Below are 72,089 nucleotides of genomic sequence, written 5' to 3' on the forward strand. Positions count from 1 at the left end.
AAGGGGATTCGGAGGCAACTGTGACTGACAAGAGAAGTTAGGGATAGAATAAAACTAAAAGAAAAGATGTATAACACAGCAAAGAGTAGCCGGAAGCCAGAGGATTGGGATACTTTCATAGGACAACAGAAGGAAACAAAATGGGCAATACAGGCTGAAAAGATGATGTACGAAGGGAAGCTGGCCAGGAATATAAAGAAGGACAGTAAAAGCTTCTTTAGATATGTTAAGGGAAAAAGAGTAGCAAAGTCAAATGTGGGTCCCTTGAAGGCAGACGCGGGTGAAATTATTATGGGGAACAAGGAAATGGCAGAAGAGTTGAACAGGCACTTCGGATCTGTCTTCACAAAGGAAGACACAAACAATATCCCTGAAGTACTGGAGGACAGAGGATTTAAGGGGGTAGAGGAACTGAAAGAAATTTTCATTAGGTGAGAAATAGAATTGGGTAGGCTAATGGGACTGAAGGATGATAAATCCCCTGGGCCTGATGGTCTGCATCCCAGGGTCCTCAGGGAGGTGGCTCTAGAAATAGTGGACACATTGGTGATCATTTTCCAATGTTCAATAGATTCAGGATCAGTTCCTGTGGATTGGAGGATAGCTAATGTTATCCCACTTTTCAAAAAAGGAGCGAGAGAGAACACTGGGAATTACAGACCTGTTAGCCTGACTTCGGTGGTGGGAAAGATGCTGGAGTCAATTATTAAAGAGGTAATAATGGGACATTTGGATAGCAGTAAAAGGATTAGTCCAGGTCAGCATGGATTTATGAAAGGGAAATCATGCTTGACTAATCTTCTGAAGTTTTTCGATGATGTTACAAGTAAAATGGATGAAGGGGAGCAGGTGGATGTAGTGTATTTAGACTTCCAGAAAGCCTTTGATAAGGTCCCGCACGGGAGACTGGTGACTAAAATTAGAGCGCTTGGTATTGGGCGGTAGGGTATTGACATGGATAGAAAATTGGTTGGCAGACAGGAAGCAAAGAGTAGGAGTGAACGGGTCCTTTTCAGAAAGGCAGGCAGTGGCGAGTGGAGTGCCGCAAGGCTCGGTGTTGGGGTCGCAACTGTGTACCATATATATTAATGATTTGGAAGAGGGATTTAGGAGCAACACAAGTTTGTGGATGACACAAAGCTGGGTGGCAGTGTGAACTGTGAAGAGGATGTTAGGAGGTTGCAGGGTGACCTGGACAGGTTGAGTGAGTGGGCGGATGCGTGGCAGATGCAGTATAATATAGATAAATGTGAGGTTATCCACTTTGGCAGCAAAAACAAGGGGGCAGATTATTATCTCAATGGGGTTAGGTTAGGTAAGGGGGAGGTACAGCGAGACCTGGGTGTCCTTGTGCACCAGTCACTGAAAGTTGGCGTGCAGGTACAGCAGGCAGTGAAGAAAGCTAATGGAATGTTGGCCTTCATAACAAGAGGATTTCAGTATAGGAGTAGAGAGGTTCTTCTGCAGTTGTATAGGGCTCTGGTGAGACCACATCTGGAGTATTGTTTACAGTTTTGGTCTCCTAATTTGAGGAAGGACATCCTTGTGATTGAGGCAGTGCAGCATGGGTTCACGAGATTGATCCCTGGGATGGCGGGACTGTCATATGAGGAAAGACTGAAAAGACTAGGCTTGTATTCACTGGAGTTTAGAAGGATGAGGGGGTATCTTATAGAAACATATGAAAGTATAAAAGGACTGGACAAGCTAGATGCAGGAAAAATGTTTCCAATGTTGGGCGAGTCCAGAACCAGGGGCCACAGTCTTAGAATAAAGGGGAGGCCATTTAAGACTGAGGTGAGAAAAAACATTTTCACCCAGGGAGTTGTGAATTTGTGGAATTCCCTGCCACAGAGGGCAGTGGAGGCCAAGTCACTGGATGGATTTAAGAGAGAGTTAGATAGAGCTCTAGAGGCTACTGGAATCAAGGGATATGGGGTGAAGGCAGGCACGGGTTATTGATTGGGGACGATCAGCCATGATCATAATGACTGGCGGTGCTGGCTCGAAGGGCCGAATGGTCTCCTCCTGCACCTATTTTCTATATTTCTATGTTTCTATGAAAAAGAAGATCTGCTGAATGTGGAGGTTGATGGGCTGGAAGGAGAGAACAAGTTATCCTTGCTCAGGGTATAAGGGGTGCGGTTCAGGGCAAACATGCAGCGAAAGGAAAAGATGCAGATGAGAGTCTTGTCAACTCTGGTGAGGTTGAACGCATGGTTGAGGATGCACTCATGCAGAAGGTTTTGTCATCAGAATAAATTTGTTAGAAGAACTTGCAAAATGGAATTGAGTCCCAACAGAGAGCACAATGGATAAAGGTGCAATCAAGATAGCAGTTTGAATCCATGGGTTTCCAATGGATATCGGTTGCTAACCTATCCCCTCTGGCAGCACAGAGGCACAGCAGTAGAATTGTTGCCTTACAGCACCAGAGACCCAGGTTTATTCCTTACATGGATAGGCCAACTATGGAGGAATATAAGCCAAACGCAGGCAGGTGGGACTAGAGTAGCTGGGACATGTTGGTCGGTGAGGGCAAGTTGGGCTGAAATCTAACGTTCTAACGTCTGAAATCTAAAGTCTATCCCCTTGATGGTGATAAACGAGTTAAGAAAGAAAAGGAAAAATGGAAGAGTTTGACCGTGTGGAGGTGAGAGCAGAGTACAAATTGGCAGCAGGAAAAGCACTGATACGTCATGAACGTACAAGCAACAAAGGAGAGACAGGTAGCCTGAAGTGGACAGAAGCAATGACTGTTCTAAGAATCCCCCCAAGGAGATAGCTTGGATTTGCTTAGTACATCTCACATTATCGGTATATTTTTCATATTTCCAGCATGGTAGCTTTGGCCTTATTACATTTGTGCTCTGCTTGTTTCTTTGGTCTTCACAAAGAACTATTTGTTATAGAAATGGAAATGACAAAGTAAGTGACATTAGTGAAGAAACTGCTGAAGAAATTAATAAGATAAATTTCTTGGATGTGATGCCCTACAACCGTGATATGGACCAACCACATTGACACAAAACCCAAAAGGCACCTCAAGAGGAAGCTTCTACTTCCTGAGGAGACTGAGAAAAATTCAGCATGTCTCCATTGTCTCTTGCAAACTTCTGCGGATCCATCATAGAAAGCCTACTGTTGGGTTCAATCACTGTTTGGCTTTGGAACAGCTCTGCCCAAGACTGCAAGCAATTGCAGTGTTGTAGATGTAGCCCAGTCCATCATGTAGATCAAACCACTGACTCCATGTACACTTCACATTGCCTAGAAAAAGCAGCCAACGTAATCATAAGACTTGTCCTACCCCAGTCATTCGTTCTTCTCCCGGTTTCTGTCTGGCAGAAGATACAGCTGTTTGAAAGCATGCATAACCTAACTCAGGAAAAGCTTCTTCCCCTCTGTTATCAAGCTTTTGAAAGGTCCTATAAGCTATACTGTCCAATTCATGTCTAACATTGTCTATGGTACTGATATGCAACTACCGGGGCTGGGACGGTGCTGGCTGAGACGCTCCGGTGGCATCGGCACGACTCGGCGCTCCAGTGAGGGCGGCCCGACGCGGGGCTGAGACGCTCCGGTGGCAGCGGCACGACTCGAGGCTGGGACGGCGCTCCTGTGAGGGCGGCCCGGCTCGGGGCTGGGACGGCGCTCCGGTGGCTGAGGCAGCCCGGCGCGAGGCTGAGGCGGTGCTCCGGTGGCTGTGGCGGCCCGGCGCAGGGGCTAAGACGATGCTCCCGTGAGGGCGGCCCGGTGCGGCGTTCCCGTGAGGGCGGCCAGGCGCGGGGCTGAGGCGGTGCTCCGGTGGCTGTGGCGGCCCGGCGCGGGGCTGAGACGATGCTCCCGTGAGGGCGGCCCGGCGCGGGGCTGGCGCGGCGTTCCCGTGAGGGCAGGGCTGAGATGGTGCTCCGGTAGCTGAGGCGGCGTTCTGGCGGCGGCGACCTGAATCCGGGGCTCGGCCGCGGACCAGTGGACGACATCGTCGAGAGCTCGCAGGTCACAGGCTGGTGCCTGTTTTCCGGAGCTCCCGCGGCAACAGCTGCGTCCGCTGGACTGGAGGTCGGCAGCTTCGACCACCCCGGTCCGCGGAGCTTGAACCGGCCTGTTCGCGGAGCTCGGTGAGCCGCGGGACTGACTTACCATCGCCCGGTGGGGTATCGCCTCAGCGCAGAGGGAGAAGAGGAGGGAAGAAACAGTAACCCTAAGATTTTTGCCTCCATCACAGTGAGGAGGTGCCTGGTGAATTCACTGTGGTGGATGTTAATTTGCGTTTATTGTGTTTTGCTGTTTATTATTACATGTATGGCTGCAGGCAACGACATTTCGTTCAGACCGAAAGGTCTGAATGACAAATAAAGGATCTAAGTCTAAGTTGAGAACAATATTCTGCATTCTGTATTTTTCCCTTTGCTCCATCTATTGTACTTGAGTTTGGCTTGATTGTATTTATTTACAGTATTATCTTCTTTGTTTGGTTAGCATGCAACACAGAGATTTTCATTATACCTCGGTACACATTACAATAAAAACCTAAATCTAAAATTGTCAAGACATTAGTGATTATTGTTTCAAAATTCCCTAGCTTCTGGAATGGTCCTGAGAGATTTCACGATACCAAGCATAGCTCCACCATTCAAGAATGGAGAAATAGCAGAGGAAAGATAATCTGACATCTATTTTTGGTAAAATGCAGGCAATTATTCTTAAGTGAGCAATTACAAGAAATGTATAAAATCATGGTATGATTATGAGTCAGCATAGCTCCTGAGAGGGAAATTGTTTGAGAATTTAACTGGTAGTGTAAAGTTCAAAATGCAAGCAATCTGATTGTTTCAATTTGCCAATTGGGTGTTAGAAAGAATAGAATAGAATAGAATAGAAATAATTTAATTGCCACACAACCAAGGTCGGTGGTATTTGGGTTAAAAGTATCAATGACTGCTGCCTCAGAATGCCAGATCCAGGTTCAATCCTGACCTTAGGTGCTGTCTATGTGGAGTTTGCACATTCTTCCTATGAATGTGCGAGGTTCATCTGGGTGCTCCGGTTTCCTCTCACTGCCCAAAGGGAGAGCCAGTGGATGTCGCCAAGGGAGAGCCAGTGGATGTAGTCAAGGGAGGGCCAGTGGATGTAGTGTACCTGGACTTTCAGAAGGCCTTTGATAAGGTCCCACATAGGAGATTAGTGGGCAAAATTAGAGCACAGTGTATTGGGGGTAGGGTACTGACATGGATAGAAAATTGGTTGGCAGACATGAAACAAAGAGTTGGGATTAACGGGTCCCTTTCAGAATGGCAAGCAGTGACTACTGGGGTACCACAAGGCTCAGTGCTGGGACCGCAGCTATTTATAATATACGTTAATGATTTAGATGAAGGGATTAAAAGTAACATTAGCAAATTTGCAGAAGACACAAAGCTGGATGGCAGTGTGAACTGTGAGGAGGATGCTAGGAGGATGCAGGGTGACTTGGACAGATTGGGTGAGTGGGCAGATGCAGTTTAATGTTGATAAATGTGAGGTTATCCACTTTGGTGGCAATAACAGGAAGGCAGATTATTATCTAAATGGTGTCGTTGGGAAAAGGGGAAGTACAATGAGATCTGGGCGTCCATGTTCATCAGTCACTGAAAGTAAGCATGCAGGTACAGCAGGCAGTGAAGAAAGCTAATGGCAAGTTGGCCTTCATAACAAGAGGAGCTGAGTATAGGAGCAAAGAGGTTCTTCTGCAGTGCCCTAGTGAACCCACACCTGGAGTATTGTGTACAGTTTTGGTCTCCGAATTTAAGGAAGGACATTTTTGCTATTGAGGGAGTGCAGCGTAGGTTCACAAGGTTAATTCCAAGGATGGCGGAACTGTCATATGTTGAAAGAATGGAGCGACTGGGCTTGTATACACTGGAATTTAGAAGGATGAGAGGATATATTATTGAAACATAGAAGATTATTAAGGGTTTGGACATGCTAGAGGCAAGAAGAATGTTCCCAATGTTGGGGGAGTCACTAGGGGCCACAGTTTAAGAATAAGGGATAGGCCATTTAGAACGGAGATGAGGAAAAACTTTTACACCAAGGGAGTTGTGAATGTGGAATTCTCAGCCTCAGAAGGCAGTGGAGATCAATTCTCTGGATGCTTTCATGAGAGAGTTAGATAGAGCTCTGAAAGATAGCGGAGTCAAGGGATATGGGGAGAAGGCAGGAAAGGGGTACTGATTGTGGATGATCATAGTGAAAGGCGGTGCTGGCTCAAAGGGCCGAATGGCCTACTCCTGCACCTATTGGCCTTTGTTTATTGTCTATTGTGTGTGTTTGTAGGTTAATTGGCCTCTGAAAGTTGCCTCAAGGGAGTGGATGGGAAGGTGGGGTAACATAGAACTAGTGTAAATGGTTGGTGTTGACTTGGTGTGCTGATGGGCTTAATTCCATGGTGAATCCATAAACTACACTTAATCAATGATCACAGACAATGCATGGATCAAATATGCTTCAACCAAGTTTGATGATGATACAAAGCTTGATGGGAAAGTGAGCTCCGAGTAGGATGCAACACAAATCTTCGACCCAAATCATTGTTTGTTGACATGTTATAGACTTCACAAGGCAAGCTTTCACTGTCCATTCTTAATTCCCAAGGGATTTCAGAGGCAGATCAGTAGATATTAGGGATTCAGAAAATATTTTGCAAGCATAGAGAATGAAGACTGCAGGAGTGTGGATTTGAGGCTGGCAAACAGTCTCGGTTATTGATGGAACAGGATTGTGACCAAAATGACATATGGAAGCACACCAGGGCACCCAGCAGCCATGGGAGCCCACCACTCGTGATTAATTTCCACAGTTCCATATTTATTTTATGAAATAGAGGAAGATCATTGACCCATTGTAAGAGAGTAATTCCATTCCTCACTAATTTTCCCAGTGACCAATTTTCCCCACAATCCCAATAATTTTAGCACACACCTACTACATTAGGGGCAGCTTACAGTGGTCAATTAACCAATGGGCCTCCACCTCTTTTGGATCTGCAGGGAAATCAGAAAACCGAGAAAACCCACACGGTCACAGAAAGAACATGCAAACTCCACACAGACAACACTGGAGGTCGGAATTGAACCCTGGTTGCTAGAACTATGAGCAAGAGCTCTGCTGGCTCCACTACTCTGCAACCTAGGTAAGCGGAAGGTACGTTTGTGCTCAATTGCAGGTAGGTTTTACTATTTCTAGCAAGAAAAAGCACAACCATACACCCATGATCAGCATTTCTGAGTTTGCAATTCTCGGTTTCTTGGGAATAATCATTGACGAGCAGTTTAATAAGCCCAGCGTCAACGCTGGATGCATTGTGATAACTGCTCCGACAAAGTCCTAGTCAAAAGGGTGATAAATATTCACTATTCATCTGCATGTAAAGCTACAGCAGCAAAGATTTAGACACTACTCCTGACAAAGCATTCTGCTTCATTGATGCACCACAGCTGAATTCTCTCCCAATTTTCTACAACATCATTAAGCACATTGAGCCTGCAACATCAGCCATCTTTGTCATTGATTTACTATTGTAAAAGGTCCCAGATTGCCAATGTTACAGAAGCATGCAAGTATTCTCACTGCAAAGGTTTATGAGAATGGACCATCACTTCCTTGTCAGGATGCAATGAAGTGTCATGAAATGTGCAATGTTCACATTCCATTGTTTGCCTAGAAATTCAATTCCGTGACAATATTCTTTTTAGCATTATGAAACTAAAACCTTTTTTAATGAAATAAATGTAATTGATATTTCAGGGTTATTTCACATCACTGAGAAAAGGTGACTAGTCATTTCCTATCATGAGTTGCACCAATAACCCTGACACAATTTCCTCATCAGTGCCACAGAAAATACATCACTCCCTATGCATCTGAAGAAGAGTCTTGACCCAAAACATCATCCATTCCTTTACATCAGAGATGCTGATGGTCCCGCTGAGTTATTCCAGCATTTTGTGTCTAACTCCTTATGCAGCACTGCTTTTGAACCATTGCAGGTGACCTTAGCCCACGTTGTCAGGGAGGCAGTGTTGTTAGTCATTCCCAAAACAGCATGCTCCAAATCCCAAGTTTACAAGGTGAATAAAATGCTTGACTCCACACATGTGACCATTTCTCCTCGCCCACTTTCAGTCCACTTAGAAACAATCGGTGCACTGGTTACTTCCAAACTCCATTTGAGCTTCTGAGCTATGATATATCACAGGCTTCATTACCTCATTATCTATCCCCAGTCCTTGATCTCTTATTCTCTTCCCCACCATTGCTGCCCCCCCCCCCCACCCCCACCCCCCCACCCCACCCCCACCCCCCCACCCCATACCGAGAAACTCCAAGCCTCCATCACACTCTCTCTCCTTCCACATCTGGTAATTGCTGGCTATGCTGCTGATGTTCCCCACCACCTCAATCATTTCCCTCCTGGACTGCAACAAAACTGTCAACGGGTTCCAAAGTGCATCTCTGCCCTCACTCACCAACAAATGCTAGGCTTCAGTGATTATCCTTGTTCATCACTGATCCTATCACCTCAATCTCCCAAACCCAATTGGAGTTTTACAACTGCATATAAACAATGCCCAGTCTCCTGCAACGGAGGCCTTAGAGTTGCACTTGAATATCTGGTAAATCCCTTCTCAGTAATCTTTACATAACCAGCACCAGCAATCTTTTCCAAACATTAGTTTTGAGGGGAAATGGCAAAATTGAAGCTCTTGCTTTTGAGTGCCAATCTATTTTTTCCGATTATTTCTCAACTTTGTCTTGTCTTGTTGATCTGTAATCTCTTGCCTAGGCCATCCAGAATGAGAAAACATATCATATTAATAATGCTACAAGTAGATGATATATTTGTAGATCATAGTGCATCCATCCATCCTTTTCAAAAAAAGCTAATTTTGGAATCTTACATTGCTCCTATAGTATGGAGTAGGTATGTAAGAAACAAGGAACTACAGATACTAGTTTGTACAAAAGGACACAAAATGCTGGAGTAACACAGCGGGTCTGGCAGCATCTCTGGAGAACATGGATAGGTGTGATTTGATTTCGGGTGGGCGGCGCGACTCACGTCGCAGCGGCCTCTGCAGTCCGTCTGTCGTTTTTTAAATTTTTTGTCTCGTTTATATGTAGTTTTTGTTTTTTTTTTAAACTGGGTATGTGTGTCGGGGGTGGGGGGGGTGGGGAAACTTTTTTAAATCTTTCGCCTGCACGGAGAACCCGACCTTTTCTCTGTCGGGTCTCCGTTGTCATTGGGGCCGAGCACTGTGGAGCGGCCTCCAACCGGAACGACCTGTGGCTCCAGTCGCGGAGGTGTGGACTACCCACCATCGCAGAGCTGGCCGAGTTTGGAGCGGGAGGAGCTGTGGTGGCACGCTGCTGCGGCCCGACCCAGGAGATTCGGGGGCTCCAGCCGCCGGCTCGGTGGACGGTGACACCGGGAGCCCGCGGGTCCCTGCTGGGAGACCACTTTTCGGGGCTTCCGCAACGGCGACTTCTCCCGCCCGAGTTGCGGGGTTGAGGATGACCTGGAGCGGGGCCTTACATCGCCCGGCACGGTTTTAATGGCCACAGGACTTGTTAGCTCACGCCGGGGGCTCCAACACCAAGACCCGGAACAGAGCCTTGCATCGCCCGGCGCGGCTTTATAATTGCCGCGGGACACTTACCATCGCCCGCCGGGGGCTTTGACTGACATCGGGAGGAGAACGAGGAGTGCAGGGGAGAGATAAGACTGTGATGGATGTTCGTGTAAATTGTGTTGTGTCTTGGTTCTTCTTCTTGTTTGTATGACTGCAGAAACCACATTTCGTTTGAACCTCTGGGTTCAAATGACAACAAATAAATTGTATATTGTATTGTATTGTATTTGGGTCAGAATCCTTCTTCAGACTCAGAAGAAGGATCTGAAGAAGGGTCCAGATCCAAAATGTCATCTATCCATGTTTTCCAGAGGTGCTGCCAAACCTGCTGAGTTACCACAGCACATTGTGTCCAATACAGTAGTTGTGGTCTGGTTTCAATGCAATTAAGGCTAATTTTGGCCTCAATCACAATCACAATATGCTTTGTTCCCGATTTAACAATCAACAATCTATCAGTTTGCTTTGAATAACAGCTCTACAATCCTTGTTCAGTTAATATTAAGTTGTCATAGAGATACAGCAAGGAAACAGGCCCTTCAGCCCACTGAGCCCATACCGACCATTGATCACCAATTCACATTACTTCTATGTAATCCCATTCTCTCTTCTACTCCCTACACACTAATTTTACAGAGGCCAATTAACCTACAAACCTCCACATCTCTGGAAGGAAACCCACATGGTCACAGGGAGAACATGCAAACTCTGCATAACAGCACCTGAGGTCAGGATCGAACCCGGGTGTAATGCGCAGTGAGGTTGCAGCTCTACCCACTGTGCCACACTGCCACCACAGATGCACTCACTATGCTGCCTCTAGCCGTAGGGAAACAGTCTCTCAGCATGTGCCATGTCAAGGTCTCCCAGGAATTCTGTAGCTTAGGCTCTGTTATAGAGAGTATGACAAAACAGTACAGTTAATAATAAAAGTTGTCGTTTAAATCTCATTGCCCTGTAGCCTTTTTTAAATGTTAATAAAAATGAAAAGATTAGGGATGCTTTGATAATTAATACCTGATACAACAGACATTATGGGCAATACGTAAGGAAATTATATATATGTATATATATATATATTTTACTTTAATATAGTTTTGAGATACAGTGCGGAATTAGGTCACTCAGCCCACCGAGTCAGCGCCGACCAGCGATCCCCGCACATTAACACTATCCTACACACACTAGTGACAATTTTTGACATTTATAACAAGCCAATTAACCTACAAACCTGCATGTCTTTCGAGTGTGGGTGGAAACCGAAGATCTTGGAGAAAACCCATGCAGATCATGGGGAGAACGTACAAACTCCGTACACCCATAGCCGGGATCGAACCCTGTTCTCTGGCGCTGTAAGCACCGTAAGGCAGAAACTCTACCGCTGTGCCACCATGCTGTTCTTTCTTTCTATCTATCTATCTATCTATCTATCTATCTATCTATCTATCTATCTATCTATCTATCTATCTATCTATCTATCTATCTATCTATCTATCTATCTATCTATCTATCTATCCATAGAAACATAGAAAATAGATGCAGGAGTAGGCCATTCGGCCCTTCGAGTCTGCACCGCCATTCAATATGATCATGGCTGATCATCCAACTCAGTATCCTGTACCTGCCTTCTCTCCATACCCCCTGGTCCCTTTAGCCACAAGGGCCACATCTAACTCCCTCTTAAACATAGCCAATGAACTGGCCTCAACTACCTTCTGTGGCAGAGAATTCCACAGATTCACCACTCTCTGTGTGAAAATTTTTTTTCTCATCTCGGTCCTAAAGGATTTCCCCTTTATCCTTAAACTGTGACCCCTTGTCCTGGACTTCCCCAACATCGGGACCAATCTTCCTGCATCTAGCCTGTCCAACCCCTTAAGAATTTTGTGAGTTTCTATAAGATCCCCCCTCAATCTTCTAAATTCTAGCGAGTACAAGCCGAGTCTATCCAGTCTTTCTTCATATGAAAGTCCTGACATCCCAGGAATCAGTCTGGTGAACCTTCTCTGTACTCCCTCTATGGCAAGAATGTCTTTCCTCAGATTTAGAGACCAAAACTGTACGCAATACTCCAGGTGTAGTCTCACCAAGACCCTGTACAACCCAGGTCTCGTTGCATCTCCCCTTTTCCTAATCGGCCACCATTCAAATAATAGTCTACTTTCCTGTTTTTGCCACCAAAGTGGATAACCTCACATTTATCCACATAGGGGGAGGGGGAGAGGGAGAGGGAGAGGGAGAGGGAGAGGGAGAGGGAGAGGGAGAGGGAGAGGGAGAGAGAGAGGGAGGGAGGGGAGAGGAGAGAGGGAGAGAAGAGAGGGGGAGAGGGAGAAGGAGAAAGGGAGAGAGAGAGAGAGAGAGAGAGAGAGAGAGAGAGAGAGAGAGAGAGAGAGAGAGAGAGAGAGAGAGAGAGAGAGAGAGAGAGAGAGAGAGAGAGAGATCTATCTCTAAAACTCTGATCTTGTGGTCTTTTGGCTTGCGGGGTTTTTCTAACGGTACGCGATAGCCCTACGATGTTTAGCCAGGTTACTCACCGTTCTCCTGTGCTGCGAGTGCAACAAGTTTCGTTCCGATCGGTGGTATGTTGTAAAAGTTATCAAGGTTTAAAAATATTTAAAACCGCGTGTGCGCAGATTCCTTCAGTCAGCGCCACGCAGATTGGTCTCTTCTCCCATCAGTCAATGTCACGGCCGGGACGGCGACGCCCCTTCCTGCCCCACCGGTGGCGGTCTATCCCGCCTCACTCACAATCTCCTCTCTCTCCTCCACACGGTAACTTTTCTGTCGTCTCCCCCACCACCGGCGACGGTTGTGGGGGGGAGGGTGTTCAGTGATGGCCCTGGTCCCGTCTCTCACTCTCCCTCATCACTCACCTCTCTCCCCCGCCCGCCCTCTGCGGTAATGGCGATCCCGTCTACCCGTTCACCCGGGGCCGTCTCCTCCGCCACCTCCGTTGCAGTAACTCACCGTCACGGCCTTCTCGGAGGAGATCTTCTCCACCAACTCATCGAATAACTCAGCTCAGGTACAGCAGGCAGTCAAGAAAGCGAATGGCATGTTGGCCTTAATAACAAGAGGAATCGATTATAGGAGCAAAGAGGTCCTTCTGCAGTTGTACAGAGCCCTAGTGAGACCACACCTGGAGTATTGTGTGCGGTTTTGGTCCCCTAATTTGAGGAAGGACATTCTTGCTATTGAGGGAGTGCAGCGTAGGTTTACAAGGTTAATTCCCGGGATGGCGGGACTGTCATATGCTGAGAGAATGGAGCAGCTGGGCTTGTACACTCTGGAGTTTAGGATGAGAGGGAATCTCATTGAAACATATAAGATTGTTAAGGGTTTGGATACGCTAGAGGCAGGAAACATGTTCCCGATGTTGGGGAAGTCCAGAACCAGGGGCCACAGTTTAAGAATAAGGAGTAAGCCATTTAGAACAGAGACAAGGAAACACTTTTTCTCACAGAGAGTTGTGAGTCTGTGGAATTCTCTGCCACAGAGGGCGGTGGAGGCAGGTTCTCTGGATGCTTTCAAGAGAGCTAGATAGGGCTCTTAAAAATAGTGGAGTCAGGGGATATGGGGAGAAGGCAGGAACGGGGTACTGATTGTGGAAGATCAGCCATGATCACATTGAATGGCGGTGCTGGCTCGAAGGGCCAAATGGCCTACTCCTGCACCTCTTGTCTATTGTATATTGTCTATTGAAACTTGTGGTGGGAGAGAGGGAGAGAGGGAGAGAGAGAGAGGGGGAGAGGGGGAGAGAGCATTGCCTTGGGGAACGGGCTGTGTTGGGCATTGCCTTGGGGAACCAGGCCTCTCGTGGGGACTATGGGTGAGTGGTGCAATATTGCGTTGGGGGACCAGGCCTCCTGTGTGACAGGGACCCAACGGGTCCCACTTGGACTAGTATATATATATATATATATTAAGAAATGTTAGTAACAAACTGTTAGCCTGGGGTACAGTTGCCACTGACATGTTAGAGTTGCAGATGGGAGAGTACATAGAACACAGAAAAGTACAGCACAAGAACCGTTGGACTATGTCTGTGCTCTATGGCTCCATGACTCTAATATTATCTATGGTCTAGCTCAATATTTACAATTAGTACAATGATATTTTTCATAAGCCAAGAGACAACAAAAATTGTATTGTAATAAATATTCAAATGTTATGATAAAGGATAAAGGATAATGGGTAAAAAAATTCTATGCAATTGAAGCATCCATGACATATTCATGGAGGCCTATGTTTATGGTTGTCAGTAAGCCCTTAAGCATTGGAAATGGCCTTATACCTCATCCAGTAACTCCATTGCCAGATTAAAATTAATATTACGCATGATGTGGCCACAATTGTGACATTAATATTATATGCAAGTATAATCATAAAATATAATGGAAATTCAGTTCACTTGTGCTGTTACATGATAGTCAATTATATATTTTAAAACATTTTTTCGTCAGAAGATAGCAGAGCGAATACGAGCCATTCTAATCTATTTGTGCTGACAAATTCATTTATCTAAAATAACGTTATTAACTACAAAGCCATCTGCAATTAGAAAAGACCTGTCGATGCAATGACAACTAGAAAATAGACTTGTTTTAACTTGACATCAATGAAGAATATTTCAATGCTTATGAATATTCTATCAGTCTAGCTGCCTTTAACATTAGCGCCCAACTGTGGCCAAATATTGCATAATATTAATTTCAATATGTAAATGAAGGGAATTAATGCATGGATAATGTGTACTCTGGGCAGACTGAAATGTTCATTATTCATACAGTTTAACCACACTGGTTTCAGGTTTGATTACAGAGGTACAATTTGATTCTTGGAGCTCAATACCTATTGTTAATTAGTCAAAGAGATGGATATTTACTACCACACTTACACAAAGTTTTCGATCTCTATCTCCAAAGTGTACTTTCCGTAAAATTATTTTTGTTATGTTACATTAAATGTAAACATTTTTTGTTTTACCATCTTGGACAGCTGCAGTAGTGATCTCAAAGCATCTGCTCATTGTCAGTTTAATGGAAATGGAGCAAGCTAGAAGGAAGATACATCTACCACCTTCTCAATTGGTCTAGTTTCAGTATATCTCAATATTGTTCCATTGCTTTTTTTAATAAAGGAAATTATCTTTAGAAGCTATTTAGTAAAATCCTTAATTTGCAAACAGCGACAAAATGTTGTAAATATTAAACGGCTACAAATGTAATAACTGTTCCTCCCCTCGGCTGTATAGGATTTAGACTAGAAATTCATGTGGATCATGCACACTCTTGGAATTATTTACACATATATTCCAAAATGCTTATTTTCACTAATTTGCAGGAAAAAGTTGCAGGCACTCACATTTGCTGGGGACTTCCATGTAGTCAGGTTCTGTAGGTTGGATGAGAAAATGCTGGTGATCTAAGGTTGTAACGCCAGAGTCAAAGAGCAGCAGTCATTCAGGTATCAGGGACAATGACAGTTTCCCCATATCTAATTATCCAACTATACTTCCCACCTGATAACAACCAGGCCTCACTCTGGGCAACAGTAAATACACAGAAGCTGTAGATTAGGAAGAGGCAATGGCTGGCGTGTTGAGCCGGTGCAGGATTATGTGGAAAGAGCAGTGGAATTGAGAGGGAAAGGAAAGGGAAGGGCTGAGTATAAAGGGATAAGCGAAGGGAAAAGAGAAGAACTGAAGGAGGAGTGAGAGACTGAGGGCGGCATTTAGGGAAGGGGACTGATGGAGAGGGGATTAAAGGAAGAGGGCAATCGGGGAGGGTGGGTTAATCAGTAAAATATGGTGTGGTAAAATTATGTGCATTTTGTCCACGACTGGTCAGTCAGGATGCGGTTATGTTTGATTAAAGAATGATGAAAGTAGACCCGGCAGGCTGAAAGATGCAACCATACATCACACCCTTGGCAAAAATAGATTAGCAATCAACAAAAGGGCTAAAAGAGCAAGCTCTGGCAGTGTGATAAATGTTAGCCTGCTTATTGATTATCCACAATGCTGCAATAAACACAAATAACTCATGTTAATGTTTTAAATGCATTCAAAATGTATTTTCATTGGCTGCTCCATTGTGTGTATTCGTTTTTTTATTTTTCAGGAAGGTGCTGAATAGCAGACACAATAGCAGAGAAATAAATTGCTGTTATGTTAATGGAGGAGAACAAATATTTAGTTAAAACTTTGAGCAACTTCTCCTTCAAACTGATGTGTCCTTAAGCGGCACTGTGTACAATGCTCTAATTTTTATCATATTTTACATTTTATACTGTCCATTCCATTTGACTGCAGAAGAATTTCAACCCCTAAATTCAATAATGCGTGCTATTTTAACATAATCTCATTCAATGTTTGCTGGATAAACATCTTATTCAATAGCTCTTCTCCTGCATCTAACCTCGTTTTAGTTTTTTCTAACCAACAATGTGCTATTTTAACAAAAGAAAAGATGAAGCTTCCTTTCTCGTCGAAATGATTTGATATAGCTCAAGCCTGGAACATAATAATTTCAGGATCCTTTGAGAAATAAAATGCTGCTATGTTAACAGAAGAGAACAAATATAGAACATAAATTCTCAAAATAAGTCAAGGCAGCAGATGGTATGCCATGAACATTTATGGATCCACTAGTATTTCATCTTGTCCTTGAGCATCATGTTTTATTGTTATTGTTCGGAAGACTCCACCGGTTACCAGCATAAACCACGACTGATATAAATGAATGAACTAAACACAAAACTTTTATGTGATTTCCGAACTGTTATCTAATCCTGGGCTTACAATAAACAAATGTGGTTTTTCTTTGTGTCCATGACTTCATCTCAATTCCGTAAAGCAGTTACTGCCTAGTAGGCATTCTATATTATTTTATTATTTGGAACCTACTCTTGCTGTAAGTTGGCAGCACAAGCATGGATGAGCTGCAACTACAACTCCTTACGTCATTACCCTAAATCCCGAAGCAGCCAACGATGCAAAGGAAAACTTCAAAATTTGCACATTAAAACTTAAAGTTGCTGCATCTGTGATACAAGTTCAACAACTGGTAAAAAGCACTGGATTCAAAACTCTATACACTTCATAAAATTGCCTGCAAGTTTCCAGCAGTTTCACTCATGCAGTTGGCCGGTAACGATCAGCATTGATAAATGCACTTAAGTAAATCAGTCTGGATACTTGCCGGCAAAAGCAACGACGAACAAGGAAAGGTGGAGCCCACAATGGTCCATTGTCGGCCGTGGGGAGGGTGGGTTTAGCAGTCAGCAGTGAGCAGAGCACCTTAGCATTGATCCCTGTAAAAATGAGGATCATACCACTGAATCCTGTCCCACAGGAACTTTCGGAAGTGCTGGGAACAGCTCTGTTGTGAGGCCCTGCATAGCAAATGGGGCTTTTACATCCACAGCAGCTTCACAAGGGAATGTTAAAGCCTCAATTAAATTGACTATCGCCCATGCCATAACCTTGGAAGAACTTTGGAAGAATTCCCAGTGAATCACTGCTTCACCTGCAAGGACTCTCTCTGGAAGGTAAGAGATGGAAGTGTAATTATGCCTTGCCTATTTATGTACCTATCTAAATGTCTCTTAAATATAGTGATTGTATCTGACTCCATTACCTTCAGCAGCAGCCAGTTTCACATGCCATTCTTTATGTAAAAAAAACCCTCCTAAAACCCCTTAAAAACACATTTCTCTCACCTTAAGCATATTGGACTAGTAAGGTGGCCACACCTAGGATGCAGGCAGAGAATAGATGGGTGATCACTAGGAAAGGTAAAAGGTATAGAGTGCTGGGATCTCCTGTGGTCATTCCCCTCAAAAACATCTTTACCCTTTTGAATAACATTTGTATTTTGGTATGTCAAATCAAGACAGGACTTAACAGTGAATAAAGCCCTGTAGCGTGTTACAGAATGGAGAGACCTGAGACTACAAGCACCTAGTTCCCTGAAATAGACGACTCAGGTGGTTAACATGACCCTTTGCATGCCTATCTTCTTTGGGAAGGGTATTGAGTACTAAAGTTGGATGCAGCGGTAAAACCATTGGTAAGACAACACTTGGTACTATGTGGATTGGGAGGATGTTCCCTGGGCTTGAGTTTTAGAGAGATAGGATGAATATTCTAGGACTTTTTTCTTTGTGTGTTCCACTTTACCCTTTAGAGAAACAGTACGGAAACAGGCCCATCGACCCACAAAGTCCACGCCAACCAGTGATCATCCCATACACCAGCACTATCCTACTTAGGGGGAACAATTTACAATATTACTGAAGCCAATTCACCTACGAACCTGTATGTCTTTGGACTGTGGGAGGAAACCAGAGCACCCGGAAAAAATGCACGTGGTCACAGGGAGAATGTACAAACTGCGTACAGACAGCACCCATAGTCAGGATCGAACTCGGGTATCTGGTGCTGTGAGGCAAAAATTCTACTACTGCTCCAGTGTACCGCCAAAACTGTGCCACTATTCTGCACCAAATATACTCAGCAGCTCAATAAGAGGAGCATAAAAGTCACACAATCAAAAATGGGGTTTTGATTCAAGCACTACTACTTCTCACTCATTAACACCTCTTCAGTCAATACTCCCTCCACATGTTGCATTGAGTCCCTATGATTGAGTCAGTCCCTGCAGAAATGCATTGACGGAGACTGATGGGGAGTTCAAGGTCTGCCAAACAAAACAGCATCAGCCAGGGGCCTCTCAACTATTAGAGCACACAGCTGAGCAGCCACATATTAATTCTGTTTAGGATTAGATTCAAGATTCAAGAGAGTTTATTGTCATGTGTTCCAGATAGGACAATGAAATTCTTGCTTTGCTTCAGCACAACAGAATATGGTAGGCATGGATACAGAACAGATTAGATGTCCATATACCATCATATAAATATATACACACATGAATACATAAACAGATAAAGTGCAAATAAACAGATAATAGGCTATTAATGTTCAGAGTTTTGTTTGAATTGAGTTAATAGCCTGATGGCTGTGGGGAAGTAGCTATTCCTGAACCTGGTTGTTGCAGTCTTCAGACTCCTGTACCTTCTACCTGCAGGTAGCGGGGAGATGAGTGTGTGGCCAGGATGGTGCGGGCCCTTGATGATGCGACCAGCCTTTTTGAGGCAGCGACTGCGATAGATCTCCTCGATGGTAGGGAGGTCAGAGCCAATGATGGATTGGGAAGTGTTTACTACTTTTTGTAGTCTTTTCCGGTCCTGGGCACTCAAGTTGCCTTACCAAGCCATGATGCAACCGGTCAGCATGCTCTCTACTGTGCACCTGTAGAAGTTAGAGAGTCCTCCTTGACATACCGACTCTCCGTAATCTTCTCAGGAAGTAGATGCACTGATGTGATTTCTTTATAATTGCATCAGTGTTCTCGGACCAGGAGAGATCTTCAGAGATGTGCACGCCCAGGAATTTGAAGCTCGACCCTTTCCACCATCAACCCGTTGATATAAACAGGACTGTGGGTCCCCATCCTACCCCTTCCAAAGTCCACAATCAGTTCCTTGGTTTTGCTGGTGTTGGGGGCCAGGTTATTGTGCTGGTACCATTTGGTCAGTCGGTTGATCTCTCTTCTATACTCTGACTCGTCCCCATCAGTGATACGTCCCACAACAGTGGTGTCGTCTGCGAATTTGATGATGGCGTTCGCACTATGACCAGCTACGCAGTCATGAGTATAGAGTGAGTACAGCAGGGGGCTGAGCACGCAGCCTTGAGGTGCTCCCGTGCTGATTGCTATCGAGGCTGACACCTTTCCCCCAATTCGAACAGTCTGTGGTCTGTGAATGAGTAAGTCGAGGATCCAATTGCAGAGGGATGCGCAGAGATCCAGTTCTGCGAGTTTGGTAACCAGCTTGGAGGGGATGATTGTATTAAATGCCGAGCTGTAATCAATGAATAACAGCCTGACATATGAGATTTTGTTGTCCAAGTGATCCAGAGCGGAGTGGAGAGCCAGCGATATCGCATCCACCGTTGATCTGTTGTGGCGGTAGGCAGTAGGATTAGATGGACTTTGAAAGTTTAGTGGGTAAAAAGCATTAAGATTGTAGTTATATAATAACCTGTAACAGGTGATTACATAAAATTTGGTTCCATTCATTTCACTTTATTTGCAAATCAGCTCCAAAGTTTGATAAGTGAGAAGCAAAGTTAATGAGGTGAGAAATTATGCCAATATTCATTAGGATTCTACATTTATTGCCAGATTTACCCATTACCTCTTCAGCCCAAGCCCAATGCTGATGTGTTCTCCGAATCCACTTGATTCGTGATTAAAATTCAACCCCACAAAAATCAATCTACCAATGTCTCCTTTTAGTACAGGGTGCAAAACTGTAAATTATTTTAATGCAATTCAACTGAATCAATATCTAAATAAAGATATATTTCTTCATTATACCTCCTATCGAAAAGACAGACAGGTGGGCAGAGGGGGTGGGGTAGTTCTGTTGGTGAGGAATGAAATTCAATCCATTGCAAGGGGTGACATTGAAACAGGAGATGTGGAGTCAGTATGGATAGAACTAAGGAATTGTAAGGGTAAAAGTACCCTAATGGGACTTATCTACAGGCCCCCAAACAGTAGCCAGGCATAGGGCGCAAGTTGAATCAGGTTAAAATTTGTATGTAGTAAAAGTAATGTTACGGTTATGGGAGATTTCAACATGCAGGTAGACTGGGAAAAACAGGTTGGTACTGGACCCCAAGAAAGGGAGTTTGTGGAGTGCCTCCGTGATGGATTCTTAGAGCAGCTTGTACTGGATCCTACCAGGGAGAAGGCAATTCTGCATTTAGTGTTATGTAATGAACCGGATTTGATAAAGGAACTTGAGGTTAAGGAGCCATTAGGAGGTAGGGGCCATAATATGGTCAAGTTTAATCTACAATTGTAGAGGGAGAAGGGTAAATCAGAGGTGTCAGTGTTACAGTTGAATAAAAGGGACTATGGAGCCATGAGGGAGGAGCTGGCCAAAGTTGACTGGAAAGATACCCTAGCAGGGATGACAGTGGATCGACAATGGTAGGTATTTCTGGGAATAATACAGAAGGTGCAGGATCAGTTAATTCCAAAGAGGAAGAAAGATTCCAAGAGGAGTAAGGGGCGACCGTGGCTGACAAGGGACGTCAGGGACAGTATAAAAATAAAAGAGAAGAAGTACAACGTAGCAAAGATGAGCGGGAAGCAAGAGGATTGGGTAATGTTTAAAGAGCAACAGAAGATAACTAAAAAGGCAATACGGGGAGAAAAAATGAGGTACGAAGGTAAGCTAGCCAAGAATATAAAGGAGGATAGTAAAAGCTTCTTTAGGTATGTGAAGAGGAAAAAATTAGTTAAGACCAAAGTTGGACCCTTGAAGACTGAAAAAGGTGAATTTATTATGCGGAACAAGGATATGGCAGATGAGTTGAACAGGTACTCTGGATCTGTCTTCACTAAGGAGGACACAAACAATCTTCCTGATGTACTAGTGGCCAGAGGATCTGGGGTGACGGAGGAACTGAAGGAAATCCACATTAGACAGGAAATGGTGTTGGGTAGACTGATGGGACTGAAGGCTGTTAAATTCCCAGGGCCTGATGGTCTGCATCCCAGGGTACTTAAGGAAGTGGTTCTAGAAATCGTGGACACATTGGAGATAATTTTCCAATGTTCTACAGATTCAGGATCAGTTCCTGTGGATTGGAGGGTAGCTAATGTTATCCCACTTTTTAAGAAAGAAGGGAGAGAGAAAATAGGAAATTATAGACCAGTTAGCCTGACATCGGTGGTGGGGAAGATGTTGGAGTCAATCATAAATGATGAAGTAGCCGAACATTTGGATAGCAGTAACAGGATCAGTCCGAGTCAGCATGGATTTACGAAGGGGAAATCTTGCTTGACTAATCTTCTGGAATTTTCTGAGGATGTAACTAGGAAAATGGACAAGGGAGAGCCGTGGATGTAGTGTACCTGGACTTTCAGAAAGCATTTGATAAGGTCCCACATAGGAGATTAGTGGACAAAATTAGGGCACATGGTATTGCGGGTAGAGTGCTGACATGGATAGAAAATTGGTTGGCAGACAGGAAACAAAGTGTAGGGATTAACGTGTCCCTTTCAGAATGGCAGGCAGTGACTAGTGGGGTACCACAAGGCTCGGTGCTGGGACCGCAGCTATTTACAATATACATCTATGATTTAGATGAAGGGATTCAAAGTAACATTAGCAAATTTGCAGATGACACAAAGCTGGGTAGCAGTGCGAACTGTGAGGAGGATGTTATGAGAATGCAGGGAAACTTGGACAGGTTGGGTGAGTGGGCAGATGCATGGCAGATGCAGTTTAATGTGGATACATGTGAGGTTATGCGCTTTGGTAGCAAAAACAAGAAGGCAGATTACTATCGAAACGGTGTCATGTTAGGAAAAGGGGCAGTACAACGGGATCTGGGGGTATTTGTACATCAGTCAATGGAAGCAAACATGCAGGTACAGCAGGCAGTGAAGAAAGCGAATCGCATGTTGGCCTTCATAACAAGAGGAGTTGAGTATAGGAGCAAAGGTCGCCTATTTCCTTCGCTCCATAGATGCTGCTGCACCCGCTGAGTTTCCCCAGCAATTTTGTGTACCTTCGAGATCCTTCTACAGTTGTTTTGGGGCCCAGGTGAGACCACACCTGGAGTATTGTGTGCAGTTTTGTTCCCCTAATTTGAGGAAAGACATTCTTGCTATTGAGGGAGTGCAGCGTAGGTTTACAAGGTTAATTCCTGGGATGGCGGTACTGTCATATGCTGAGAGAATGGAGTGGCTGGGCTTGTACACTCTGGAGTTTAGAAGGATGAGAGGGCATCTTATTGAAACATATTAAGGGTTTAGACACGCTAGAGGCAGGAAGCATGTTCCCGATGTTGGGGGAGTCCAGAACCAGGGGCCACACTTTAAGAATAAGGGGTGCCATTTAGAACGGAGACAAGGAAACACTTTTTCTCACAGAGAGTTGTGAGTCTGTGGAATTCAGAGGGCCGGAGGCCGGTTCTCTGGATACGTTCAAGAGAGAGCTTGATAGGGCTCTTAAAGATAGTGGAGTCAGGGGATATGGGGAGAAGGCAGGAACGGGGTACTGATTGGGGATGATCAGCCATGATCACTTTGAATGGCGGTCCTGGCCCGAGGGGCCGAATGGCCTACTCCTGCGCCTATTGTCTATTGTCTATTATCTTGCAACACTGTATTTATTTTACCTTTGATCTTGTCTTTAAATTGAGTTGGCATTGTTAATGAAAATAGCTAAACAAATCTTTTGTTTTTCCAGCTTCACCAAAAATCTACCCATTTAATGCAATTTATGTTTTTCTGGTGCCTGTATGTGTTCACCTCTAAGCCAGATAAAATGCACCTGTTATTCTTTATCCAATATTTTTCCATTTATCAATTTTCACTGATATTATTGCTCAGTATTGTTCATCCAATATTTCTTACCTTGCTTACATCACAAATAATTATTTTACTTACCTGTTGCATCGCAAATTATGTTGATCATTTTGTAGCCCATGAATTCATTAGATAAATCTGAAGGCATCTAAATAATAATTTGGTTATTTTCATAATTATAATCCTGATTCAACATGTCCATGACCTATCCAGTTTTTGTCCATACTTTCATCTCCCCGTGTAGTCCATGTATGAATAGGTCTCACTTCTGTCCCCATGTGCCCTGAAAACATGAGTTCTTATCTGTTTGTTTGAGGGATTTCATGCCAACTTCCATGATGGCATAAATCTTGAACTTGAATAGTTTGAAATGTTTCTGCTGTCTATTTATGCGGGATCCTGATCTGAGTGTGAAGTATGTGAATGGTAAAAAGAATCACTTTAAATAAAGCAGTAATTATCCACAAATATTGTAACATTTCCTACCCTTTACTATTAATATTACTAAAAGTCTGATCTTGACCACTTGCTGGTGTTCTGTATATTGATTTTAGAAAATATGCTGCCACTTATGGCTGTGACTTTTGGCAAGAATTATGGGTAAAAAGGAAGGGGGTGATAGTTACTTAAAATTGGAGGATTGGTGTTCATACCGTTGGGTTGTGAGCTACCCAAGTGCAATATGAAGTGCTGCTCCTCCAGTTTCTGTGCGCCGTCACTTTGGCATTGGTGAAGACCCAGGATGGAAAGGTCAGTTGGGAATGAGAAGAGGTGTTAAAATGGTAAGCAACAACAATATCTAGTAGGCCTAGATATCCGTAGGCCTAGATATCCGTATACCTCCTCCTTAAGCGCAAGTGTTCAGTGAAATGTTCGCCAATATTTTGCTTGGTCTCGCTGATGTACAGGAAGCCATGTTGGGAACATCAGATGGAGTAGTTGAAGTTAAGGAGATGCAGGTGAATCTCTGTTTTTGCTGCTGTGGTCAGTGGATGGAGATGAGGGAGTTGGTTTTGGGACATGTGTCACATCACCTGTAGTTGTTGGGGAAAGTACCCATGGAGGGGGTTGTATGGGTGGGAAGGGATGAATAAACCAAGGATTTGCAGAGGGAGTGGTCTTTGTGGAAGGCAGAAAGGAGTGGGGATGCAAATCACATCAGAGATAGAAAGGTCTGCTGCTGGGCTCACATTGGAGGGTACGGATGTGTTTGAGGATGACTTGTTAGATGCAGAGGATGGTGGCGTGAAAGGTAGGGATCAGGGGAACTCTATCCTTGCTCCTTCTGGAGGGAGGGGGAGCAAGAGCAGAACTACGGGGCAGAGGAGATGCGGGTGAGAGATCCATCTAAGACCGCAGGGGGGAAACCAAATTTATAGAGGAAAGAGGATGTCTCAGATGTCCTAGAATGGAAAGTCTCATCTTGGGAGCAGATGCAGAAGAGACAGAGAAATTGAGAGTAAGGGATAGTATCTTTACAAGAGGTAGGCTGGGAGGAGGTAAATCGACATAACTGTGGGAGTTCATGGGTTTACGCTAGACACCAATTGTTAAGTCTGTCCCCTGTCATGGAGACAGAGAGATCAAGAAAGGGAGAGATGTCAGAGATAGCCCAAGTAAATTTGATGGCTGGGTGGAAGTTAATGATAAAGTGAATTAAATCAATGAGTTCTGCACGGGTGCAGGAGGCAGGCCTGATGTAGGTGCTGTAACATCTATCCGTATACCTCCTCCTTCATCTCTATCCAGGGATCTCAAATCTTTCCAGGTGTATCAGAAGTTCATGTGCTCTAACTTCCTCTAACCTCATCAACTGCATCCAGTGTTCCAGATATGGCCTGCTATGCATTGGCGAAATCAAGTGTAGACTCGGCGACTGTTTTGCAGAACATTTGCAGTCAATTCACCAAGGCCCATTGGATCTCCTAGTGTTAACCATTTTAACGACATTTCCCATTCTCACATCCTGTCTGGACTTTCTGCATTGTCAAAGTGAGGCCACATGCAAACTGAAGGAACAGCACCTCACATTCCTCTTGGGTAGCTTACAACCCAGTAACATGAACCTTGAATTCTCCAATTTTAGGTAACTATCAATCCCACCCATCTCACCCCCCACCCGTCTCCTATGCCCCACCTTTTCATCCTTTTGTCACCTTCTGTCTTATCATCTCTGGCCATTGTCCAAACATCTGCCTATCAAAACCCCCTCACCTGTATCCACCTATTATTTGCCCGGCTCTGTCCTGCCCCTCCTCTTTTCCAGCGTTCTCACCGCAGAACATGTCAAGCAGTCTGAAGAAGGGTCTCGACCCAAAATGCTACCTGTCCATTTTCTCCAGAGATGCTGCCTGACCCGCCGAGTTACTCCAATACTTTGTGTCTTTTTTTCGTAACCAGCATCCACAGTTCATTTTTTGTACTCTACAGATCAGCCATGACTGATAGGATGATGATATAGATGTTTAGGGGTAACATGAGGGGGAACATCTTTACTCAGAGAGTGGTAGCTGTGTGGAATGAGCTTCCAGTGAAGGTGGTGGAGGCAGGTTCATTTTTATCATTTAAAAATAAATTGGATAGTTATATGGATGGGAAAGGAATGGAGGGTTATGGTCTGAGCGCAGGTATATGGGACTAGGGGAGATTATGTGTTCGGCACGGACTAGAAGGGTCGAGATGGCCTGTTTCCGTGCTGTAATTGTTATATGGTTATATGGTTATATGTTGCAATGTCCACTGCCCAGATAGTAAATTGCAACTCTGTAGTAATAATCTGCTTGGCCTTATGTCTCTGTAATGCCATTGAAAAGCCACAAAGATATGGATGAAAAACCAACTATCCTTTTTCAACATAGATAAGTATAAGTTAAGTATTTATTGTGCTCGGGTATTGTCCACATTGTATTTTATGTATTTTCTGTCTGCTGTTGTTTTGAATGTGTGGGTTTGTTGGTTGGGGGCTTCTGGACATCTGAATTTCCCTGAGGGGACCAATGAAGTATTTATTATTATTATTATTATTATTATTATTAACAATAATTTTAAGGTGTAAAAAGGAACTGTAGATGCTGGTTTACAACCATGATAGACACAAAATGATGGAGTAACTCAGCGGGTCAGTCTGCATCATTGGAGAAAAGGAATAGGTGACGTTTCGGGTCGAGACTAAACGAGACTGGTGTTGGGAATGTACAGAACAAAGCAGAGCCTACATCGATGACTCTGGAAAGGTGGAGCCCACGGTGGTTCATTGTTGTCTTGGGACGAGGTGATAACCAAGGGACACAAACTGTGAAATTAGCAAGACTAGGATGGATGGGGGGGGGGTAATGGGGAGAGAGGGAATGTAAGAATTCCTTGAAGTTAGAGAAATCAATATTCATGCCGCTGGGTTGTAAACTGAGGTAGGGTTTTTTGTAATTGTCTGAGCGTGTACCTTACACCAGAATAGGTTTCAGTCCGTGTACCTTCACCGGCGGCAGTGAGACCTCTTCCCTCTGGACTGCAAAGCAGGGAGAATAAAGATAGGACCATCGCAACTGTGCTCAGCTCACTGAGCCACGTGATGGCAAGCGTCAGCGGTCAGTCACATGGGACCGTGGAGCCAAACCCAAACCCATCCCATTCCCACTGGACCTGCGTGCAATTGGACGGGCATCAGCTGGATCCGATCCCTTCCCAACTAAACCTATGGACACTAACAGCTGCGCCAATGCAAACTGACCCCAATGATCAGTGATCCAGGATCAGTGAGCACTTTCCAGATAGATGCAGATTTAGAAAGTAATTTGTTGCAGTGTTTTTATTTGACGTTCTGGAAGTCAGCCTTCCTTTATAGATCGAGTGTTATCTCGTTTTTATTCTGCTCCACGCTGTTTTAACTTTTTTTAATCTGCATTATTTTCCTGTCGATTTTCCCTGTTGAGGGGAGGTCCGATAGACACTATGAGAACCATAGACAGGGTACCCTATCAGAATATTTTCCCCAATGTTAATTCTTAGAGTCGTACCTTTAAGATCAGAAAGGGAGAGTTTAAAGGAGACGTGCTGGGCAAGTTTTGTTTTTCCTATAGAGTGGTGGGTGCGTGGAATGTGCGGCCGGGGTTGGTGGTGTGTGTAAGCAGACATGATAGGGGTGTTTGAGGCTTTGAGATGGGCACCTTGAGAAGTAGGAAATGGAGGGGTATAAATCATGTGCTAGCAGAAGGGATTATTTTAATTTGGCATCATGTTCGGCACAGACAACGTGGACGAAGGGCCTGTTCCGGTGCTGTTCTTCTATATTTTGTGTTCTATTATATGATTTCAGGAAGCGGACTGGAAACATTAGCTTAGGCTTATTCTCCATAAATATGGCCCAACTTGGTAAGAATTGACAGTATTTTCTGTCGTATTTCAGATTTCGTGAATCCGCTGAATATTGCTTATAAAAAACACGCACAATCATACTTGTGGTAAAGTGAGCTATTTTATTGTCAATTTGAAATATACAGCGTAGGACTGTAAAAACGTGTAGGCACAAATGACTTATGTACAGGCATTTAAATAGCATTAATGAAATATATTTCAATGCTTCTGAACAGAATAAATACAATTGCTTTATTTCTATATCAAGCAAGTTGCTCCAGAAAAAAAAATACACATACATTTAAGTTGGAGCGATTGGAATAGCATTTAAACAAAAATAATTAATAACCCAGTCTCTCAGTCAAATCAATGCTTGTTTAAACCCTCCCCCCCCCCCCCCCCCTCCCCCTCCCCCCCAAGTAGTATGGAACACTATTTGATCAAGTATATGCTGCTTTTTGCCCTTTGTGGCAATTCTTTTATCCATGCTCTTATTCTCTTCCTGGGTATTGTGTTGCCAAAACATAGTTAACAGTGACACACAAGCCTCCTCCACCCAGGTATGGTAGAATGTGTCTGCAGTTTAAACCCCCCATTATGATATTTATCTATCTGTGTCGATTGACTGATGCTATGCTAAATGAATCGGGATATACTAGATCACTGTGCTATTTCAGTAATTTTAGAGATTATTCTTTTCCCCACAACCCCTCACCTCGCCCTCGCAAATATAATTGAACTAAAATGATGCTGCAAAGAGGAACCCACCAGAATCAAACGTTATCGGCACTGGTTTTAGAATATATTTTATTTAAAACGTCATGCAAGGTTAATGCATTTATTATATAAATAGCTTAAATCAATAGCTCATTGTTATGACGTTTCCTGTTATAGTGATTGAAACTATCTGTCCATTGATCTTAAAAATATTTGCCCATGGACCTTATTTTGTAATATATGTTTGCATTAATAAGGTGCTATTTGTTAGTGAATAACTCTCTAAGCTTTAATAAATAAAAATATCCGTGATTGAACGCGTCAAAATGAATGTGCTTTAATTAGTGGCTCTGCACTCAAATATAAATATTCGTGTTGCATTCAGGTCATTTAAAAGAAGGAACGCAGCTATTTAATACAAATACACAGCTCCTCCATCAGGGGAACCTAATAGTTCCGCAAGGGGATTCTCGATTTACTTTTTAAAACGTAATTTTGGCTGGATGGGAAAAAAAGACAATACGTTTCGCCTTTGAGATAAAGCCCCGTGGACGGCCATGAGGTCAGTTTCATATTTCTGTGCTGAATCTGACCGGTGCTTATTTTTTTTCCGGCCGGGGTTCTGTTTTGTTGTTGCTTATGGACCGGGTGGCAGTTCACATAACGACACACTTCCCCTTGAGTTTCTCTGTCCTCTTTTGCTGCTTGGATTTCTTGCCGTCGATTTGCAGGCTGACCGCCCTGCGCTTCTCCAGATTCAGCAGTTCCTGGAAGAGCTCCTTCACGTTGTGATTCGTCTTGGCCGAGGTCTCCATGAAGCCGCACTTCCACCGCTTGGCTTGGGACTCGCCGTCACTGGCCTGCACCTCTCTCAGCGTGTCGTCGCACTTGTTGCCCACCAGCATGATGGGGATGCTCTCCACGTCCCCCTTGATCTGGCACACTTGTTCGTAGATGGGCTTCAGCTCTTCCAAAGACTGCTTGCTAGTGATGGAGTAAACGAGGATGAAGGCGTGCCCTTTGGAGATGGAGAGGCGCTGCATGGCGGGGAACTGGTGACTCCCTGTGGTGTCGGTGATCTGTAAAGTGCAGATGCTCTTGTCACAGCTGATGACCTGGCGGTAAGTGTCTTCGATCGTGGGGATATAGCTCTCCCGAAATGTCCCTTTGACAAACCTCAACACCAGCGAGCTCTTGCCCACGCCTCCCGCTCCGAACACCACCACCCTGTAATCGTTGCTCTGTTCCGGCATCTTGCTGACTGCCTCACACTGTCACCTGGAGTCAAAGGGAAGGAGAATATTACATATGTTCAACCTGTCTTTCAAAAAACCCCCAAAAAAACAGGCAGTGCCCACTTTATCCAATGCCATAATTCACAACGACAAGATATCAACCATATGCATTGTCCAGGTACACGGAACTATTCCGTGACATAGCGCCTTCTGAAGGTTAAAAAGAGAAAAAGGCTACGGGCCAGGACCCTCTCGATCGCTTCCGAATAACCACAAAATCCCTCGCAGACCGTGCCTGATCTCAGGCTACAGACCCGAACAAAACCAGAAACCGCCGCAGGTCGCGTGTCGCCCTGGTCAAAAGACCCTCTTCAATACACAATACTCACCTATCTAACGCTACCCAATGTAAAATACGCTTTTAACCGAGAGGCGATCTCCTTGCGAAACCTCAGCCGGGGCTATGATTATGGAGTACGGTTGGGTTGAGCCGAGCTGCGCTGCGTTCAGTCTTGAGAACCCATCGCGGTTGAAGGTTGGGCAGAATCGATAGCGAAGGAGTTTCTGTCTGATATTAAAGGCACCAGAGACGCGCTCCATGCAGCGATGTTACGTATCTGGGTTTGTTTAGTAAGCTCGGTGTGAATAGGGAGCTCACTATCGTCATCAGTGCTTTTCAGCGCTACGTCTCGGTGCGGGTCGGTGCAGAATGCTGCAGCAAAGGTCAAAGACCTGTTCAGTGTGAGCTAGCGCTGCTAATGAATCTGCCGCGGGTAGGAGCAGCCCAGCAAAACGCGGTGGGGCGCAGAACCTATCAAATCCGCACCATCAGCACTAAAAATAAACTCTTTTCCATCCAACGCGATGCCACTGGGGCAATGCTTTGTTTTGGGGCTTTCTCTCAGTCTCAGTAGTCGGTATTTTTGACAAATAATTAAATAGTTGAAACAACAACAAAAAAAATGCAATCGGAAGAGGTGGCGTGGGCTGCAGTACTCTGACTGAAAGACAACGCCAAATGCTTGATGTAGCCGGACAACTTCTGAGTCAGAAACGGAGGTTTACCGCTGAAATGTCTGCTCCCTAATCTTCAACCTTTAGACGATGCCTCGGCTGCTGTGCAGCTTTAGCATGCTGCGTTTTTCACATTCGCGGTTTCTTTGTCACTTTTTCCAAACCAAATAACGTGCAAACACACGCATTTTAGTTATCACCGCTTGCCATCACTAAACCAGGTCTTATATTTACTGCATTTTAAGAAGTCACGGTTCATCTATTTCCACGGGTTTACCATCGCCACCAATTACAGAGCGTCACTGCGGCACCCTGAGGCATGGCCGATGTGGAGCAGCCACGGTTCTGTTTAAACCGTGTAACAGGATGAGAAATAACATTGCTGGTTTAAACAGCGAAACGCCGCATGTTTGGCATGTTTAATGTCGCATCTAATCTCACGCCTCCGAAACATTTCAAATTGCTATGAATAATTCCAATTAAGAAATTACTTTCTTCGGCATATTTTCCAGTCAGCTTCTCCTAATTTTAAAGTCTAATGATAACCAGTTCAAATCTGGTACACATTCCAATGCTTAAACAAGTCCAAACGGGATTATTTTATAATCCATTTTTAATACGCCATTTCGCTCAAGAATATGATTTGCCTCTGAAGATATGATTTCTTCGTAATTTGAAGCTAATACAATGCATTGGACCTATTGTTGTCTTTCAAGAATACCGAAATTACTTTGACCAGCTAAGGAATCATTTCTCAGAATTTCTCTGAAGAAGCGTCTCGACCCGAAATGTCACCCATTCCTTCCGTCCAGAGATGCTGCCTGTCCAGCTTACTCCAACATTGTGTCTACCTTCGATTTAAACCAGTATCCGCAGTTCTTTCCTACACAATAATTTCTCAGACCCTGTCTGAAAATGTTGAACTGATTATTTAAAAACAGCAAAAAGCAAAATGCTAGAGGAACTCAGAAAATCAGGCAGCATCTGTGGAGGGAAATGAATAGTCAGGATCCATTTTCATCCGTTTCCTTCCACAGATGCTGCCTGATTTTCTGAGTTGGTCCAGTAGTTCTTTTGCGCAAGATTCCAACACCTGCAGTCTCTTGCGCCTCTTGTTAAAAGCGGGATTTTTTAACATTGCAAATAATGTCAGTTATCCCCGAATGCTTCATCTGAATAATAACTCACTTATCTGGTAGATTTAAATTGATATATAACCACTTTTCAAATCTAAAACCAAAGAATAAGTAAGCATTATCTAAATTCATGACACGCTCACGGAATATGCAGATAGGACCGTATTTTCCTGAAAGTATTGTAGGTTATATATTCGATAATCCAGAGAGAGCGAGAGAGGGAGAGAGGGAGAGAGAGCGCGAGAGAACGAAGAACGTCCGGTTCAGAAGAATGTAAATAAATAAAGTTGTAAACATGTTTTTGCGTGAACCGCAAATATGTAGTCATTCAAGCATTATCTCGGCAACTAGTCCTTTGAGAAAAATGTCTAAAAACATCGTCCCCTAAATATTAATGAAGAAAGAAAACTAAGCCTAAATTGGCCAGTAAATATGCACAGAAATGATAAGAAAAGCCAACTATGAAATTATATGAAAAGCTATTTGCTTTTACTTTTTTTACCTGTAGTGTGGGGTAACAGAACGTTTTGTTGTCTGTATTAGGTAACGCTTGAGACAAACATTTTCAAGTGTGCTTTGGATGTTTAAAGTAATTTATTATCTTCATTCTGAACAGTTTGGGCTGTTACGTCAATACTGCTGCATTGAATTGTCCCCAATTAAGAACATTTCCTGCTCAAAGAAATTAAATGGAACTTATTAATGGCCTTAAATTACAAATAGCAAAATCTGATATAACTAACTCAATATTGTCAGATATGCAGACTGAGCATCAACGCGTTGGGTGATATGGTAAACATGAGTAAAACGGGATTTAGACGGTTAGAGATACTCATTGTTATTTCAACTATCAGTTGTGACGAGAGGCAGACAGAGTTCTTTCTATCCGTTTTTTGTTCATATTAGTTACACGTTAGATAATTAAAGACGAAATGTCTACTTTAGAACCAGAAACGATGGATAAATGTATTTTCCCATTTACCCCTAAGTTTGATAGCAGGTTCAACCTTAAAAATACTTATTTTACCAATTATTGAAGAGTTCATTTAATTAGTTGTTCAATGCAATAAAACCGCTGAGTTTCTCTGGCACATTGTTTTCTTTTTGCTCAAGATTCCAGCATCTGCATATTTAAGTCTAGAGAGAAACTGAGAACCCCCAATGAGTCCACAATCAACAAGCGCTCACTTTCCATCTTCTGCAAGCGTCGTGGTTTGGTGCCAGCAAATCGCCCGAGTGAAGTTGGTTCAGTGCTGAAAACGGATAAGAGTAACATTGGAGACAAGAGGAACTGCAGATACTGGAATCTTGAGCAACAAAGAAAGTGCTGGAGGACTTCAGTGGGTCTATGTAGAAAGATAGAATTATATTTTGGGGGAGGAGGGAGAAGCGGGCAGTGCGGGGCTGGAAACGACATAACATCAAAGGTAGTGTTGAGCAGATTGCCAAAGGCAACGAAGAAGAAGGGTCTCGACCCAAAACATCACCTATCCATGTCTTCCAGAGATGATGCCCAACCCACTGAGTTACTCCGGCACTTTGTATTCTTTCAGCGGCTATGCTTGTTTTGAGAACGAATTAAATGAACTGCTCAATAAATTGAGTATGTTCTAAGAGATTCTTGGATCTACTTGACCTTCTCCAATCAGCACAGTTTGATACATGGATAGACACTACTGGAGTAACTCAGTGGGCCAGGTAGTATCTCTGGAGAAACGTTTGGGAGACCCTTCTTCAGATTGGGAGTCGGGGCAAAGGGGCATGCAAAATATAGAAGGGACATAGAACAAATGATTGAAAGAATTGCAAAACGCAACGATGATCAATGATAGATGGAGCTCACAATGGTCCATTGTTGGCTGTGGGGAAGGTGGTAACGAGTTATAGAGACAGTGAAACTCGACAGGACGACAATAAAACTAGTACTAGAACCGTAGCTGGAATCCCCGAGGCAGAAGATGGGGGCGCAGGCAAGAAGGGACATTGGTGACACCAGTGCGCAGACCATTGATACAATTCGGATACGAACACATTGATGTCATGTTCAGTTGCCTGTTTATTAATATTTTTTTAAACCAAGGAGAATGTGGGAAGAAAAACACCTTGGAGGCAACATCGCCTCAATCATATTGACCTTTCAATAGACATTAGACAATAGACAATAGGTGCAGGAGTAGGCCATTTGGCCCTTCGAGCCAGCACCGCCATTCAGTGATCATGGCTGATCATACCCAATCAGTACCCCGTTCCTGCCTTCTCCCCATATCCCCTGACTCCGCTATTTTTAAGAGCCCTATCTAGCTCTCTCTCTCTTGAAAGCATCCAGAGAACCTGCCTCCACCGCCCTCTGAGGCAGAGAATTCCACAGACTCGCCACTCTCTGTGAGAAAAAGTGTTTCCTCGTCTCCGTTCTAAATGGCTTATTCCTTATTCTTAAACTGTGGCCCCTGGTTCTGGACTCCCCCAACATCGGGAACATGCCTCCTGCCTCTAGCGTATTATCCAAGCCCTTAGCAATCATATGTTTCAATGAGATACCCTCTCATCCTTCTAAACTCCAGAGTGTACAAGCCCAGCTGCTCCATTCTCTCAGCATATGACAGTCCCGCCATCCCGGGAATTAACCTTGTAAACCTACGCTGCACTCCCTCAATAGCAAGAATGTCCTTCCTCAAAATGTCTTTTCACCGCTCGTATTTTCCTTTCTCTTTGCCCGAGCAGTATAAAAGGAACAGCAGCATTACAATTGCAGGGATACCCAAAGGAATGCCTTCTGTGACCAAGCTGCAATCTTTAACCCCACCTCCACTTGCAAGCAGTACATGCTAACAGATTTTTCTTAATTCGTTTCGATGTCAGTTACCATCCCCGAGGAGTTCATGCGAGGATTTTCCGATCAGCCTGTGATTGATTTAAGCTGCTTGTTTACATCCATTCTATACATACCGAATGGAAATACCGAGCTCTTGGTGCACTGGCTGACTCTGCGTCGGTTGCTCGGCACATTTGAGATGCAGTTAAAGGCGTCAAATTATTGCCACATCAGGGCTTTGAGGCATCAGTCCTCCCAATCAATATTTGAAAGCCATTGGGATTCGTTTACCGTAATAAAAATAACCCCCCCGGAAATTAAACACGGAGGTGCAAACAATCAGAGACATTGGCGAAAATGTTGGTTTCTTTCTGTTAAAATAAAAACGACGACGTTTTTAATTCCATTTAACATGAAAATCTGTTCGCCCCTTTGTTTTAGAAACGATAGATGGAGGAACACCCACTTCGAGAACCAGGAAATACTGGGACTCTTTGCAGAGCGGATCCTGCAACTTCATGCTGATGAAGGCGTCGCCAGCGGCGCTCACTGAAGCCCCAGCATTTGACAGAGAATGTGTAACCTCGAATCCATCATAGACCCGAATCCAAAATCGCCAATCCGCTCATTTTATAAACAATAGGATAGATTCATGCTCAAATGCATGCATATATATATATATATAGAGAGAGAGATAGATATATATATATATATATATTTATATTTGAACGCATATGCAGGTTGATGCGCCGAAATTAATTTCAACAATGGATATTGAGGGACACTTTACCTTCAGAAGGGATCCTCTAATGTAACTAGAAAGGATGGTCACATGCCGCCGCAGTGAGAAGCTCGGCGTCCAGTTTTTCACGTGGATGAAGAAAGCCGCACTGTGCGATGAGCTGCTTGCTGCGGTTGTTGGAACTGGCTGCGTTGGATGGAGGGAGTGCAGCGCTCGCTGCTCGCTGCTCCACTCTCGGCCCACGATCTGCGATTAGATCACCGCCTGTTATTGCTGGCGACAGATGGCACGTGATTCGCTTTCAAAATAAGAGTCTTCGCTACTCCCAGTCCATTTTTATACCTGGCAGAGCTGTACTTACAACGGAGAGTGCAGTGGAAGTCTTTGTGAATCTTTAAGTGTCTAGTCTCGAGAGTTGGGCTATTGTGAATAATAATGGCAATTAAAACAACCACTTTTTATAGCAATCCTTGCCCAGCTGAATGACTGGAACATGGGATATCTGTGAATGGCAATTACTATATTCAACTCCTTGCCCAAGTCACTCCCGTGTGACATTTTTTAGTGGTTGAGATAGAAGGTATTTGAAGATGAGCTCAATCATATTCTGTGAATCCTTTCCAGCAAAAACCTTCTAGTTAGTACTTGGGAGAAAGAACCCTTGCATTTTAAACCTCATCAGACATGATATCCACTCTAGAATTAGTGACCACGTCGATCAACAGTAACATAGGTTTGCTTTGTTAGAGATAAATTAAAAAAAATAGAAAATGCATTTTGGGAAGTCTAACATGGGCAGGACCTACACAGTGAATGGTGGGGCTCTGGGAAGTGTAGAGCAGAGGGATCTGGGAGGGCAGATACATGGTTCCATGGGCGTCATGAAAGTGGTATCATAGGTAGATAGTGGTCATTAAGGGTTTGGCTCATTGGCCTTCTTCTGTCAGCGTATTGAGTATAGAAGTTGGGAGGTCATGCTGCAGTTATAGAAGACAGTTATAGAGGCCGCATTTAGAGTATTATGTTCAGTTCTGGTCATTATGTTATAGGAAACTAGACTAAATGGGACCCGTTGGGTCCCAGCTTCACACGGGAGGGCTGATCCCCCAACGCAATATTCCACCTTTCCAACAATTCCAATATTGCTGACCAGTGGGGGGGGGGGGCTTTCTGGAGTGCTAACATGGTGTTGTGGGCCGAAGGGATTGGTTTCCAGAGGGCTAGTATGGATATTGTGGGCCGAATGGATTCTTGGGCTGGCTGCTCAGTCACTGAGACCTCACACACACACACACACACACACACACACACCCACACCCACACACACACACACACACACACACACACACACACACACACACACTCACAGACACACACTCACAAACACATACCCACACACTCACTGATTCACACACCATATATGGCAGTAATAATAATAATAATAATGGATGGGATTTATATAGCGCCTTTCTAATACTCAAGGCGCTTTACATCGCATTATTCATTCACTCCTCAGTCACACTCGATGGTGGTAAGCTACTTCTGTAGCCACAGCTGCCCTGGGGCAGACTGACGGAAGCGTGGCTGCCAATCTGTGCCTACGGCCCCTCCGACCACCACCAATCACTCACACACATTCACACACAGGCAAAGGTGGGTGAAGTGTCTTGCCCAAGGACACAACGACAGTATGCACTCCAAGCGGGATTCGAACCGGCTACCTTCCGGTTGCCAGCCGAACACTTAGCCCATTGTGCCATCTGTCGTCCCAACTTTCTTGAATACTCACATGGCTGAGCGCGGCTCTCCACTGTGCGGCTTCCGCAGTCAGCGACACTTCCGCAATCAGCGTGACCTCTGCACTTACAGGAAATTACGCAATCAGCATGACCTCTGCACTCACTGGAAATTACGCAATCAGCGCGACCTGTCCATTAAGCAGAAGTCACAAAATGAGCGGGACTTTTAAACCAATCACAGTCGGACCTAATAAAGCATTTATTCCTTCCGAACACAGTCGGACCTAATAAAGCATTGCAATTTCAAGCACAGGCAGGGCAGCAGGCCAAAAAACCCATGACATTGTCATTAAGGGCTAACAAATAATTTATTGCAAGTACATTGCAGATTGACAGGTGATTGACAGGTGAGAGGATCTCAACACTGAGAACTTTTTTATTTTTCATCGATGGGAAAAATTCTCGGGGCCTGCTCAGCGGAGGAGAACTGTGAGTAAGATGGCCAAAAATCATAGTGATATATGGTAGCGTTTTTTCTAAAATCAATATACAGCGCAGACAGGAAGTGGTCAAGATGAGACTTTTAATTATATAGATATGTTGTCAAGCTGGAAAAGATGCAGCAAAGAAATACAAGGATGTTGCCAGGACTTGAGGGCCTGATCTGTAGGGAGAGGTTGAGCAGGATATAATTTTATTCTTTGGAGCACAGGAGGATGAGGGATGATCTTATAGAGGTGTACAAAATCATGAGAGGAATTGATCGGGTAAATACACAAAGTATTTTGCCCAGGGTAGGGGAATCGAGAATCAGAGGGCATAGGTTTAACGTGAGGGAGAAAAGATTTAATAGGAACCTGAGGGGTAACTTTTTTTACACAAAGGGTGGAGGCTGTATGGAATAAGTTGCTGGAGGAGGTAGTTGAGGCAGGTATCATTGCAAAGTTTAAGAAACTTTAGATAGGTACAGGGATAGCACAGGTTAAGGGGGATATGGGCCAAACGGAGGCTGCTGGGACTAGTGTAAATGGGACATGTTAGTCGGTTGGGCTGAAGGACCTGTTTCCACGCTATGTGACTATGACTCTGAATGGCTTTAAAATATTGAAAACATTCAGTAAGTCAGGCAGTACCTGTGGAAAGAGAAGCACAATTACATTTCTGATCTAAGACCCTTTGCTTCACTGGGAACAAGACAAACCAAGGTTCCAGAGAAGGCGAGGGAGGGATGATAAAAAAAGCCGAAGGGAATATCTCAGATAGAATTAGACAGTGGTTAACGTGGTGACGGGCTGTTGAAGAAACCAACTTGTTGACAGGTTAATGAAGAATATTAGAGAGTGAAAAAAAAGAAGGGATGTAAAAGCTATGAAATGCAGAGCTGTAGGAAATGCTCAGCAGTCCATGGAAAAAACTCAGATAGGTGAGCCCAGGGTTCCTGTGATAACAAGCCAATGAAGAAACCATCTGGTTGATGCTACGTAATAGTGTATTATATCTGTAATCAAGCTTCATTATTGGAGATTCAAAATGTGGTATTACATTGGGCCTTTTATCAGTGTAAATGGAAAGATCCAGAAATGACCCTGGTAAAATTACAAAACCTATTTTTCTGAAGTATCATCCGTAATTATAATTGTTTTCACACAAGCAATTCAGGGGATGATTGTTTGAATCACACCATTTTTTGAAAATATCTCATCCGTAAAAGTAATAAAGGCAGCATGGAAAATGACACTTCAGCGTAATTTGTCCATGCCAACCCAATTGTCTGCCTGGGTCTGTCGTAGTTAGTCCTATTTGCTTGAGTTTGTCCTATATTTCTCCTAATTTAAGTTTGCAACATAAAAGTAAATATGGTCTTTGAAGTAATCACTGATCAAAATATAGACTAGAAATATCACATAATTTCTCTTACTGACACTTGCTTTGATTGAAACTTCCTACTGGGCTGATAATCAGTGACTTTTGACTATACTTTTATCCTATTGTGGTGTGGATAACAACATTTTAAAATGTCTTCAGAGGAAGTTGGATAATTTGAAATAAAGCAATATTTGGGCGATTAACACTTCTTATAATTTAATAACACCAATATACTTGTTCTTCAAACGTAAAATGCCATGTAGATTTTAATATTGAAAACATTGAAGATACTTACATTTGTATTTATGATTCAAAGTAATATTTAACATAAATAATTTAGTCCAGTAATGTACAAATGCTCCTGGTTAAATTTAGATAATCACCAAATGCAATCCAAGGAGCCCATCTCAAGTGAATAGCTTATTGTATGACAAGAGCCAAAATAGTGCCTACAATCTTACTGCAGTCATATGGTTACAAAGTCTAAAAAGCTGTGTACACAAATTAAGAAAATATCCAATACTCAACTATATTAGGACATACACAACTAAATCAGTGTCTCCAGAAATCTACAGAGCAGTCATCAGTTGTGATTTAGATATTAAGAGAGGCAAATTAAAATTTATCTGACTTGCCATAAAACGTAGGTAAATATCTCATTTAAACATTTATCACCAAAAACCATTAAAATTATTTCAATGTGCATTTGAAGGACTTTTATACTTCAGAGTGATGTATGCACTCTGGAAATAGTGCTACATTGATCAATGGGGAAATAGTAGTACTATAAATGTATTGTATATTACATCTGCCAACTGGCATTATTAAGCGAGATTTGGCAACTCAATATATAGTCAAGCAGGCCAGATTGCATGAATATAATAATAAAAACTGAGTCAAACAAGAGGACATTTTTCTTATTTATTTGCATAGTCTAGCCTGCTGGGCATGTCTCACAACTTCTCCAATTACTTTACATTGCACCAACAAAGAAGCAAAATGCCTCGGAAAAAGGACACAGAATGCTGGACGCAGTCTAAAGAAGGGTCTCGACTTGAAACGTTACCAATCCATCTTCTCCAGAGATGCTGCCTGACCTGCTGAGTTACTTCAGCACTTTATGTCCTCTGATGTATTTACCAGCATCTGCAATTCTTGTTTCTACAAGCATAATGTGCTGGTAACTGCACCTATTAACTCATATGAACTCATCTTGTCAGAGATATTTCCTTTGTTTTACACAACTCTTCCCCACTTTTTCTCCTATTGAAAACGAATTTATTTTTAATCTCTTTCCCAGTTCTAACAAATGGCCCTGGATGTGAAAGGTTAGCTGTCTTTCCTTCCACATTTGGTTATAGCTCAGTCTTATTTTGCATGTTCATGAAGTGTATTCTTGAGTGTTTCTCAAGATATGCATCGCATTTTCCTATATCTTTAATGATTTCTCAAAGATGCCAGAAGGGCGACACAATGATGCAGTGGTAGAGTTGTTGCCATACAGCACCAGAGAACCAGGTTTGATCCTGACTACGGGTGCTGTCTGTATGGAGTTTGTATGTTCTCCCTGTAACCTGCATGAGTTTTCTCTGGGATTCTGGGAATTATCCCTAGTGTGTGTAGGATAGTATTAATGTGCGGGGATCGCTGGTCGGCGTGGACTCGGTGGGCCGAACGGCCTGTTTCCAGGTTGTATCTCAAAACCAAACTAAACTAAACTGCTTTTGTCAACGTGACAAGCATTGATAGAGTTTTAACCATCACATTGAATATTGCTTTACCATCAATTAAGTACTTCTGAAGTTTAATCAGAGATCTAGTTGCCACAAAATGCAATTGAAAACATGGTGCTTCAAGGAAGGCTGTCTTAATTTTGACTGTGTAGCCTTCCCCATATAATTCAAGCTTTACCTATGTCATATTTCCACCTGCAGGGTACTGATGACACTATTTGTTCTCTCTCATTGAAATAATATTTTGGGGATTTTAAAAATCACGTGTGACACATTCCCTTGTGCTTATTCAATGCACAGGGGAATGTTCTCAAAGAAAGCTGCTGAGAAAGACTGGTTGGCAGGTTTCAGTTCTTGATTTATCGTATATCCACCAATAGTAATCAATGTCTTATCACATTGAAAAACTCTCAGAGAACAAATCAGGAATGTTAAAAGAAACACATTTTAAAATAATTTTTTTAAGTTTACAAAATCAGAAAAATATTGGATCATAAATATGAAATTAAGATAAAAGATGATTAAGATAAAAGTATCATTAACTATAATAAACTAAAGACTAGATTTCCTTATTTTGAAACAGAATTTTGAAGAGATTGATTTCTGAATCTCCTATCAATTAAGCATATTTGGAGATTATAATTAGCATTAAGTCCTGTAGCAATGGGGAAATTCTGAGCAACGTCAACACTTTCAAATTTAACTTTGCGTATGTGAACTTTATAGTTATTTTAAAATTTAGTCTATTATTATAGAAATAAAGATAATGATAACATAATCCTACAGAAAATGCTGGTTAGGCAGCATCTGTGAGAAGAGAAACAAAGTTAACGTCATATTTTGCGAATCCTTTATCCTCAACCTGAATGTTAACTTTATTTATCTTTCCAAATTCCTCCGTCTACGCCACATCTGCGCCCAAGATGAGATTTTCCATACCAGGACATCTGAGATGTTCTCATTCTTTGGGGAACGGGGGGTTCCCCTCTCTCATCATCGATGAGGCCTTCACTCATGTCTCCTCGGTACCCTACAGCTCCACCTTTGCTCCCCCTCCCCCTCCCCATAGTCGCAACAGAGACAGAGTCCCCCTAGTCCTTACCTTCAACCCCATCAGCCATCGCATACAACACATAATCCTCCAAAATGTCCGCCACCTCCAACAGGATTCCACCAACAGCCACATTTTCCCATCTCCACTCCTTTCCGCCTTCCACAGAGACCGTCCCTCCACAACTCCCTGGTAAACTCAACCCTTCCCACCAGGTTTGCTGGCTCGAAGGGCCGAATGGCCTACTCCTGCCCCTATTGTCTATTGCAACCGCAGCAGATGCAATACCTGTCCCTATACCTCCTCCCTTGACTCTGTCCAGTGACCCCGACAGTCCTTTTAAGTTAGGCAGAGGTTCAGTTGCACCTCCTCCAACCTCATTTTCTGTATCATAGTGTCATAGAGTGATACAGTGTGGAAACAGGCCCTTTGGCCCAACTCGTCCACACTGGCCAACAATGTCCCGGCTACACAGTCCTACTTGCCTGCGCTTAGTCCATATCCTTCCAAACCTGTCCTATCCATGTACCTGTCTAACTGTTTCTTAAACAATGGAATAGTCCCAGCCTCAACTACCTCATCTGGCAGCTTGTTCCATACATCCACTACCCTTTGTGTGAAAAAGTTACCCCTTGGATTCCTATTAAATCTTTTCCCCTTTACCTTGAACCTATGTCCTCTAGACCTCGATTCCCCTACTCTGGGCAAAAGACTGCATCTAGGCAATCTATTCCTCTCATGATTTTGTATACCTCTATAAGATCTCCCTTCATCCTCCCGCGCTCCATGGAGTACTCTAGGGATACCCAGAGTACTCAACCTCTCCCTAGAGGTCACACCCTCTACTCCTGGCAACATCCTCCAAAATCTTTTCTGAACCCTTTCAAGCTTGACAATATCTTTCCTATAACAGGGTGACTAGAACTGAACACAATATTCTAAATCCAGTCTCACCAACGTCTTATACAACTGAAACATGTCATAGAAACATAGAAACATAGAAAATAGGTGCAGGATTAGGCCATTCGGCCATTCGAGCCTGCATCGCCATTCAATATGATCATGGCTGATCATCCAACTCAGTATCCTCTACCTACCTTCTCTCCATACCCCCTGATCCCTTTAGCCACAAGGGCCACATCTAACTCCCTCTTCAATATAGCCAATGAACTGGCTTCAACTACCTTCTGTGGCAGAGAATTCCAGAGATTCACCACTCTCTGTGTAAAAAATGTTTTTCTCATCTCGGTCCTAAAAGATTTCCCCCTTATCCTTAAACTGTGACCCTTGTTCTGGACTTCGGGAACAATCTTCCTGCATCTAGCCTGTCCAACCCCTTAAGAATTTTATAAGTTTCTATAAGATCCCCCCTCAATCATCTAAATTCTAGTGAGTACAAGCTGAGTCTATCCAGTCTTTCTTCATATGAAAGTCCTGACATCCCAGGAATCAGTCTGGTGAACCTTCTCTGTACTCCCTCTATGGCAAGAATGTCCTTCCTCAGATTTGGAGACCAAAACTGTACGCAATACCACAGGTGTGATCTCACCAAGACCCTGTACAACTGCAGTAGAACCTCCCTGCTCCTATACTCAAACCCTTTTGCTATGAATGCTAACATACCATTTGCTTTCTTCACTGCCTGCTGCACCTGCATGCCTACTTTCAATGACTGGTGTACCATGACACCCAGGTTTCGTTGCATATCCCCTTTTCCTAATCGGCCACCATTCAGAAAATAGTCTACTTTCCTGTTTTTGCCACCAAAGTGGATAACCTCACATTTATCCACATTATACTGCATCTGCCATGCATTTGCCCACTCACCCAGCCTATCCAAGTCACCTTGCAGCCTCCTAGCATCATCCTCACAGCTCACACTGCCCCCCCAGCGTCGTGTCATCCGCAAACTTGGAGATGTTGCATTCAATTCCCTCGTCTAAATCATTAATATATATTGTAAATAGCTGAGGTCCCAGCACTGAGCCTTGCGGTACCCCACTAGCCACTGCCTGCCATTCTGAAAAGGACCCGTTTACTCCTACTCTTTGCTTCCTGTCTGCCAGCCAGTTCTCTATCCACATCAATATTGAACCCCCAATACCGTGTGCTTTAAGTTTGTATACTAATCTCTTATGTGGGACCTTGTCGAAAGCCTTCTGAAAGTCCAGATATAACACATCCACTGGTTCTCCCTTATCCACTCTACTAGTTACATCCTCAAAAAATTCTATAAGATTCGTCAGACAGGATTTACCATGCTGACTTTGTCCAATGATTTCACCACTTTCCAAATGTGCTGCTATCCCATCTTTAATAACTGACTCCAGCAGTTTCCCCACTACTGATGTTAGACTAACTGGTCTGTAATTCCCCGTTTTCTCTCTCCCTCCCTTTTTAAAAAGTGAGGTTACATTAGCTACCCTTCAATCCTCAGGAACTACTCCAGAATCTAAAGAGTTTTGAAAAATTATTACTAATGCATCCACTATTTCTGGGGCTACTTCCTTAAGTACTCTGGGATGCAGCCTATCTGGCCCTGGGGATTTATCGGCCTTTAATCCATTCAATTTACCTAACACCACTTTCCGGCTAACCTGGATTTCACTCAGTTTCTCCATCTCATTTGACCCGCGGTCCCCTGCTATTTCCGGCAGATTATTTATGTCTTCCTTAGTGAAGACAGAACCAAAGTAGTTATTCAATTGGTCTGCCATATCCTTGTTCCCCATGATCAATTCACCTGTTTCTGACTGCAAGGGACCTACATTTGTTTTAACTAATCTTTTTCTCTTCACATATCTATAAAAACCTTTGCAGTCAGTTTTTATGTTCCCTGCCAGTTTTCTTTCATAATCTATTCTCTCTTTCCTAATTAATCCCTTTGTCCTCCTCTGCTGGACTGAATTTCTCCCAGTCCTCTGGTAGGCTGCTTTTTCTGGCTAATTTGTACACTTCAACTTTTGTTTTGATACTGTCCCGGATTTCCCTTGTTATCCACGGATGCACTACCTTCCCTGATTTATTCTTTTGCCGAACTGGGATGAACAATTGTTGTAGTTCATCCATGCATTCTTTAAATGCCTTCCATTGCATATCCACCGTCAACCCTTTAAGAATCAATTGCCAGTCTATCTTGGCCAATTCATGTCTCATACCCTCAAAGTTACCTTTCTTTAAGTTCAGGGCCCTTGTTTCTGAATTAACAATGTCACTCTCCATCCTAATGAAGGACTCAACCATATTATGGTCACTCTTGCCCAAGGGGCCACGCACAACAAGACTGCTAACTAACCCTAGGGACACAAAATTGCTGGGGAAACTCAGCGGGTGCAGCAGCATCTATGGAGCGAAGGAAATAGGCGACGTTTCGGGCCGAAACGAGTCTGAAGAAGGGTTTCGGCCCAAAACGTCGCCTATTTCCTTCGCTCCATAGATGCTGCTGCACCCGCTGAGTTTCCCCAGCAATTTTGTGTACCTTCGATATTCCAGCATCTGCAGTTCCTTTTTGAATGCTAACTAACCCTTCCTCATTACTCAATACCCAATCTAGAATAGCCTGCTCTCTCATTGGTTCCTCTACATGTTGGTTTAGAAAACTATCCCGCATACATTCCAAGAAATCCTCTTCCTCAGCACCCCTGCCAATTTGATTCTCCCAATCTATATGTAGATTGAAGTCACCCATTATAACCTTTTACCTTTGTTTTACCTTTGTTGCATGCATTTCTAATTTCCTGTTTGATGCCATCCCCAATCCACTACTACTGTTAGGTGGCCTGTACACAACTCCCACTGACGTTTTTTGCCCCTTAGTGTTTCGCAGCTCTAACCATATCGATTCCACATCATCCAAGCTAATGTCCTTCCTTTCTATTGCGTTAATCTCCTCTCTAACCAGCAACGCTGCCCCACCTCCTTTTCCTTTCTGTCTATCCCTCCTGAATATTGATGTTCTGCTCCCAGCCTTGGTCACCCTGGAGCCATGTCTCCGTGATCCCAACAATATCATAATCATTAATAGCTGTCTGCACATTCAACTCATCCACCTTATTACGAATGCTCCTTGCATTGAGACGCAAAGCCTTCAGGCTTGTTTTTACAAAGCTCTTACCCCTTATACAATTATGTTGAAAAGTGGCCCTTTTTGATTTTTGCCCTGGATTTGTCTGCCTGCCACTTCTACTTTTCACCTTACTACCTATTGCCTTTACCCTAATTTTACACCCCTCTGTCTCTCTGCTCACACATTTAAGAAACCCACCACCTCTTATTCTCTGTTCATTGTTTTTTTCTTCTTTCCCCCCTACATGTTGAGTCTGAGTGCTTCCCTTCTCTGCCTCCTGCCTCCCACACTGTCTACTAGCTTTCTCTATTTGAGTCCCTCCCCCCAACCGTTCTAGTTTAAAGTCTCCTCAGTAGCCTTTGCAAATCTCCCCGCCAGGATATTGGTCCCCCTCGGGTTCAAGTGCAACCCGTCCTTTTTGTACAGGTCGCACCTTCCCCAAAAGAGGTCCCAATGATCCAGAAACTTGAATCCCTGCCCTCTGCACCAGTCCTTCAGCCACACATTTATCCTCCACCTCGCTCCATTCCTACTCTCACTGTCGCGTGGCACAGGCAGTAATCCTGAGATTGTTACCTTTGCGGTCCTTCTCCTTAACTCCCAACATCTATACTATGATCAAGATGTGGACTCTTATACCTCGGCGAGACCAAACGTAGACTGGGCGATCGTTTCACTGAACACCTTAGCTCAGCCCACCTGAACCTACCTGACCTCCTGTTTGCTAAACACTTAATTCTCCTTCCCATTCCCACACAGACTTTCTGTCCTAGGTCTCCTCCATTGTCAGAATGAGGCTAAATGCAAATTGGAGGAACAGCATTTCGTATTTTGCTTGGGCAGCTTACAGCCCAGTGGTATGAATATTGATTTCTCTCACTTCAGATAGCCCTGGCATTCTCTCACTCTCTCTATCCCTCCACCACCCAAGTCGCACTAGCTAACAATGGCCTGTTTCAATAGACAATAGAGAATAGGTGCAGGGGTAGGCCATTCGGCTCTTCGAGCCAACAAACCTTCGAGAAGGTTTGGGTGGGAAGGGTTGAGTTTACCAGGGAGTTGTGGAGGGAACGGTCTCTGTGGAAGGTGGAAAGGAGTGGAGATCCCATTGTACTTCCCCCTTTCCCAACTTGACGCCATTTACAGTAGATAGTAATCAGCCTTCCTGTTTTTGCTACCAAAGTGGATAACCTCACATTTATCTGCATTAAACTTCATCTGACATGCATCTGCCCACTCCCCCAAACTGTCCAAGACACCCTGCATTCTCATAGCATCCTCCTCACAGTTCACACTGCCACCTAGCTTTGTGTCATCTGCAAATTTGCTAATGTTACTTTGAATCCCTTCATCAAATCATAGATGTATATTGTAAATAGCTGCGGTCCCAGCACCAAGCCTTGCGGTACCCCACTAGTCACTGCCTGCCATTCTGAAAGGGACCCCTTAATCCCTACTCTTTGTTTCCTGTCTGCCAACCACTTCTCTATCCATGTCAGCACTCTACCCCCAATACCATGTGCCCTAATTTTTCCCACTAATCTCCTATGTGGGACCTTATCAAATGCTTTCTGAAAGTCCAGGTACACTACATCTACTGGCTCTCCCTTGTCCATTTTCCCAGTTACATCTTCAAAAAATTCCAGAAGATTAGTCAAGCATGATTTCCCCTTCGTAAATCCATGCTGACTCGGACCGATCCTGTTACTGCTATCCAAATGTTCAGCTATCTCATCTTTTATAATTGACTCCAGCAGCTTCCCCACCACCAATATCAGGCTAACTGGTCTATAATTCCCAATTTTCTCTCTCCAGCCTTTCTTAAAAGTGGGATAACATTAGCTACCCTCCAATCCACAGGAACTGATCCTGAGTCTATAGAACTTTGGAAAATGTCAACAATGCACCCACGTTTCATCAATGTATCATCAATGTTTCCTTTATCATCATTACATTTTTGCATATCTTTTATTCATTATTCTTTATCTCTCTGCATCATCGTCTATATCTCTTGTTTCCCTTATCTCTAACCAGTCTGAAGAAGGGTCTCAACTCGAAACGTCACCTATTCCTTCTCTCCAGAGATGCTGCCTGTCCCGCTGAGTTACTCCAGCTTTTTATGTCTATGACAGACTCCTATTCTGTCCATATCTGTGCATTTGTATGCAAGCCTGGGGCAGTGCATCATGTGGCTGCAATCCACATATGTTCCTTGTGTCCTCTTTCAGTCTCTGCATTCCTAGCTGTCAGTCTGGTTATCCTTCAGCACTTCATTGGTATCGATGGCTTACAAATAAAGCAAATGCTATAGAAGGATTGGCCTGCATCTGACGGGTCCCTATCACTTAGAAAGAAGCAATAGGCTCTCTCATGCAGTCGGATTAAATCCCACTGACTCTTAATGCAAGATCGCTTGTGCTTGACAAGCATTCTCACAACAAAAAGGTTTGCATTTTAAATATGAACACGACCATCATTTTGATTATTTTTATGTTGTGCATCAGTAACTCTGAATTAATTAGTATCTAGGCCTCATTAATAAAAGTAATGTCATGATTCCTATGATAGAAATTTGAGCCACTATGAAACCAATTATTTCCACAAGTCGATGATGCAGTAAAAATCTGATGAAATGAAGAAACGTTAGGAAATAAATACAGTTTATTGTATAATTGTAATGATTGGGAAATGTTGGATCAGCATCCATATCAAGAATTGAAAATCTAAATAAAACCTGCAAATGCTAGAAGTTTGAAATAATAACAGAAAATGCTAGAAACACACAGCCGGTAAGGAGCTTTTTGTGTCTATCTTCAGTTTAAACCAGCACCTGCTGTCCCTTGCTACACAGAAGTCTGTCATGATGTGATGAAACCTATGCGCACACTTATCAACCCGGTCCCATTGTAATTATCTACATCACTTTGAAAGAGAATTCGATAATATACTTAAATCATTTTGTGAGAATTACGTGAACTCCTTAGAACAATCAATAAACTCCCAAGAGACAATGATCACTGACATTACTGACACCTATTACCCCCTACAACACGGTGTAACTCTAGATGTAGAGTTTGGATCTGTATCAAATACTTTCAGTGTTAACATATGAACAATGTCACTGATGAATAGCTCTTGTAAGGATAAAACCAGTCATCACAATCAGCTATTAATGCAACTCATCAAATGATTGTAAAAGTAATTATCCTGTTGTGTATCCATCAAACGGGGGTTTTCTCCTGTCTATCAAAGAATATCGCTCATCTAAATCAGCTTTCAATCCGTTAAAAAAATATGGCTTTTTCAAAGTTTTTTTCAAAGTGTTATCCCTTGCAATTATATTATGATATGTTTTGTGGGATGGCTCAGTAAATGTTGTTTGGTGACCAATAGTCTGCATTTTATTTTCTGTGCCACTGTACTTTTTCAGTGAGCCAGAACCTGCTGCAAGCAGTGGCCTTACCTGGTTTGTAACTATTGTAACGATTGTTCTGTTGACCTTCTGTTAAGTGGCATCTTAATTCTACATTTGCAGTTACAATTTTGTTTATTGTCATGTGTACTGAGGTACAGTGGAAAGTGTTTTGTTGCATGCTATCCAGTCAGCGGAAAGACAATACATGATGTTCAAGATGAGTCCAATTGAGCCTTTTACAATGTATAGATACATGATAAAGGAATAACGTTTAGTGCAAGGTAAAACCAGCAAAGTCCGATCAAGGATAGTCCAGGGGTCACCAATGAGGTAGATAGTTGTTCAGGCCTACTTCAGTACCTCAGGAATACCTGAGGATTAGATTGGGTAGATGCACAGAATCTCTTGCTCAGAGTAGAGGACATAGGTTTAAGATGAAGGGGAAAATATTTAATAGGAACCTGAGGGGTAACATTTTCACACAGAGGGTGGTTGATGTATGGGACAAGCTGCCAGAGGAGGTAGTTGAGGCTGGAACTATCCCAACGTTTAAGGAACAGTTAGATAGGTACATGGATAGGACCGGTTTGGAGGGATATGGACCAAACACAGGCAGGTGGGATTAGTGTTCAAAAGGGAACTGCAGATGCTGGAATATCGAAGGTACACAAAATTGCTGGAGGAACTCAGCGGGTGCAGCAGCATCTATGGAGCGAAGGAAATAGGCGACGTTTCGGGCCGAAACCCTTCTTCAGACAGGTGGGATTAGTGTTGCTGGGACATGTTGGCCGGTGTGGGCAAGTTGGGCCGAAGGGACTGTTTCCACACTGTATCACTCTATGACTATATGACTGCTATGGTTGTGGTAGGATGATTCAGTTGCCCGGTAACAGCTGGAAAGCCTCTGTGGCAGCTGGCCTTATGTGATGTAATGATGCCAAGAAGGTGAGCTACAATGAGTCCCACTCACGAAACGGCTGGAAAAAACATTGACATCTGTTTAAGGCAAACACCTTGGGTTTGTCAGCTGCTCAGGGACTATGGATGTTTCTGAATCATTCAGACAATCAGAGACACCAAAAAAAAATGACACTATGAAATAGTCTCAAGATTTATTAAAATACTTATAAACAATCAAAGAGATCCACTGCTACCATTCCTCATTGTGTTAATTTGCTCTTCTGCCAGTTTTAACCTGGCATAGCATCAGAAGGTAGATTCCCCTTAGTAACTGGTGGAGAAATGCAGCATGTTCAGACTTTGCCGCATGCAAAGTTCAATATTCACCGACAGCTGATAAAATCCCAGCAAAGATCACACAACCGGTTTGAGAGTTGCGAGTTCACATAGGAATTCTGAATGTAGTGGTGCTTATGCAGGTAAATGTTGCCCCCAGCATTTCCAGCCTTTTCCTTTGTAACTGGCATCAATAGTAAGACAAGATTGTGAGGCTGTCCAAACACTAGACTTTATACTTACATTACATAATTCAATTAATGTGAACTGGATGGACAGACAGATGCAGGTATAATGGTTAAGATGACCCTTTTGACCACTCTTGAATCCAAACACATCAGAAATTAAATTTTGAACTGAAATTAAAAAAATCTGCAGCTAGCAGAAATCTGAAATAAAACAAAATGCTGGGGAGAGATCTCATCAGACACAGATCTTTGTGAAGAGATGTAGAGTTAATGTGTCAGTGCATAAAACATTGTTTATCTGAAGCATTACTCTGTTTCCTTTGCAGATTATGCCTGGCCTGCTGAGTATCCACAGTATGTTCTGTTTTATGTTAGGTTTGAATTAGCTTAGTTTGAATTGAAATATTAGAAACCTTTAGACTAATTCTCAGGTTGCAAGATTTTTCAATCTTGAAATATAAAACTAAACTTAGGGAAGATGATATACAAGAACAACGCAGAAATAGTAAAATATCAACGAAATTCCAGCTTCCATATCAAGAGCTGACACTTCTGTAACATCTGAAGCTTATATTCAGTACAGAGTTTTATATTTTGTTCTGAAGGATCAATGATTCATCAACAATTTTAACCTTAACATATTCGTTGATGAAGAACCGTGATGAAGTACGATGACATTTGTATTGATTATATGTGGAATTGAGGCCATCGTGTTTTGCACCAGCCCACGCATCCACTCTTAATAAAGTATTGTTCCCTCTCCATTATCTTGAATAGAAGTCCTTGTGTAACACTCTTCTAATGGCATTGACACAGCGAGTGGGTGCATTTTTCCATCAGCTAGTTGGCATGCATTCTAAATCAAGCAAAAAGCATTATTTACATTCATTTTATCACATAACGTCCTTAGGAACCTGGTGTATTTAATGACATTTTTCTAATCACCACTTTGATGATGGTAAATGAGAGGTGTTTTGTTTCATTTTAGTCCATCTGCCAGATTTGGAATTACCTGGATAAGAACAAAACATTGTCTCTATGACTTGGCTGATAATCTATTATGCAATATGAACGTAGTTTCAGTCTTGTATATGTTACCAATCTCTTTGGGATTTTGAATCCTCGGCTGACAAGAATTTTTCTTCAAAATCCATGTTGAGCTTTCACTAGTTTAAAGGGCTTGTCCCACTTGCGCGTCACGCATGTGGCGCGCGAAGATTTTGTGAATACCAAAATCCTGGGGCACCGTGTGTGACCGCGCATCACTGCCTACGCCATAATGCGCCATGCGCGCATAATGCACGCCATGCGCACATCACGTGTGCGTCATGACGCGCACATCGTGCGTCGTGACGCGTAAATAATGTCACGTAAATGACGCGCAAATGATGCCCAAGTGCGATAGGCCCTTAAGTCACAAACAGAAGAATGCCCTGCCTGGCCAATCAGATGCCATTTGCTGCATGCAACATTAAAAGAATATGGTGATGATGGATGTGTTGCTGACAGCTGCTGTGTGATTTGTATATCTTGTTTGTATGTGTATTTTGTCTTGTTAATAAATGTTGAGTGCAAAAAAAAATATATGATTCAAAAAATGAACACTTCATTTAAAATAGATCTTTTCATTTAATTGAACAATGTAGTCGGTTTTACTTTATTGAGTTCCACAATGACCCATAATATATTTTCTGGTGCATGTGTATTTAACTTTCTTTCATTTTAATAATAACTATCTGATACTAAAATGTCCACTAATGTTTTTTCCTTGGGCCAGCCGTGTGGAACTCATCAGTTTCATCACCTCCACCAATAATTTTTACCCTGCTCATAAATTTGCTTGGATGATTTCCGAGGTCATAAGGAATAGGAGTAGAATTAGGCCATTTGGCCCATCAAGTCTACTCCCTCATTCAATCATGGCTGATATATCCCTCTCCCCATAACCTCTGGCGCCTGTACTAATCAAGTATCTACTGTATCTATCTGAATATCCACTGACTTGGCCTGTACAGCCTTCTGTGGCAAAGAATTCCACAGATTCATCACCCTATGACTAAATAAATTTATCCTCATCTCCTTCCTAAAAGAATGTCCTTTAGTTCTAGACTCTCCCACTAATGGCAACATCCTCTCCAATTCTCTACTTTTGTTGATTTATTTTCTCCATCACATGAGACAAATTTACCGCTGACGTATACTGTAAACCCACAGATTCCCACACCTCCTCCTCCCAACCTGTCGCTTGAAAGTATGTCAGCCGTTTATCACAGCTTCCCAATCTCCGCTGCAACTGATTAAATATAAATACCAATGATTGAAAGATATGCAAAAATATGATGATAAAGGAAACAGGCCATTGTTAGCTGTTTAGAAACATAGGAACATAGAAAATAGGTGCAGGAAGAGGCCATTCGGCCCTTCTAGCCAGCACCGCCATTCATTGTGATCATGGCTGATCATCCCCTATCAATAACCCGTGCCTGCCTTTCATCCCATATCCATTGACTCCACTAGCCCCTAGAGCTCTATCTAACTCTCTTAAATCCATCCAGTGACTTGGCCTCCACTGCCCTCTGTGGCAGGGAATTCCACAAATTCACAACTCCCTGGGTGAAAATGTTTTTTCTCACCTCAGTCTTAAATGGCCTCCCCTTTATTCTAAGACTGCGGCCCCTGGTTCTGGACTCGCCCAACATTGGAAACATTTTTCCTGCATCTAGCTTGTCCAGTCCTTTTATAATTTTATATGTTTCTATAAGATCCCCCCTCATTCTTCTAAACTCCAGTGAATAGAAGCCTAGTCTTTTCAATCTTTCCTCATATGACAGTCCCGCCATCCCAGGGATCAATCTCGTGAACCTACGCTGCACTGCCTCAATCACAAGGATGTCGTTCCTCAAATTAGGAGACCAAAACTGTACACAATACTCCAGATGTGGTCTCACCAGAGCCACCAGAGCCCCATCAGAACTGCACCCTCTATCGACTCCTTTAAGTCAAGACTAAAAACTTATCTATACTCCCAAGCCTTTCCCGACGTCCACTGAGCGAGGGCTATATGTATATATTTATTTATTTATTTATTTATTTATTTATTCCGAACAAGTAAAGACATTAACGACATTAATATTAACAAAATCGAAATTATCAAACAATTGGACATTACAATCAATATTTACAAAGCAATGAGAAGAACAAAATCAAAGTTCCAATGTCCAACTCTGTGTCTGTACAAGCTCGAAAAGGAGTGAGAAGAAGAATAACTTATTAAATCTCACCCCTTTTCCCCAACACTTCTACCATATTTAAAAATCAATTCATTACTAATAATAATACTACCCTAGGCAATTTCCCATAATACCTACAGACATATATATACATACAACTATTATGTACATACAAACTTCATAACTGAAGTACCCAAACATAAATAAACAATAGTAAAGCAATAGATAAACACTAACCCCCACTTGTCAACCATCCCCTCCATCCCTGTACCCCTTGAGAATTATTTTTTTATATATCATTTTAAAATGATTCATGTTTGTGCATTGCTTCAATTCCCCGTTCAATTTATTCCACACTCCTACTCCACAAACCGAAATACAAAAGGTTTTTCTAGTCGTACGGACTTTTTGTTTCTTTAAGTTAAATATTCCTCTTAAATTGTAACCCCCCATACGCTCGTTAAATAATTTTTGAATGTTTCCAGGTAAATTTTTATTTTTGGCCCTAAACATTATCTGAGCTGTTTTGAATGTAACCAAATCTTCTAATTTTAATAATTTTGACTCTAAAAATAATGGATGTATGTAGTTTGTTTGTTTATACTATTCTTAGAACAAATGTAAAGCACTTTGGCCAACAAGAATTGTTTTTTAAATGTGCTATATCAATAAATGTGACTTGACTTGACTATACAACTGCAGAAGAACCTCTTTACTCCTATACTGAAATCCTCTTGTCATGAAGGCCAACATTCCATTAGCTTTCTTCACTGCCTGCTGTACCTGTAAGCCAACTTTCAGTGACCGGTGTACAAGGTCGCCCAGGTCTCGTTGCACCTCCCCCTTACCTAACCTAACCTCATTGAGATAATAATCTGTCCCCTTGTTTTTGCCGCCAAAGTGGATAATCTCACATTTATCTATATTATACTGCACCTGCCATGCATCTGCCCACTCACTCAACCTGTCCAGGTCACCCTGTAACCTCCTAACATCCTCTTCACAGTTCACACTGCCACCCAGCTTTGTGTCATCCGCAAACTTGCTAGTGTTGCTCCTAATACCCTCTTCCAAATCATTAATATGTATGGTAAACAGTTGCGGCCCCAACACCGAGCCTTGTGGCACTCCACTCGCCACTGCCTGCCATTCTGAAAAGGACCCGTTCACTCCTACTCTTTGCTTCCGGTCTACCAACCAATTTTCTATCCATGTCAACACCCTACCCCCAATACCATGTGCTCTAATTTTAGTCACCAGTCTCCCGTGCGGGACCTTATCAAAGGCTTTCTGAAAGTCTAGATACACTACATCCACTGGCACCCCTTCATCCATTTTACCTGTCACATCCTCAAAAAATTCCAGACGATTAGTCAAGCATGATTTTCCTTTCAAAAATCCATGTTGACTTGGACTAATCCTTTTACTGCTATCCAAATGCCCCATTATTACCTCTTTAATAATTGACTCCAGCATCTTTCCCACCACCGAAGTCAGGCCTGTTGAGTTTCCCACCACCGAAGTCAGGCCTGTTGAGTTTCCCACCACCGAAGTCCCACCACCGAAGTCAGGCTTGTCCCACCACCTAATGTCGGCGGGCCAGACACCCGGGGCTCGTGAGTGGACGATGGAATCCACTGCAAGTTTTGCCGGTGATAATGTTTTTAATGTTTTCAAATATATTTACCAGTGACAGTATGTACAGTTGCATAAATATTTATATAATTATTTATTCCAATTGTCGCCCACACTTATGTCTCTGACATCATGGGTGATGGATGGATTGATTTAAGTAATATTGAGTAATATGTATTTATTCATTTCATTTTAATTTGAAGCCCTTTGGCTACAGTTTTTTGAAATTGGAACACATACAGTAGAAACATAGAAACTACTGCAATTCAAGATGATCATGGATGATCATCCAAAATCAGCACCCCATTCTGGCCTTTTCCTCATATCCCTTGATTTCCTTAGCCCTAAGAGCTAAGTCTAACTCTCTCTTGAAAACATCCAGTGAATTGGCCTCCACTGCCTTATGTGGCAGAGAATTCCACAGATTCACAACTCTCTGGGTGAAAAGGTTTTTCCTCATCTCAGTCCTAAATGGCCTACCCCTTATTCTTAAACTGTGACCCCTGGTTCTGGACTCCCCCAACACCGGGAACATTTTTCCTGCATCTACCCTGTCCAATCCTCTAAGAATGTTATATGTTTCTATAAGATGCCCTCTCATCCTTCTAAATTCCAGCGAATACAAGCCCAGTTGACCCATTCTTTCATCATACATCAGTAAAAAAGCAATAATATCCTTCCTCAAATTAGGAGAGCAAAATTGCACACAATACTTCAGGTGCAGGCTCACCAGGGCCCTGTACAACTGCAGTAGGACCTCCTTGCTCCTAAACTCAAATCTGCTGAGCTTGAGGTTGAAGGATTAATAATGATGTATGCAAAAGGAATATGTGAGGAATGACTAATTCAGGAGTCCTCTCCTTCCCTAACTCAACAGTTTAAATGTTTCTGTCAATCCAATCCATGTTATTTAGCAACCTAGATGAAATAACTTGCTGTCAATTTTAACACAATGTAGCTGCAATGCAAGGCGTTATACACAGAGCAATGAATTAAACAAATAGCTTCCAGCGACATAGTACAGAAAATGCAAATCTGAAATAATAACAGGAAGTCTGGAAACACATAGCGTGCAAGCTAAAAGAATGAGATAAGAAGTATTGGTGAAATCATATATTATTAGTAATATGCACAAGTAATAATAAAATAAATACCTGGGGAACAGAAGTATAAATGCAGCTATAAAACTGTGAGATCTCAAAAACAGAAAAAGTGAAAACAGAAAATCTGTGGTAATGCCAGGAAATAATGGCAAATGTGAAATTTAAATAGTTTTTAAGTCTAGGAATTATTATTCTTTATGGAGAAATTGGAGAGATCATACTGAAGATTACAGCTATACATCTTTAGCATAGTCACTGCAATTCCAAATAGATTCAAATATTTTATAAAGCAGTTAACTCAGTGCATAATTTAACTCCCTGGAAAAGTTTTTCTCGATTGACAGCTTGATTGTAATGATGAACGTCAACGATAATGAATCTCTGAACAAAGCTTGTGTAAGGAAGAACTGCAGGTGCTGGTTTAAATCGAAGGTAGACACAAAATACTGGAGTAACTCAGCGGGTGAGGCAGCATATCTAGAGAGAAGGAATGGGCGACGTATCGGGTAGAGACCCTTCTTCAGACTGAACAAAGCTTGCCAGCTTACAGTTCCAATCACCACCGACAACCATCTTCTTTGATTTTTGCAGTGGCTTAAAATAAATTGGATTAGATTGCTTCTCCTAGGATGCTTTGCAACTAAGCTACAGATTTCCCCAGGAGTGAGAGATCACGAGAAAGTGGTGTTGCAAAAGGTTGCACTGGGATTTCTTTGGGACGAGGAGCAGCACCGTGTCAGTTTCTGACCCATCATCAAGATACATATCAGGGACGTTGGCATCCTGATGTGTCCTGAATATCCCGGCATGATGTAAAACATGATGTATGGCCTTCCATTGAATATCTTTCAGTGGATATTCCCAGTTGGATAGAAGTTAGGACAGTAACTATCCTTCTATAATTCATATGTCCTTAGTCAAGATTTTGAAGTCAGTCAGTATGTAATGGTTACAAATACCAACACTAAGCTGCAGGCCTGAGAGAATCTCATCTTATTGTATTCTCTGCAGTTACTCGGTCTGTCAGTGCTGGATCTGTCCTTGCCGACAAAGCTGGCCCATCTATGATATTTGACCACGTTTGGCCCATATCCCTCTAAACCTTCCCTATCCATGTACCTGTCCAATTATCTTTTCAATGCTGTTATTGTATCTGCCTCAACTATGTCCCCTGGCACATGGATCCATAAACCTACCATCCTCTATGTGAAAAAGTTGCCCCTCAGGTTGCTATTAAATCTTTCCACTTACCCTAAAAATATGCCCTCCAGTGCTTGACTCTCCTGCCCTGGGTAAAAAACTCTGTGCATTCACAATGCCTGTTTTTCCTCTTGATTTTATACACCCATCAGCTTTCTGCACTTGAAGGGCTAATCCTCGTCTGCCCACTCTCTACCTATAGCTCAGGCCCTCAAGTTCTGGCTACATCCTGGTATATCGTCTCTGCATTATTTCCAGCTTACTGGCATTTTTCCTATACCAGGACCTTTCTGGTCACCGTGAAGGTCTTGCCCTAGTTTGACATAGAAATGAAACACCTCACACTTATCTGAATTAAACTCTGTTAATGATTCCCCTCATCAATTGCCCAGTTGATTAAGATCCTGCTGTAATTCTTGGTAACCATCTTCACTGTCCATATTACCACTTACTTTAGTGTCATCTGCAAAAATACTTACCATGCCTTCAATATTCTTGTATATATCAACAATTTTGATAGCAAACAGCAGTGGATTCAACACCAATCCCTGTGGCACTCCACCAGTCACAGACTTCCAGTTTCAAAATAACCTTCAACCACCACCAAAGATAGATACAAAGTAACTCAGCAGGTCATGCGGCATCTCTGGAGAAAATAGATAGGTGACATTTCGGGTTGAGATCCTTCTTCAGACCACCATAATCTGTTTCTTACCATGAAGCCAATTCTGTATCCATTAGCCAACTCTCCCTGGATCCCATGCGATTTAATCTTCCAGGGCTGCTTACCATGTGGACTGTCATCAAAGGCCTTGTTGCAATCCATATTGACTACATATGTAGCCCTGTCATCATCAACCTTCTTTGTTACTTCTTCAAAAGTAACTAATTCAAATTCATGAGATATGATCACCCATGCACAAAACAAGCCCGCAGTCCCCCAGTGAAAACACCAGAAGAAGCATTTCATTTGGCCACTATGTCAAGCATCTTCTGCTCATTGTGGTCTGACAATGGCCTCATTTACCACCACAGAACATACAGAACTGCAGTGAAAGCAAACCACCCACCAACCTGAGGGACCTTAGAGTTACAGTCCAGAACTAGGGTTGGAGACTTGGGAATTGGCCACTGAGTGAGATCTTCATAGGAGCTGTAACACAGGCAAACAAGGAAGCTGGTTGCTATGAGCATGCACCATGGTGATAGGTTGATGTTTGTTTTATTTTGAACTTAATTAGATTTATAAATAAGGTTTGGAGTTTTGATTTGGTTGGCTCTTGCATTAATGATTTAAAGTTAATCGGACACTGGGATTATCTGCAACAACCCAGAAACTGTGGTGCATTGAAGGTGTTGTGAACTTGCTATTTTCACCAACTCCTGGGATGTGTAAGTCAAGATTGAAGGCGACTTTGGAGCCAGTTGAGGTTGCTAGGCAATCGCTTTCCTTTTGTGTCTTGCATTATGGCCACTCCTTGATCAATGAAAATGACAATGTTAACTGGCTGATAGAAAACAATGTAATGTTTCTTCTGGACAGACAATTGTGTGATCCAGAATGCCTCCATCATTGCAGAGGACAACTGATTTATTGGCCCCAGGGTAGCTGTCAGTCCCCTGGGCCAACACTTCACCATTCCTAATTGTAGAGGGTTGTGCATGTGCCTTTAACATAATGACTTCATCACTACTAAACCACTCCCCATATCACTAGTATAATTGTAACCTCCCCACCTCTCTCTCTCTCTCTAGCTTCGGTGACAGACCACGAACAGCTATGAGAAGCAGTCTGTGTGTGTAGTATGAATAAAGAAGTAGTAAAGATACGGTGTGTGACTAGAAATCTTTACATGGTGTCAGAAGTGGGATACGAACCCACGCCTCCAATTGGCTGCAGCATCATTTGAGTGGCGTGGCAAACATTTCCTGGTTCTGGTGGACTCATACTCCAGCTGGTTCGAAGTGGACCAGCTGCATTCACTGACATCCGCCGCGGTCATCAGCAGGCTGCGCCGTCACTTTGCCACCTTTGGCTCCCCGGCGAGTCTGCAATCTGACAATGGCAGCCAATTCTCCAGCGCTGAGTTTCGGGATTTTGCTGCCACCTGGAACTTCAGACATTTCACGAGCAGCCCCGAATACCCGCAGAGCAACGGCCTAGCCGAACGCGCTGTCCGCAGCGCCAAAGACTTGCTGGAGCACTGCCGGCTATCCAGCTCCGATTTCTGCCTGGCCCTCCTCAATCTCCGCAATATCTCCCGTGACCCTGCCCTGGGCTCGCCTGCACAGGGGCTAATGTCCCGCACTACACGGCCTCCCATCCCGGTCTCCCAGCGGTCGCTCGTGCCCACTGTCCAGCAGCCTAATGCTGTCCAGGAGCGCATTGCCCACAAGCACGAGGTCCAGAAGCGCTCCCACGACAAGTCCTGCCGCCCCCTCCCACGCCTGTTCCCTGGCCAGGTGGTACGTATGCAATCCCCCTCCGGCCACTCTCATCTGGCCGTGGTCGTCGAGTCTGCTAGCTCGCCACGTTCCTACCTGGTTGACCATGATGGCACCATCTATCGCCGGTCCCATCAGCACCTTCGTCTGGTCAATGAGCCTCCTATTCAGCAGCCTCGTCCACCTGCCGCTGCTCCCGTTTCGCCCCCTCGGTCTCCTCCTCCCCCCCCCCCCCCCCCCCGGATCTCCTGTTCGTACTCCCCCCAGTCCCGTCTCCTGTTGTTCCTGCGGAGAAGGAAAGTGGCGAGTTGCGTTCCCGCTCCGGGCGCGTGGTCAGGCCCCCTGACCGTTATGGGGACTATGCTTAAACACTGTTGTTAAATTGCTACTAGCGCATGAGTCGTGGTCGCCCTGTCATCGCTGTGTTGTTTCATTTCCAAGGGGAAGGATGTAGAGGGTTGTGCATGTGCCTTTAACATAATGACTTCATCACTACTAAACCACTCCCCATATCACTAATATAATTGTAACCTCCCCACCTCTCTCTCTCTCTCTAGCTTCGGTGACAGACCACGAACAGCTATGAGAAGCAGTCTGTGTGTGTAGTATGAATAAAGAAGTAGTAAAGATACGGTGTGTGACTAGACTCTTTACACTAATTAAATATTGGCTGCAGTGTGGAGTGCCATGACAAGTGCCATAACACTCTTGATGCTCCTTTGAACAATGTACATGAGGTAGTGAAGGCAGCAGTCAGAGGTTCCATGGCAATACTTAGACATCGTGTGGTTTCTGCCAGATTTGCAGGGAAGCTGTGATCTCAGCCATGGGAGACTGGGAGATGTTTGTTGAAATGGAACTGGTCACCTCGATCGCAATGGAAGGATTGGATTCCAGCTTCCATGCAAGTTGCCTAGAGCTGGGCACAGGCTTTAATGATATCTCTAAAAGTCAAGATCAGGCACCAGTTCATTGGAAAAAGATCTACTCCGCCCCCGTGCCTAATAACTCACTGTGTATAGATCCCAGATCTAAATGCGCTGCTGTAGTAATCAGAGTGTCAATAGCTGAGCTGATGAATTTTCAGACTGAGGAACAGCAAGCCATATTCTTCAGTGTCTTGTGGCTCAGAAGCTGGAGTTTGAACCATTAGGGAATACTTGTCTTTCTGTAAAGAATACAACATGGTCATTATGACGCAAAAGGCACACAGCTAAACCATTTTGTAAACAGGAACAGATTGCTTTGATGATAAATTGTGATATGAGGAGCTCGAAACATGGGTATACTGTTATTTGCAATGATCTGTGTGCCAATGTTGATTGAAGAACTGCGGTGTGAGCCTTAGTAATAGCTAAGACTCTCTCCTGTCTCTCACTGCCTTCACTCCCGGCAGCTGAGCCAACAAACACAGGAGGAACTGCTGTCATTCTGCTGCCACTGGCAGTGTTAGTGGACTAGTGCATCAGTGAGAGCAATGTGTTGGTATGATGGTCCTATCATGGTTGAATAGATAGGGTGCAAGGGTCAGAACTGAGATATGGATATGAGCATTGGAAAAGGGCTGGGTTCTTAAAGGTGTAATGCAGCATCCAAATCATATCTGCATCACCAGTGATAGACATTATAGGACATTTAGATCACAGAACCTGGCCATTGAGTCAATGCCAGCTCCCAACAATTGACTTACAGCAAAAATGTTCAAGTCTTGGCATCATCATCCAGTCTGAAGAAGGTTTTCGGCCCGAAACGTTGCCTATTTCCTTCGCTCCATAGATACTGCTGCACCCACTGAGTTTCTCCAGCACTTTGGTCTACCATCATCTTCTCATATGTCCTCTGAGCCCCCTTTGGTGTAATCACTGATTTTCTGTGAAGTGGCGATTGGAATAGTACCCAGTAGTCAAACAGTAATCTAACTAGCATTGTATACTATCCCAGTAGAACTGCAGAACATCCTTACTTTTACATTCTATGCCTTGACTCAAATAAATAATTATGTGTGTAGGGAGGAACTGCAGATGCTGGTTTAAACCAAATATAGGCACAAAAAACTGGAGTAACTGTGCGGGTCAGACAGACAAAAATGCTGGAGAAACTCAGAGGGTGCGGCAGCATCTATGGAGCAAAGGAAATAGGCAACGTTTCGGGCCGAAACCCTTCCTCAGACTGATGCAGGGTGGGGGCGGGGGGCGGGAAGAAGAAAGGAAGAGGAGGAGCCCAAGCATCAGGCAGCATCTCTGGAAAAATGGAATAGGTAACATTTTGGGTCAAATTGTATCTCGCTATCTCAGAATTCTGTGTGCCTTTTAAAATTTGTCTTTTTTCTGTCCAAATGACCAGAGGTTGCTAGAGCTGCACCAATGTGCTTTCCAATTTAAAAAAAATGCTGTGTGGTGAAATATGGTTTGACTCTGCTACTACTCCTCACTGGATCTCATGAATTTCCACTTTTTTGAACAGCCTGCCTAATGGGACCTTACCAAAAGCCTAATTGAAATCCATGCAGACTATATCAAATGCACACCTCTCATTCACTTTCCTTGTTACAATATCAAAGAGGACCTTCCTAGAAAAAAATTCCATGGTGACTGAAATTAATCAGTTGTTAAATAAATCATAGAAGCATGGAGCAGTTCATGAGTCTAGCATTGCAGTTAAGTTTAGAGATGCATTGTGGAAACAGGACCTTCAGCCCACCGAGTCGCAATCCCCATACACTAGCACTATCCTACACACTAAGGATAATTTACAATTTTTACTGAAGCCAATTAACCTAAAAACCTGTAGGTCATTGGAGTGTGGGAGGATACCAGAGCACCCAGAAAAAACCCCACATGGTCACGGCAAGAACATACAAACTTCATACAGACAGCACCCTTAAGGGCCTGTCCCACTTAGGCGATATTTTTGGCGACTGCAGGCGACTATGCTGTCGCCACATGGTCGCCGGGGTGTCGCCTGTGTGGTCGTGAGTAGTCTCCTCAATCGCCCAAAGAGTCGTAACGTCTTTTTGGTCGCCGCTAGATTTTCAACACGTTGAAAATTTTTCGTAGACTGTCGGCAACAGTGGGTTTGATGCCAATGAGCGTAGCTTGACTTCTCCTGACATAGGTGCTGTTGTAGTTGTCGCCAGGTTAACGTAGGTTGTCGCCAGGTTAAAGTACGTTGTCGCCAGGTTAATGTACGTTGTCGCCGGTGCTGACCTCATTTTTTTTTGTTGTTAAAGTAATGATTCTATTTCAAATTTCATGTCGAAGGGGGATCCAGTCGCTGGTTTTTCGGCGACTGCTATGGCAGTTGCCGGCAGTCATCTAAAAAATAGCCTAAGTGGGACAGGCCCTTTAGTCAGGATCAAACCCGGGTCTCTGGCGCTATACAGCAGCAACTCTACCGCTGTGCCTCCGTGCTGCCCAGTTGTTGAGTGAAAACATTTGTCAATGTCGGCACTGACTTTGAGCATATGTATAAAATCATGAGAGGACTGGATTGCGTAGATGCACAGAATCTCTTGCTCAGAGTAGGGGAATCAAGGACCAGAGGACATAGGTTCAAGGTGAAGAGGAAAAGATTGAATAGGAATCTGAGGGGTAACTTTTTCACACAAAGGGTGGTGCGTGTATGGAACAAGCTGCCAGAAGAGGTAGTTGAGGCTGGAACTATCCCAACATTTAAGAAACAGTTAGACAGGTACATGGATAGGACAGGTTTGGAGGGATATGGACCAAGCCCAGGCAGGTGGGACTGATGTAGCTGGGACATGTTGGCCTGTGTGGGCAAGTTGGGCCGAATGGTCCGTGACTCTATGACTCCATATTTAGTTTCTTTCATCACTGCATCCAGATCCTGAAGGAATCTTTTCCAACTGTAGTGAATGCCATCTCCTGCATCTGATGTTTCACAATGAATCAGGCCTCTACCTAGTCCTGAGTTGTGAAGCACTTCTTTCATCAGAAATTATTGGCCTGACTTTCTCATAGCTTGGTGCAACCTTCCCAAATCTGTGACTCCAGCAGTGGTTGGAGAAAATATAATATCTTATTTTAAGAGATGCAATTGTGCTTCAATTAGCACTAGTTACCTTCAGCTGTAGTCACTATAATGAATTTGGACAGACGATGTTTCAGGTCAGGACCCTTCTTCTGAATGTTTAAGAAGGAACTGCAGATGCTGGAAAATCGAAGGTAGACTAAAGTGCTGGAGAAACTCAGCGGGTGCAGCAGCACCTATGGAGCGAAGGAAATAGGCAACGTTTCGGTCCGAAACATGTCCTATTTCCTTCGCTCCATAGATGCTGCTGCAGCCTTCTTCACAATGATTGGTCTGAAGAAGGGTCCCAAACCGAATCATCACCTGTTCATTCCCTCCATGATTGCCACCTGACCTGTTGAGCTCCTCCAGCACTCTATGCCTTGCTCACAATTCTGGCATCTGCAATTCTTGTGTCGCACAGGGCGGCACAGTGGCACAGCGGTAGAGTTGCTTGCTGCCTTACAGCACCAGAGACCCGGGTTCGATCCTGACCCTGGGCGCTGTCTGTACGGAGTTTGCACGTTCTCCCTGTGACCACTTGGATTTTCTCTGGGTGCTCCGGTTTCCTCCCACATTCCAAAGACGTGCAGGTTTGTAGGTTAAATGCCTTCTGTAAAATGCTAAATAGTCCCTAGTGTATAGGCTAGTGCTAGATATCGGGAGATCACTTATTGGCGCATATTCAGTGGGCTGAAGGGCCTGTTTCAACACTGTATCTCTAAAGTCGAAACACTAAAAATGTGTCAGTATAATGAATTTCATGCTCAGATTTTAATGGCAACTTGTAATGTCAAACAGGCCGATGTAATTGGAGCATCAAATTCAAGCCTGTATTTTCCAGCACTATTCAAATTTCCCTCATTTTGTTCAATGCTTTAATTAATTTTCCCACATTTCACATAGCATTAAAATTCAGCACCGTTGGTTGCAATATTTCTCATTATCTCTGTGGCACCAATCACAAAAATTCCATCAAAAGATATACATTTGGTAATTTCAAGTAATCATTGAATTAAATGAACTTCCTATAATGCTGCAAATATTTATGAATCTGAAAGATATATTATGTAGCTGTGGCCTCAGTGTTCTGTTTCATTACTTCATATTACATTATTTGAATTAGTAAGCTACATCATTTTCACTAGCCTTGGGACAAACTGTACTTCTGAATTGCATTTCTTTACCCTTTCCTTCCAGTCCTGTTGATGGTAATGTGCTTGGAAAATATTTCATATGGTTCAGAATGGCTAAATTCCTGGATAACAATTCCACTGAAGAGGCAGCTGCAGCATGCATTATGTAGCACCCTTAATTGGTTAAACTTCACTAGGAACTTTCCAAAACAATTTGGTAAAGGGAACCAAAAACTTGGCTCAAGTACAACAATGCCAAGGGCCACTTTCAGAATCCTGATATGATCCTTCTTTCATGCAGTATTTCTGCTGCAATTGACCTGCTCATCCGCCACCTTCTCTCTGCCACTGACATCCTCGTCTCCCACTAGGTAATCAGTCATTCCAATGTCATGCCACCCATTACCCAACACTCTGATGTTGAAGGGACACAGACTTGAATATTTGTGAACGACAGATAGTTTAGCCGTCCAATGCCTTAGCTGGCTGGGCAATTTAAGCAATATTGATTTAAGTTTTGGGTTAGACCTATTATTGTCACATGTACTGAGGTACAGTGAAAAGTTGCATTTTGCATTCTATCAAAAGAGATCAGATGCATGAGATAAATACAATCAAGCCAAACTCAAACACAATAGGCAGAGCAGATCATACAGTACTTGTATGATCTGCTCATACGGCATTGTAATGCATTGGTTCCATAGACAGTCCGATATCTACAATAGGGTAGAGGTTAATTGGACTGTATCCTGGCTTATAGAAGGATCGTCAGCAGCCTGATAACAGGGGGGAAGAAGCTGTCCTAAGTCTGGTATTACACATTTTCAAGCTACTGTATCTTCTGCAGAACAGGAGCAGGGAGAAGAAGGTATGAAGAAGGTATGACCTGATTTGGGGGGGGGGGGGGGAGGGACAGACAATTCTTTAATTATAATAGCAAGGAACTGAAGATGCTGGTTTATCAAAGAAAGACACAAATTGCTGGGATAACTAAATGGGCAGCATCTTTGGAGAACATGGATAGATAATGTTAACAATTAACGATTAATTAGCAGACAGAGAGCAGTAAGGGAAAAGGAATATATGGATACATTTTGGATTGGGAGGAAGCCCATGAGGATTGGAGGTTGAGGTCTCAAGCTTTGACAACCAACATCAATGATTTGGTGGTTGGGACTAGGTGTAATGTATCCAGGTTTGTTAATGATGTTAAACTGGATGAAAATGTGAGTTGCGAGAACGATGCAGAAAGGCATCAAGGAGGGCTAAGTGAATGAGTGAGCAGAGTTTGGTAGATGAAACATCGTGTGGAAAAGTGTGAACACAATCACACATTTTAGAATCTTTGAAATGGTGAGAGATTGATAACTGGTGGAGTTCAGATGGGGTGTCAGGCTGGAGAAGTCAGGAGGGAGGGTTGAGCTGTAGAGGTTACGGGCAATGGTCTCGGAGAGAGATTGGTAAGGTGGATTGGGCTGGAAATTGGAGGATTAGAAGAAGTGAGAAGGTGGGTGTTATGTTGGAGAAGTGAGGTAGGAGGGTCAGCCTGGAGAAGTGGGGAGGAAACTTTGAGATGGAGAGATTTTGTAAGGAGTTTGGGTTATAGAGTGGTAGCATAGTTCAGACCAGATTAATGAGGGTGAGGTAAAGCCAATAATTATTTGTGGTTCAGTCCTTTAGGATCAGGCTGGGAGATCGGAAGAGGGATATAAACTGGAAATTTGTAACAGGTTTTTGGGGAGGGAGAACGCAAAGGGATTGGGGCGAGTGATTGATATGGAAGTTTGGAGAATGATTTATAGGGAGAAGAGTGTGGGAGGCCCTGAGGAAGAGTTGCAATGCTAAACTGGATGAAAATGTGAGTTGCGGCGTGGCGGCGCTGGGAACGGCTGCGGCTCGCCTGCAGTCCGTTTGTCTTTACTTTTTTTGTGTTGTTTTTTTTTGTTTTGTCTAGTTGCGTTTTTGGTTTTTAGGTTGTATTTATGTGGGGGGGGGGTTGAAACGGGGTTTGCTGTCTCTCCCTTGGGGGGAATACGACTGCCTCCATCTGCGCTGAGGCCTAATGGCGGAGCTGGCGACCTCGGGACTCCAGAGGCAGCCTGTCAGGACTTGCCCTGGGTTCGCTCCCGTGAGGGCGGCCCAGCTCGGGGCTGGAACTGCGCTCCCGTGAGGACGGCCTGGCGAGGGGCCGAGACTCTCCCGTGAGGGGCTGTGGCACTCCCGTCGGAGTGGCCCAGCCCGAGGGAGGAACGGCACTCCCATCGGAGTAGCCCAGCCCGAGGGAGGAACGGCTCCCGTCGGAGTGGCCCAGCCCGAGGAGGAACGGCACTCCCGTCGGAGTGGCCCAGCCCGAGGAGGAACGGCGCTCCCGTCGGAGTGGCCCAGCCCGAGGGAGGAACGGCACTCACGTGAGGGCGATCCGGCTCGGGGCTGGAACGGTGCTCCGGTGGCTGGGACGGCGTTCTGGCGGCGGTGACCTGAGTCCTGGGTTCAGCCGCGGGCCAGCGGCTGCGTACGCTGGACTGGAGGGCGGCAGCTTCGATCACCCCGGGCCGCGGTGTTTGAACCGGCCCGTTCGCGGGGTTCGGTGAGCCGCGGGACTGTTGAGCCATCGCCCGGTGGGGAATCGCCTCAGCGCAGAGGGAGAAGAGGAGGGAAGAGACAGTAACCCTAAGATTTTTTGCCTCCACCACAGTGAGGAGGTGCTTGGAGGATACACTGTGGTGGACGTTAATTTGTGTTTACTGTTGTTTATTATTGTATGATTGTATGTATGACTGCAGGCACAAAATTTCGTTCAGACCATAAGGTCTGAATGACAATAAAGGCATTCAATTCAATTCAATTCAATTCAATAACAATTGAAAATTGAAAATGCCACTGATGAAAATTCCCAATGGTAAATTTCACAAGTTGGTTCCTGCTTAGGCCAGTCACATGTAATTGGACAAAATGTTGAATTATGCAGTTCATTTTTAGGTTATCTGTGTCCATTTGTGCCATGAAATTCAATAAACCACAAAGTATTTATTCATGCAGTTTTCTTGATTAAACCAGATAATGTTCGCACCAATGCTGGGGCATTAGGTTCCATTTCTAATGCTCTATTACAAAGTGGTACAAAGAGTACATTTTTGGAAGCAGGAGTCCACCAAAAGTGCTGAAAGAACATTTAAAATGATATTGGAAAAAGAGTAATCCATTTCTTATATTGGGTGGCATTTGTTTTAAATTAGGACCTGAAAAATTAAAAAATAATTCCAGAGGTTCGAATATGTGGATTACCATGCATTTTATCAATTTAATTTCAGCTTTTTATTCCATTCAGTTGTCTATGAATTTGAAGGCTCTCAGCGGCACATCTACTGGGTGATCCAGAAGTAATTGCCTGATCTATTTATAGAAAATATTTACCATATCAAGAACATATGTAAGCAAAGGTTATTCCATTAACTTTCTGAGTCAAACATTCAATCATACCTGTTACTTATTTTTAAACAAATGGCAGTCCGAAGATACCACCAACCTATTTTTTATTTTTATGGAGATAATCACACCTCTCCCCAACCGCACCACCACTTTATCTTTCATAATGAATGGTTTTAAGGTCTTGTGGTCAAAGAAAGATGTCATGTGGCTGTAGATATTTTTAAGAATAATATTAAGAATTAAGAATCTTCATAGCTAAATAATGTAATTCTATTTTTATTGTTATTGATGTCAGAAGCCATTTCACGTCCTGCTTCACTTCAGTCAAACAGATGGCAAATTATAATCTTTTGTGTGAATAGGGATGCACTCCGTGATATCTTGCAGAAACATAAAGGAGAGATACCCAGATATACAATTAAACGCAGGAAGAAGAGCTTTTCAATTGCTGTATTGCCACAAGGCATCAAACCTGGCAACTTATGAAACAATAATATCTCCTTAACTCAGCAAAGAGTGACAGATTGCTGCATTGTGCTTTCAGGACAATCCAGAATCACTGAGGCAGACTGAGCACTGGGAGAAGTGTGTTCATCATTTTTCAACATACACAGCCCACAGGATGCTTGTTAAAATTATGATACTGCATGTGCCAAAGTAAATGAGTAGAGCAAGATATTGTTTGTTCAACAGAGTGAGAAGCAGACAGAGGACAATTGAAGTAGCCCAAGCTGTCTTGTTGGCAGCAGTGTAAAATGATTGTGTATTTAAAATACTAACATAGTTATTTGTATATCTGTTGTAAAAAAATGTTACTCTTAGGTGAAATTCCCTTTGGAACAATTTTCAAACTATTTGACTCTGTTGTATACTTGCAATCATCTTGATCTCGTCCTGTTAGCTCACTGGGGACATTCAGTAAATGTACTTGATGTGAGCAAAACCAGAACCAAGTGTTCTTAATGCCATCTTCATCAGATGAAGGTCTTACAGCACAGAAGTAGCAGATGTGATATGAAAGGAACATTAGCCATTATATCACATTTGTCATTTGGCATTCTTGCTTGTCAGGCTGCAATATGCAGTTCTATGGGTATTTCCCTGATCAATTATGACAACTTGCACTCACGACCAACTATCATATAATTAAAAGTTCAAAGGTACATTGAAGAGAAGAGAGTGACTACCAAGTTATAAGAGGGAAGGTAAACACAGGTCCTCTCTGCGTTACACATGCCTGTCTTAGGGTGCCTGTGCCAGAACAAGTGGGCTGGGCTGGGGTGAGCTGAGTAGAGCTGGGGCGAGGAGCTGACTGGGAGCCATCTTCCCACACCCGCTCGCTCTCCCGTCATCGCTGTAGCTGTAACTGTAGCTGTCATCCTCTCCCACACATAGATTTTAATCATTTCAGACTTACGAACAAATCAAATTATGAACAGTTCTCAAGACCAGAACCCTATGATAGCCTAAACATGAACACAAAAAAACTGGAGTAGCTCATCGTCACCTATCCCTTCTCTCCAGAGATGCTGCCTGTCTCACTGAGTTACTCCAGCTATCTTTGGTTTAACCAGCATCTGCAGTTCCTTCCTACACCTATCAAAACCTGAGGACTTCCTGCGCCCCTTACAGTGGAATCTAATAGCTGAGAGCCAATTTGTATCGCTGATTCCTCCTCATGGCTGCAATATTTAAAGGTTGCTGAATGGTGGGAGTATGGTAAAGAGGGATTATCACTCCTAGTAGTGCAATCCCTTTGAAAAATCCCACTGAAAGCATAATTGCAATAGTCCATTAGAGGCACCTGCTGTACTAAAGAGTTGGCTGCATGTCTAATAGGGGAGGTGAAGATCTAAATCAGATCAAAGAGGAAGCTAGAAAATAAATCTTTTGGACATTTATCAGATTATTTGTTGCATGATAATGAATTATTATCATAGAAACATAGATATAGAGACATAGAAAATAGGTGCAGGAGTAGGCCATTTGGCCCTTCATGCCAGCACCACCATTCAATATGATCATGGCTGATCATCCAAAATCAGTACCCCGTTCCTGCTTTCTCCCCATATCCCTTGATTCTGTTAGTCTTAAGAGCTATATCTAACTCTCTCTTGAAAACATCCAGTGAATTGGCCTCCACTGCTTACACAGATTCACTACAGATTCACAACTCTTTGGGTGAAAATGTTTTCCCTTATATCATCCTAAATGGCATACCCCTTATTCTTAAACTGTGACTTGATTTATTAGTTGATAGTTATTAGTTGATTAATTATCAACTAATAACCTGGAAGATTTTGGAAACCACTGGAATACAGAAAGTTAATGCAGGAGGCAACAAATATTTGGCTTTCACTTTGCCTACCCTTACATTTTTTTTTCACCTGTGGAGACATTCAAAGTCATGGATGACTTACTTCCATTCCATTTCTCTAATTGCGTGCTGTTCTGGTCACCCCATTACAGGAAGGATGTGAAGGCTTTGGAATGGGTACAGCAGAGGTTTACCAGAAAGCTGCATGGATTAGAAGCTATTAGTTACAAGGGGAGGTTGGAGAAACTTGATTATTTTCTGTGAAACACTGGAGGTTCAGGGGAGACCTGATAGAAGTATATGAAATTATAAGGAGCATAGATTTGGTAGATACAAAGGATACAAAGGACATTTATTATCACATAAACCAATTGTTGTAGTGAAATTTGACTTTCCATTTGCAGCACACCAATAAAAATAAGACACAACATTAATAAATTTAACAATAAACATAAAAACATCCCCCCACAATAGTTCCCACTGTGAGGGAAAGCAGCAAAGTCCAGTCCTATCCCCAGTTCACCCATGGTCGGGCCTATTGAGGCCTCCACAGTCGCCGATACGGTCAGAATGATTTACCAGGGTGGAAATGTCAGGGACTAGAGGGTCGAGCTTTAAGGTGAGAGGGGCAAAATTTAAAGATGTGCAGGGTAAGTTTTCTTTTAAACATAGAGCCTTGGGTGCCTGGAATGAGCGCCAGGGGTGGTGGGAGAGGCAGATACAATAATGGCATTTAAGGTGCTTTTAGGTAGGTACATGAATTGCAGGGAATGGAGGGATATGTGCAGGCAGATGAGAGATTGTTATATTTTATTTCGAAGTTACGTGAGTGACTACGTGAAGAGCCCGCCAGCCCGTATGCGCGTCAATACGTCAACACATGGTGCGGCCGGCAGAGCTCAACGCTATGGAGCCGCGGGAGCTCCCATTCTAAAAATAACAACAGCCGGCGCGGCCGGGGTAGCTGAATGCCGTGGAGACTCCGTGGGAGCACGTTCTAAATATAGCAGCGCCCTGCGCGGCCGGGGTAGCTGAACACCGTGGACTTCCCGTGGGAGCTGCCGTTTAAATCTAGCAGCTATCGGCTAAGGACCGGACAGCGACCGCTGTACAGAGAGAAATGCTCCATGC

General features: G+C 43.3%; 1 protein-coding gene across 2 annotated transcripts; it reads right to left on the minus strand.

The window, feature by feature from the left end:
* Positions 1 to 27,897: 27,897 nt before the first annotated feature.
* diras2 (DIRAS family GTPase 2) lies at positions 27,898 to 35,888 on the minus strand. Of its 2 annotated transcripts, none has more exons than XM_033017742.1 (2): positions 35,189 to 35,888; positions 27,898 to 29,479 (listed from the first exon to the last, which is right to left on the minus strand). In XM_033017742.1, exon 2 carries the CDS (start codon positions 29,452 to 29,454, stop codon positions 28,858 to 28,860), a length of 597 nt encoding a protein of 198 aa, XP_032873633.1. In that variant the 5' UTR covers positions 29,455 to 29,479; positions 35,189 to 35,888; the 3' UTR covers positions 27,898 to 28,857. The 2 variants fall into 2 exon arrangements, with proteins under 2 accessions (XP_032873633.1, XP_032873634.1); XM_033017743.1 differs by lacking the exon at positions 35,189 to 35,888 and adding an exon at positions 29,826 to 29,992.
* Positions 35,889 to 72,089: the final 36,201 nt, after the last annotated feature.

The sequence above is a fragment of the Amblyraja radiata genome, chromosome 3, assembly GCF_010909765.2.
Source record: "Amblyraja radiata isolate CabotCenter1 chromosome 3, sAmbRad1.1.pri, whole genome shotgun sequence".
NCBI lineage: Eukaryota > Metazoa > Chordata > Chondrichthyes > Rajiformes > Rajidae > Amblyraja > Amblyraja radiata.

Bases quoted from the DNA above. Each gene is read 5' to 3' on its own strand.
- diras2 (XM_033017742.1), bottom strand. From the start codon at position 29,454: ATGCCGGAACAGAGCAACGATTACAGGGTGGTGGTGTTCGGAGCGGGA.